Genomic DNA, 60,948 nt, shown 5'->3' on the forward strand with positions numbered 1-60,948 from the left:
TAACTTATGCACACTTGCATCACTTGTTACGACTAGCAGTGACAAATATGGAACCAGACATTGACCATCTCATTAGCCAAAAGCAGGTCCATAGTTCCCATTGAAATACCAGTAAGTTTGTTGATTTAACTTTACTTGTTCTGCATTTTAAATATTGTATTTGTTCCCATTTTTCTTTTTTACTTCAAAATAAGATACGTGCAGTGTGCATAGGAATTTGTTCATAGTTTGTTTTTTTTAAACTATAGTCTGACCCTCCAATGGTCTGAGGGCCAGTGAACTGGCCCCCTGTTTAAAAAGTTTGAGGACCCCTGCCTCAGAGCAACAGAGTAGCCCTGTGTGAGTTTCCAGGGTTTTATTTTATACTTTCTGTTTAATTTTATGTTAGGTGGAGGATTATTCATAAGATTTCTGGGAAAGGGGTGCAGGGTTCCTGTAACCGAGGGTCTCTCCACTTTCTAAACCCTGCAGGATAACTTCTGGGAGTTGCCATGGTATTTGTAAACTGTCAGGGGACTGAAGTTTCTTTTAGCATGCTAATGCATTATGACTAGTGTACAGTGAGCAGGGAGGGTAACCTGAGGGTTTTAGTCACCATCTTGGTTCTAGCTAATTTGGGCCAGTTTCTCCACTGCCTCTTGTTTTATCAGAAACCTTGGATCAGACTTTATGACTCCTTATAAAGTAGGACCTGCCATTTCCCTATCTCCATGTGGCACAGAAACTTGAAGAGGTTTTTCCCTGGGGACAAAAAGTGTAGTTGTAGCTTGGATGAACCAACATTTGAAGACCAGAAGAAACCTCAGTATGTGCTTTGTTAACTTGTGCTAATTAGTTACCACAGACATCCATTCTGATATGTCTCTGCCTGTGCCATTTTTATTTTTACACATTTAAAAATATATTTTGATGATTACCCCCGATCACAACAGAAGCCAGCTAGATGTATGGCAACAAAGACCAGATCCTACCCTCCCATAACTCCGCTACTAAGTTTCCCCAGACAGATAAAAAGAGAGGACAACAGAAAAAGGAATTCCTAGACTGAGGCTGCATTTCCATTACTCAGAAGAATGATAACCTGAAAATAGAATTTAAGTTAGAAAAATGACATTGCACTACCTACACACCTGTGTGGGCTGACAGTTATACTTATCTACTCCTCAGATTGTGTAGCAATATGCCCTGGTGGCTTTTCAGTGTAGATTTATTTTTTTGAGACACCTATCAATATGAGACTAGAAGTGCTAAACCAGAACTGTTTACCATCTAAAACAAAACTCTCTTTCCTTTAGAATACGAAAAGTTACTTATCTGAGAGAAAAATAAGTTTAGTATAAATATGCAGAATTAATTGAGAACAGTATTCAACTCAAGTATTCTCCAGGTGACTATCATCTGCCTGTCAAGACTCAGCAAGGACGTTGTTTGTCTTATACAAAGTTTCTACCAAAGTCATAGCCTAATTCTCACAGGCATCTCAAACCCAAGAAACTGCTCACTAGAGTAGAATAGCCTATACACAATCCTTTTTCAAATTGACTGCAGTTGCTTTAAGTCAAAGAACATGGGCAAACTGTCCCCTGCTTCTGAGCCTGGCTGTCAGAACTATTTCAACTAAAACACATCACCAAAACAGGCACCCACAGCTCTTTCATGCACATCTGTTTGTTCCCTGATTCATATTTCTACTGTTTTTAGTATTTGTTGTCTTGTAGTTAAGTGTTAGAGAAAGTAGTATGGGAAGAACATGTAGAAATTAAAATATGGAGATAATTGGTGAGGCTGGCATTTTAGGAGTCCAGGCTGGTTTGTGGTTAGGACACAGTAGAAAGCAGCATTCATTGATCTTGCTAATTTCATGTTTGTTATTTACTTTCACCCTTGAAGCTACATTGTGAGGGCAGAGCTAAGAAGAGAACCTAAGGCCTTTGGCTTTAAATTAAGTTTTCTTCTCCCCACAAAACTATTGCCTTCAAACATGTTTTGCAATACTGGATGCCAGAAAGCAACTTTTGGAAGCCTAGTCAAATAGAATCCTCATTCTGCCTGGCACACAATCATTCACTAAATGAAATGAGAATACAAGAACTGTGGGGTGGCTTGGTCCATTTTATTTTACTGTAACAGAATGCTACACACTGGGTACCTTATAAAAAACAGAAATTATTTCCCCATAGTTCAGCAGGCTGGGAAGTCCAAGAGCCAGGCACCAGCACCTGGTCTGGGGAGGGCCTTCGTGTTGCATCCTCATGTGGCAGAAAGTAGAAAAGCAAGCAAGCTGGATGTGCCCTGAAGCCTCTTGTATGAGGGCCTCAATCCCAAGCTTGAGTAAGCAGCCCTTATGGCCTAGTCACCTTTTAAAGGCTCACATTAGCAACACCTGAATTTTGAAGGGTATACGTTCAAACCAGAGCAATGGGGAAGACAAACTCAGATGACAGAAGATCAGTAAACCTACAAATAACAATAAATGGTCAGAAAAGAACAATTCTAGTTATAGAGATTCACGTTCAAAGAGGCCCAGGAGCTTGAAAAAAAAGTACTGTGATTCTATTATTCCAAGTTTGTATCAAGTATCACTTTTATACTTGATTTCCTTCTCTCCAGTAGGCCTCCTTTAAGTAGACACATTTTGAAAATTTTATAAAGATATACAAAAAATGAGTCTCCTTTTAAGAAAAAATCTAATTCATTCAGTCTTATCTCTTTCAAGTCTTGTATTTGTAATAAGAATCAGAGTAACACAGAAGCTGCATCCATTTTGACATGAAATTGTTTATCTTATTATTATTTTGAAGTGATCAGGACAAGTCTTCTCATAATAAAAGTCTTAGTAAAATATGAAAATATTAACAGAAAAAAATAATCCTGAGGCAGTACCTGTCTAGTCCAAGCCATGGCTGAGCTGCCTCAATCCACACCTGTAAGCTATCTGGTAAAGCTGTGCCTTTGATAAAGAAGGTAAAGGAACCATTTTCCCCTGGATTAAAAAAAATAATAATTGACTAAAAAGATTGCCTGTTCTTTATAATTTTGATGAAGCTGGTCTCTACTGGAAGCAAATGCCTTGGAGGATGCGTATCTGATGAAGAAAGCAGGAATCAGGATTTAAGGCTTCGGTGATTTACTGATAGTGGTTGGAGTATTTTTATTACAACTGTTATTGATTTTACTGGCACTCTACTTACACATTTGCATAGGTTTTGAACAGTTTGTTCCAATCCTATTTCTTTTCACAAGCCCGGTGAGTGTGTGATTTTGTAGAACATGTGGCTTCTCAGAAATACACATATCATTTTATAACAGAATGATCACTGTCACAGGTTCAATTCTCTTGGCAGTAGATTCTGAGAGCTTAGTGTACAGAATGTTTATTATGGAAGAGCCCTTGAACAACATCTGTGGAAGGAAAGAGAAGGACACAGGGAAGAGGGAGAAATCAGCTGCAATGCCAGCTGAACAGCCTCAGCTGATCTCACTGGGGAGCCCTGGAGCTAAAATACCATTAGAGTGCCCAGTATTGGTCTGAAATTGATCAGTTATTGAATGTGGGCACCTACTCTTACCGCTGAGGACATGACCTTGAATGAGGCAGCTCATAATAATAAAATAATTCCTCAAATAATTGCAGAAGGGGCTAACAGTTGGAGGCCATCTGTTGAAAACATTCTCAGTGATTGGATGAGCCCTTTCTTACAGGGGAATCTGGAAAACATACTCCCATGTCCACCTTATCTGGAATTATAAATAAAACTTAAGACACCATATCTATTAGTCATGTATCACCCACAATTAATCATTTTTAGGATTTTGGTGTTCATTCTTCCAGAACTTTCTATGTGTATTGGCTTACGGTTTTGCGTTCATGTGCACGTATGTGATTGTATAAATCACATTATACAATAGGTTTTGTCCCATAATTTTCTCACCAAATACATCTTAAAGTTCTATTTAAGTTTGATTCTTTCTTAATGATGTTCTATTTATATTAGCATTGTGAAAGGGACTGCTGTTTGCCAACCCAGTATCTATTCTACCCTTTCTCTTCCTGATTTCGTAGGGGACTACATTTTCCAAGCTCCCTTGTAGTTAGAGTGATATATGACAACTTTCTGGCCTACTTATGAAAGTAGAGGTCATTATGTGAGGTTTTCAGGAAAGCTTTTCAAATTCCACTTACTCAACTGCCATCCAGGGAGGGCCTTTGTGTTGCATCCTTGGGTGGCAGAAGACCACAGTTCCAACTGCGTTGGAACACAGTTGTGATGCCCAGAGGGAAATGTCAAGAGCCTCTGGTGACCATGCAGATGAAGCAAGACTTAAGGACAGCAGAGAAGAAAGACACACAGAGCTTGACACTGATGATATCGTGGATCTGCTGTACCAGCCCGGGGCCATTGACCTCCAAATTCTTCAATGTGAGGAAAAAAAAAAATCCACTGTGTGGAACAAATCTCTAACCAATGCAAGCATATCATGGTTTATTTACTTATTCCAAATTGGTAGCCAATTTGTTTTTGACTTTCTCTCTTACAAACAAAGCTGCACTAAGCATCCCTCTATATGTCCTTTTGTGCATGTATGAGTATGCTTCTCTAGAATAGATTTGGAAAGGAAAAATCCTAGGGTGTGTACATGTTTACTTACAACCAGAGTGACTTGACAGGTATGGCAACACCTCCACCAGCAACAAATGAGGACTCCTCTTTGTCCTCATCCATCCTACATACCAACTTTGATATTATTACTTTGCATAAACAATATTGTTTTATTTTGCATTTTCCTGATTATTAGTGAGGCTAACCATTTTTTCATTTGTTTGTTGGATAAGTATGTTTCTAAACTTCGCACATTTTCCCACTTGTTTGCTTGCCTTTTCCTTATTGATTTTAGGAATTTTGCACTTGACATTTAACTTTCCCTTTGATATAATGATGTTTTAAACCTATGATATAAAATTGAATTCTAGGATTTCATCAATTATTTCCTCAAGCTTAACTTCAGTTGATAGTATTTTAAAATTTAGTTCCTTTGACAATTATAATTATAAAAGTAATTTTTGCTATGAAGTTTTACTGAATCAACTGAAAGAAACCACATCAAATTAGGAGGATGCCCATTTGTAGACTAACTTGATGCCCAATTTTTAAACTTTAAATTAATAACAAATAATTATATTATTAAATTGTATTAATAAATTAATATAGTCCTTCACTATTAAAAAGACATTTGAAATTAACATGCTATGGTATTGATACAAAAATAGAAACATAGATTTATGGGACAGAATAGAAAACGTAGAGATGAAACCAGCCTCTTATCACCAGATGGTCTTTGATAAGCCAAACAAAAGCTTAGACTGGGAAAAGAATCCCTATTCAACAAATGGTACTGGGAGGACTGGATAACCACATGTAAAAGACTAAAACTGGACCCACACCTCTCACTTACAAAAACTTACTCATACTGGATAAAAGATTTAAATCTAAGACACAAAATGGTAAAAATCCTAGAAGAAATGATGGGGAAAACTCTTGATGATATCAGCCTGGGGAAAAATTTTATGAAGAAGAGTCCATTGGCAATCACAGCCAGAAAAATAAATAAATAAATGGGACTAAAGGGCTTCTGCACAGCCAAGGATATAACGGGTAAAGCAAACAGACAACTTTCAGACTGGGAAAAGATATTTGCATGTTATGAATCTGACAAAGGGTTAATAACAAGAATCTACAGAGAATTCAAATTAATCAAAAAAAGAGCAAACAATCCCATCTATCACTGGGCAAGAGTGATGAATAGAACTTTCTCTGAAGAAGACAGACAAATGGCCAATTTGAAACATATGAAAAAATGCTCATCATCCCTGATCGTCAAGGAAATGCAAATCAAAACAACCCTGAGATATCAACTACCCCCCATGAGAATAGCACATATCACAAAGTCCCAAAGCTGCAGATCCTTGTGCAGTAGAAGAGAAAACTCATATACTGTTGGTGGAATTACAAAGTAATACAGCCTTTCTGTATTACTTTGGAAGTATGGAGAATCCTCAAAGAACTCAAAATATTTAATCCTATAATCCTATTACTAGGTCTCTACCCAGAAGAAAGAAAATTATTTTATCATAAGGACATTTGCACTAGATTGTTTAACCCAGCTTAAATTACAATTGCCAAGATGTTGAAATCAACCCAACTGCCCATCAACCCATGAATCCTGTAACACTATTACTGTAATCCTATTACTAGGTCTCTACCCAGAAGAAAGAAAATCATTTTATCATAAGGACATTTGCACTAGATTGTTTAACCCAGCTCAAATTACAATTGCCAAGATGTTGAAATCAATCCAAGTGCCCATCAACCCATGAATATGTTAATAAACTGTGGTATATGTATACCATGGAGTATTATTCAGTCATTAAAAAGATGGAGACTTTGTATCTTTTGTATTAGCCTAGATGAAATTGGAGAACATTCTCTTTAGTAAAGTATCACAAGAATGGAAAAGTAAGCATCTAATGTATTCAATACTAATATGAAGCTAGTAGATGATCTAATACATGTCCACACAGGAGAAACTCAATTCAAGTTGGGGGTAGGGGGATTGATGTGCTCCCACTTAATGGCATAATGTAAGGGTATATGGCACACTTCCTGGGTGAGGGGCACGACTACATCAGGATCCTTACCTAATAAACATAAAACTTGTAACCTGTTTGTACCCTCATAGTTATCTGAAATTAAAAAAAATTAACATGCTAATTGTTTAACTTATAATAGGCAATGCTAAATTGTTTTGAAAACACTTTGTATTCCGTATATTGCATAATTTCTCAAAATCTCCACAGGATATCTTTTTGGAATTTATACCTGAAAGTTAAAAAAAAATTGTTCAGTTTAGTTCAATGTAACAATGATTTATTCAGTATAATTAAAAATGTATACTAAGTGCAAGAGACCAGGTCAAAGACACACAGAATAGAATCAGTTGGAAAAAAAGATTAGAAAGATAGCTTTAATTACAAGAACTAAAATATGCTGATCATTACAATACATGTCCATGCACAATGCTAAGTTATTTACTTTCAGTAAGGAGAAAATAGCTACCCATCAGAAATCGTCAATTTAATATAGATATTTGTCCTTGAAATAGAGTTGGTCTCTAAGCCCTCCATGTTAAATTCAAAATTCAAGTAGTCAAAACATTTGTCAATTCTTTCCCTAAATTCCTAGCAAATTTCATTTTATTGTGTGCTTAGTAAATAGTTTCTACTAAAAAGATGATGTAATTTTCAAGGTGAACTTCAGTTTAGAAAAGTTTAAATTTTCCATAAATTTTGGACAAGGACAGCACAAATTAATGTTTATTGTATCTGTGTCACTTGTTTGGCCCTCAGCCAAATCAATCCTGAGTTTAAGTTATTGTTCTATGTAGGCCGGGCAGCTGTAACCATTGTTAGCCTGTGCTAGGAATGGTCTGAGAAGGCCATGCTCAAGTAATCAGCACCTGTTGAGATCCTTGTGTTTTCTAGCTCCGTTACCCATTACAACTTTTCAACATTCCTGTCAAGCTGTTATTGTTCTTTGGGAAGGAGTACAGTATGTTGTGACTGAGAGTACAGGATTCAGAATACAAGTCCTAATTTTAGAACTTAATGACCTATAATCTCTTGAAATTATCCAACCTTCATTTTTTCATCCATCAAGTAAGAATTATAATAAAACCTTCATATAACTTCTATGAGGATCAAATAGATAATGAATGTGAAAGTTCTTTATAAATGAAATGTGCTAATACAAATAACTCCGTACTATTGGTGGTTGATGAATAAATTAAATTGAATAAATGCCCTTTCAACGTATTAAGTTAATAGAGAGATATGGAAACTGTGACCTAGGAAAGCACACTTCCTGCCCAGGGTTGCTGCTACTCAGTGGCAGTTGACTGGTTGCTCCCACACATCTCCTCTCTCTTCAAAATTTAAGACAAGGTAAACATTCAGATATTTTTTTTTATTAAATTATAGCTGTGTACATTGATATGATCATGGGGCATCATACACTAGCTTCACAGACCGTTTGACACACTTTCATCACACTGGTTAACATAGGCTTCCTGGCATTCTCTCAGTTACTGTGCCAAGACACTTACATTCCACATTTACCAAGTTTCACATACACCCTTGTAAGATGCACCTCAGGTGTAATCCCACCAAACTCCCTCCCTCTAACCACCTCCTCCCTCCCCCTCCCTTTCCCCCTTCCCCCTATTCTTAGGTTGTAACTGGGTTATAGCTTTCATGTGAGAGCCCTAAATTAGTTTCATAGTAGGGCTGAGTATATTGGGTACTTTTTCAGATTTTTTATTATTATTTTTTTTTTTTTAGTTTTTAAAATATGCTGTGGATACCATAAATGATTAGGTCTGGCCCATGAACTTCTTGTTTGAGATTATGGCCTAAAACAAGCGCTGGCAGAGCTACTTCCCTGTCCATTCCCTCTGGGGTCACAAGGAAATCTTAGTCCTCTGTGTTTTAACACTGTCTAGGAGGAGGCAACATGCAGGCTGCTGTCAGCTGGATCTGACACAGGAAAGTGACTCCCAGTGCTGGGAGCCACTTGAGGCCCAAGTGGGCCCTTGGCTTTGTGCAAGAGTGAATTCATGAGTGAGGGGACAGTGTAAAGTGAGAGCAGGATTTATTCGAAAGTATAGAAAGTCTACTCCACAGACAGAGCAGAGGCAAGTTCTCCCCACAAAAGAGAACTGGCCCCATGGTTCTGTTTGCCCCTTTCTTTAAGCCCTGACTTTCTTACAGGCTGAACAAGTCGGGGAGGGAAGATCATGTAACTTGTCCTGCCTCCATCTAGTTTGGATCAGGGTAGTCCAAAGCTCTTTTGAGAAGCTTCCCAGGAGAGTCTAATGTGCAACCAGAGTTGTGGTCCCTGAAGTGATGAAGGGAAATCGAGATAGTTTGCCCAATACCTAGTGCAGCAGTTATTATAATGTGTTAGGAGTACATGCTTCAGCTGGCAGTGGAAAGTGTGGATATGGGAATAGTCCTCAGCACTTAAAGAAGTGCCTATGGGTGGATGGATGGAAAACCTAACTGTGCTGTACACACAAACACACACACACACACCTACACACACACAATGAGCTATCATTCAGCCATGGAAAAGAAGGAAATCCTGCCATATGTGACAATGTGGATGCAGCCTGAGGACATTATACACAGTGAAATAAACTAGACACAGAGAGACAAATGCTGCATGATCTCGCTTGTACATGAAATCTTAAAAAAGTCAAGCACAGAGAAGCAGAGAGTAGAAGGGTGGTTGTCAGAGGCTGTGGGGTGGGAAGAGTGGGGAAATGCTGGTGAAAGTGTACAGACTTTCAGCGATGAGGTGAATAAGTTCCGGGGATCTATTGTTTATCACGGCGAATATAGTTAATAATATTGTAGCTTGAAAATTGCTAAGAAAGTAGACCTTAAGTGTTCTCATCACACACAAAAACAGCAATTATGTGAGGGGAAGAATGTGTTAATTAACTTGACTGTGGTAATCATTTCACAACGTAATACAGATCAAATCATCAGGTGGTATTGTCTTAATTATACATAATTTTTATTTGTCAATTATACCTCAATAAAGTTGGGGGAAAATTCTAAGTAAGAAAAGGTTTCTACAATATTATAAACCATATTTTAATTTTTTTTTTTTTGACTTTGTGGATGATGGCATTTCTTATTTGACTTTCTTTTTTTTTATTGTTGGGGATTCATTGAGGGTACAATAAGCCAGTTACACTGATTGCAATTGTTAGGTAAAGTCCCTCTTGCAATCATGTCTTGCAACCATATTTTAATTTTTAAAGAAATTTTCAGAGAATGCCTAAAATCTGCCTGTATTCTGTAGGGTTTTGTTTCTGCTGTAAAAGGCCCTTTGCATGACTTTGTCATTCACTTAGCTCTCTAAAGGACAGTTGGTTGGACACCACTATAGGTGGTGGGAAATGAGGCCCATTACTTTTGTAACTTTAGCTACATACATTCTTCTTGTCTGTCCGGCTTTCTGTTCTTGTAAAAGAGAATTCCTCTCTGTCGTGGGAAACCCACTTTTGAGATTCAGATGAGGCTGACGGTTTCCCTCACTGCCTGCCCTCCGCCCTGCAATGTACAGCAAGTCTAAGAGGGTTGAGAGTGAGCAAGGCTGGCAAGCCCTCCACCCTCCTGAAGGACGGTGGCCCTCGGATTAGATACATAGGCAAGGGGGACGGAGGAACTCTCTTCCTTTGGGATGGAGAAGGGGGTTCGATTCCCTTGTGGCCCAAGCCTCTGAGATGGTGAGGAGACAAACAGAGATGAGAGGTCCCGGGGGCTGATAACATCATCTTTCGAGCCCCTGTATCCAGCTGAATTTTTAAGCTATGCGAGTGAGTATATTTTCCTTTCTACTTAAGCTGTTTTGAGTTAGGTTTCTCATCCTCTGCTCCTAAGCTAAGTCATCAATTTACATTGAAGTATTATACACACACCTGCTAGAGTAGGATTTGGTTTAGAAGAAGGGAGAGCTTTATTTTCAATACCAGATAAACATTTTATCAGAAAAGAATACTCCAAGTAGAAAAATAAGCTGTATCCCTATCAGACCAGACAATAAATCCAGAGGGATCCCAGTTCTGGTCAGACCCAGTTTTACTGGACATACAAGCCGTGGGAGAAGAGCTCAGGGAGCATTAACAAAGCAGGATACACGTGGTGTGCTTTTGTTACAGCCCACATCTTCATCTTTCACCTTTAATTCTCCCCAAACTGACCTATAAATTCAATGTAAGTCGCTTTTAAAATTCCAGCAGTGGTTTTGTGGAAATTGACAAGCTAATTTTACATGTCATGGAAATACGAAAGATTAGAAATAACTGAGACAATTGCAAAAGAATAAGGCAGATGTCAGACATCAAGATTTATTGTAATGCTATAGTAATGAAGACACTTTAGTATTTATGTAGGGATAGACAAATAGATAAATAAAACTGAACTTTTTGTACTAATTTTAGACTTACAGAGAAATTACAAAAACAGTACAGAGAATTCCCTTATAACAGGGTGGCCATAAAGTTCATGTGCAATTTTAAATAGTTGTCTGTTTCAAACAGTTGTCTATTATTTTAAGTTGCACGTGGCTACCCTGTATATCTGTTAAGCCACTTTCCCAAATGTTACCATCTTCTGATTGATTTAAAAAGAAACTTCAACGTGACGTGTGAAATTGTGTTTCTAAGTTTTAATTTGTGCCTTTTTCCTATTACCTATAGCCTTGAAATCATTTATTTGTGTTTATTAATCAGTTGTATTAAATATTTTCTTTTTTGAAAGTTTTCTATCCTGATAATTTCCCCATCTTTGAACTCCTGTTTAGTTTTCCCCCTTTGGTACATTTGTCAGAGGCTTTATATTTTAAATGTGTTAGTCCTTTGCCATACTTAAATTAATTCGATTTATGTCTTTTAACTTCTTGATCTAATAGTTTTATATTTTATGTACTTAAAAAATCTGTTCATATTTTGAGAAATATGCACATCCTTCTATTTTTTTCAGAATGTATTTTGAATTCTGGAAAGAGCCGGAAACAATTTGGAGTCAATTCAAGTAATCGGAGTACAGATAAACAAATGTCCTTGTGATAAGGAAATGAACAAACCCAAAAACAAAACCGTCAGCAGCTGGGATGATATGATGATAACCTTATGATTTTCTTGTGTGATCAAGCATGTGCTTAAAGGCCAATTTCAAAAGCATTTTTTTTTTTTTTTTTTTTGTAGAGACAGAGTCTCACTTTATGGCCCTCGGGGTAGACTGCCGTGGCCTCACACAGCTCACAGCAACCTCCAACTCCTGGGCTTAAGCGATTCTCTTGCCTCAGCCTCCCGAGTAGCTGGGACTACAGGCACCCGCCACAACGCCCGGCTATTTTTTGGTTGCAGTTTGGCCGGGGCCGGGTTTGAACCCGCCACCCTCGGTATATGGGGCCGGCACCTTACCGACTGAGCCACAGGCGCCGCCCTTCAAAAGCATTTTTTAAAAGACAACACTTGTTGGATTATATGAGCTCCCATGGAAAGGAATTCGAAGACTAATAGAAAAAAATACTTTCCCATTATGATTTTTGTGACAGAATGAAGGGACATATGGTGTGAAATAAAGACTCTACAAAGACAATAAGAAGAGTTTTGTTAGTTCTGTCACTTCTAAGGTGTGTAATCATTCATTTTAACTTATTTGTTGAGTGCCTACTATGTGCCAGGCTTTGTTGTAAGTTCTGGAGATATGACCAAATAAGCAATGACATACTAATTTAGATGGCAGTCAGAGACTCTGGGATGAATTTAAATAGGGAAGAAGTATGGTGACAGGAAGGGACGCTTGCAACTTTTAACAGGAAGGGCCTCACTGAGAAGGTGACAGCTAATCCAAAACTCAAAGGAGATGGGAGAAAAAGCTATGTTGATGTCTGGAGGAAAGCTTCCCAGGCAAAGAGGATAGCAAGAACCATATCCCCCAGAAGGGATCCCCCTGGAGTGTTTTAGGAGAAAAGTGGCCATTGTGGCTGAAGAGGAGTGGATTGGGGCAAGAGGAGGAGCAGGTGAGGTGAGGGAGTTAAGGCGTGAGGAGGCAGACTGCTTACAACTAGGGAGGCTACCACAAGAACTCACTGGTTTTTATCTTCAGTGAGAATAGGAGCCACATGAGAGTTCCGCATGACATGATCTGCCTTACGCTTTAACTGACCACTCCTGTTGAAAACAGATTGTGGAGGGACAAGTGTTGAAGCCAGGAGACTAGTTAGAAGGTGGCTTGGTTTGGTGAGGGATAATGATAGCCCAGAGCAGGTCATACTGTGGGTGGTAGGTTGGTATAGACATGGGTCAAGCTCTAGATATATTTTCCCCTAATTTTTTCATATATACTGATCTAAAGAATATACATAAAATTATGGTCATAACATCTACATATATACCAAAATTATCTTAATGAATTGCTATCACTTTTGATGTTATATTTCTTTAAAAGCTCCTTAAAAGTGTAAATTATTAGAGAATTATGAAGTTTATAATCAGAAAGAATGGAATACATGCTGGAGTAGAGGCCTGGTGTGCCCTCTAATTATAAGACTTTCATCTGAAAATGGCTGAGGGTTCATCATTATCTTAAGAGCTTGAGAAAAATATTAAAGGTTTGTATAACTGACAGCTTGATGACCAGTTGAAAGGGACTGCTGGCATTTGAAAGATTTTGTCTATCCGGAGATAACACAACTACAAATCAAAACTACTCTGAGCTATCACCTAATCCCAGTGGGAATGGCCTACATCTCAATGTCCCAACATGCAGATGCTGGCGTAGGTGTGGAGAGAAAGATATCCTGGAGGAAATCTTCCCAGGCAGAGAGGATAGCAAGAACCACATTCCCGAGGAGGGTTTATGCCTGGAGTGTTTTAGGAGAGAAGTGGCCTGAAGAGGAGTGGATGGGGGCAAAAGGAGGACAGGGGAGGTGTAGGTGGGACTGCAAACTAGTACAGCCTCCATGGAAAGAAATATGGAGATTCCTTAAAGAACTAAAAGTAGACTTTCCATTTGATACTGCAATCCCATCACTCGGTATCTACCCCCCCCAAAAAAGACGTGTACCATAAGGGTATTTGCACTCAAATGTTTACAGCAGCACAATTCACAACTGCAAAGATGTGGAAACAACCCAGGTGCCTTTCAACACATGAATAGATTAATACACTGTGGTATGTGTATACCGTGGGATTCTATTCAGCCATAAAAAGATGGAGATTTTGTATCTTTTGTAACAACATGGATGGGTTTGGAGAACATTGTCCTAAGAGAAATATCACAAGAATGGAAAAACAAGTATCCCATGTACTTAGTACTAAATTTGAACTAGCAAATTAACAACTGTATGCTCACATGAGAGAAAAACTCAATTAAATTCAAGTAGGGGAGAGGGTGGAAGGGGTTGGGTAAATACCAATGGGTACATTTCACAGGTATATTTCACACTTCCTGGGTGAAGGACACAACTACAATTTGAACTTTAACCTTACAAAGGCAAATGATGTAATCTAATTATATGTACCCCCATATTAATCTAAAACTAAAGAAAGAAATTCTAAAAGCTAGAAGAACCAGCACGTACTGAGAACCTCATGAGGCTAGGTACTATTTAGTTAGAGGCTTTTGTGTGCTAGCTCAGGTCATCCTCACAATAACTCTGCCAGTTATTTTAATCTCGTTTCATGGGGTAAAAACGCGAGCATATTGAAATAAAACGACATACCCAGAATCATGCAGTGAGTAAGTCATGGAGGCAGGATTTAAGTTAGTTTGCATGCATGCATGCAAGTCTGTGACCTTTTTTCTAAATCTTACAAAGGAAATATCCACAACTGTGAGGCACTTTGCTTTGAGATAGAGCATGGATGGACTCTGGCCATTTCCATGGCAACCATGAGGTTGGGGCTGTCAGAGGAGATGTGAGCAACTGTGGTTTCCACATCTGGCCATGCATTACAGTCATCATGAATTTCAGGGATATCATTTTTTTTTTAATTTTAAAAAGATTTCTTGGAAATTCTGTGTACACAGCCATCAACACCCTACCATCCCATATAGGACAGAAAGCAACTCAGAATTAGAAGTAGGGACAAAACCCAATAACCTATGACAGAGAGCCCATAGCTAGCAACCTGAAACTCATTGGCCAGAAAAATCTAAAGAAACCTGGGCTTGAGATTTATATCAAATAAGAACAATTTTGTTTCTAAACAAATAATCTTTTTTGTGGTGCTGAGACATCCTTTTCTGCATTATGAGGATGACATGAAATCAAAGAATATCAGAGATGGAAGGAAAGTTGCCTTACTTTAGAGCTGAGGAACTGACTCAGAAGTCCAGTGCCTTGGCAAAGGTCACAAGAACCAGATCCAATGCGTAGACCATGTGCTCTTTCCTCCAAGCAATCCCGCCTCTCTGAGGACTTTTCTCAATGTTGTCAGTCATCCTACCGATAAAACTTGGTATTCCCTGGGTTTAATTTAAAAGTTCAATTTTGCCTACCTGCAGCTGTCCTCAGTATTCAAAAAGCTATTCCCTGTCCTCCCAGGTTCAGTGATTTAGATTTCTTCAGCAAGAATAAGACCCCGCTCAGTTTCAAATGTCAGTACTTTTCTGTTTTTCTTTTCATTTTGAAAGGTTATTCTCGTATGAGTGGAGGAGGGGAGGCAGAACACACAGCTTCTCTCCAGTGTTCATATTGTTTCTTCCCGGCACCAACCCCTCCCTGAGACCTCTTCATTTGCCTCTCAGTCCTGTATTCAATTTAACAAACCACATTTTCTCATTTATTTCCCCAATTGCTATTATACCAACACATTTGAGAAGGTAAAAATGAAGGAAATGTTTTCCCCACCTGCACCCCTCTCAACACCTCTTCTGCTTTAAAGAGACACATCTTTAGGTGGAATGTTCTTTGTCCATGCCAGAAAGAACCCCTAGTGTAATTTAGAGAGAAGCTGGTCATCGGCCACTGACTTGTGGGGAAGGAGCAGAAATCAGATTGGCATTTGTCCTTATCCTGAACCAACTGCCACTCATCTTTTCCCTTCTCTCCTCCTTTCTGTCTCTGTATGTTGGGCCAAAGAATCAGGTCATCTGTTTCCTGTGCCTCTTTGGCTGTGTAGAGCCCTGAGTACTGCGGCTTTAGCCTTTGTTTTTGAGGGGGATCATTTTTAAAAGGCAAAAATTGTTACTCTCTCTACTATCTTTTTCCTCATCTTTCTCTCAAGGAATTATTGAAAAAAGAAGAACGTATGTTGGAAGATCTGGGTTTCCATTTGACAGTAATGCAACTCTACTCCTTGGTAAGTGGAAGTCTCTGAAATTAACAGAGGCCGTTGGGGTTCTTCACGTGCCAGGTCTCAGGTGTCTTGGAATCCTCTGAAATGTTACTATAGACGGTGATTTTCAATCAGTGGGCCGGTGTGCTGTGAGAGGATCTTAGGTGTGACATGAACATCTTTAAAGACCAGTAATTAAATTATTTTCAAAAGAAGTTAAAAGCACAGTAAGCATATTCTTTTTTTAACTCTTTTTCTTGATTACATAATTTAAGTGAGCCGCGGAAGTTTAACACGGGTTGCAGTGTGCTGTGAAATATAAAAGGCTGAAAAACACTGCTATGGAACTATAGGAGGAAAACTCATGGAATTCCAAACAAATACAATAAAACTAAAAAAAAAAAAAAAATTGTTTTAAGTCACTGGGCAGTAGGTTCTGCTTAAAGCTTATTATCTGAAGGGGGAAGAAATTTACATGAAATATCTGGTTTACAAAGACAGCATGACTTTTATGCAGATTAGGACTACTCCTCGGACTGAGCGCCATGGAGATAACTTGCAGAGGAGGGTAAGCAAGGACTTTAGGGGAGATGGCCTTAAGAGATGGAGACCTGAGGGAAAAAAAAAAACATGGCTTTTTTTCCTTAGTCTCCCTTCTTTTTCCATCTCACCTAACCATGAACTAACCTAAACTCTTTTGCTGTTGAATTTCAGACTAATCTCCTTCTTAGGATCACGCTTGGAAGTACAATGAAATAGATACTACTTAATGATTTATTTTCTTACGACAAGCAGCTGGTATCTTCACATTCCTCCCACTGTCCAACCCATTTTCCTACGAAGCTGGCCAGGGTGTGTGCTGTGGGCCTGCCTGCCCTCTCTACAGATGGGGTGAAGTTATTCTTTGAAACAGGACATGAGTATCCTTTTCACCTCTTCCCCATGAAGCCTGGGATCCATGTGAAAGGAAGAAGACATGGAAGGACACACAGCACAGAGCTTAGAATCCAAGAGGCAGCATCTAGGGAAAAACTGAAACCAAGTCTGGACAAACTATACAAACCAGTCATGCGCCAAAGGGATGATACATGTTCTGAGAGAGTGGATCTAGGCATGGGGCACTGGGTGAAAGAGTCTGGGGAGGTGAAATACAAACCACAGGCTTCAAAACCTAAAGTGGGAGGTGGGCCTGGGATCAGGCTGAACTTGGGTGAGAGTGACGGTTGAGGGTGTCTTTAAGGTGCCTGTCTGGCGCGTCCTACCTGTCACATCTCAACTCTCAGTTCCAAATTCACCCTCTATTATTGGTGCTGGTGTGCAGTGACATTTCTCCTTTGCTAGAGGCTTCCTTGTTAGGCTTAGCCAGGAGAGGGCCCCTGCTCCTCCCTACACCTGTCAGCCTGGCAGGGACAATTGATTACATTCCCCCTTCCAATATTCCTTGGAGGCACACTGTGTCCCTTCCACAGAAAACCAGTCCTGCCTCCCTCTCCCAAGCCTCTATGTTCTAATCATCTCTACCTCTTCCCTTTGTGTTCCCCTGCTGGGATGGTAGTGCTTCCTGCCTTCGCCAACTCTGTTATTTCTGTGTCCCCTCTTTGCCTTTCAGTCCTCCAGTGCCTTTTAAATCAATTTCTTATATTAAATTCTCTCTGTTCAAATAACTAGCATGACTCCCTGGGTTTCCCTGACTGGATCTGGATGATCCTGGGCCCTGGCTGACGGCAGGGTCAGTCCTGTCCTAGGAGGGGACCCACCCTCTTCTTGTGCAGAGTATGTGCAGAGTTCATACTCTGGAATTATGCTGGGTTCTCTCTTTACTCCTCATAGCCCTGATGTCTTGTATTTAAAATCTTTATAATACCTGGAACACTGACAGTTTAAGACATTATGTGTTCTGACAACACAACTTTGTGGAATTGTTTACCTTGCTGATACTATGGCTCTTATTATAATGTTTATCTTTTCATTTCTCTTCTAAGAAGCTCAGAGTCCAATGGATAGCCTACTTTTTCCAAATGAGTAGAACAACCATAATAATTTACTTGATCTTGAATCATTTTATTTCAACATATTTTATCCTACATTGTATACATCTCTGTGAATCTTATTTTCTTAAGTTCTCAGAATATTTCTGTCTCCAGCTATATCTTCATCTACACCTTCCTCTATAATTTCCTCTCTATCTCCATTTATGCTTCATTTCTACTTCCATGTATCCCTCATCTCTACCTTTATTCACATGGATGAATAAAGGGAGACAGGGACAATCCAACTGTGCAGTTTTCCAGTTGTGTGTTTTTAATCTAAATTTCAATATTAAAGCACAGCGATGAATCTTTTAACATAAAGATGGTTCACATCTGGTCTAGGAAACCTCCAGTGTGTTTCCATGGGAAAGTCGATCGTTGACAGACATCCTAATGGGCCTGTGATATAGAACCCAATTCTTAAAAAGTTCTACCCCAACAAGAAATCCCATTCATCATTTCATTTTTTTGGAAAGGATATAAAAAATGAAATGTCAGAGCTATAATGTCAGGACCATTTAAAATGTCAACTGCTTGTTGTTGCATAGCCTGCCTGTCTGCTGTTCTGATCAAACCTCCAACTGGCATAATAATTACTGATGATACATTGCATTTTCATGTGCAACTGGACCCAGATTTACAACAAATTGGATGAAAACATCCTCACTGCCCAGTCTGAAGTTTTCTCCTTTTACTACATAACCTAAGACTTTCCTTTTCGAACAGAACAGTGTTATGAGTCCAAGACAGCATCCAAGATAAGAAATGAGAAATAAGGACAAAAAATAAGTTACCCAAATAAGCCAGAACCCAGCCATTTATAATACACAGATGCAGCGAAAGGCAGCAGGCACATTTGTAAGAATGCTAAACTCTGGAGATGCTTTCCAGATAATCCAGTTGTTTCGAGATGCGGATCAAGTGTGCAAGAAAACAAACATGTGAGCTTTATGTTGAACTGATAGGTATGAGTTTAATCATCCTGCTTGAATTTGCAGGGAGAGCACTAATATACAAACAGAAAGCAACAATGCATCTAATTTAGAGCGTGATGGAAGTCACATTTAGATTAAAATAAAATGCTATATCCATAAGCTTGGCAGTTACAGTAAAAACCTGATATCAACAGCTTGTACACCAGGAAGCTTGTATGTCTTCTCTACCGAAATCGCGTGCTCACTGAAAGTGTTCAGAGAGAATGAAGAGGCCTCTCCTCCCTGTCCCTGGAAGGATTCTCAGGCTGCTTCATTTTCACCTTCCCTAGACCAGCCTTGTTGGGTGGTTTGGAGACAGCCTCTTCCAGGTCTGGCTGCTTCCCATTACAGATTACTTTCAGCACATTGGAAAGGTCGAAGCTCTTGTAAACAATCTCTAGAAGATCCTGATCTTTTTCCAGGCCATTGATAAATTCTTCTAAAGTCAGTTCTCCTGCAAAATAATAAATGTTCAATTAACAAGTGGCTTCGTAAGAACCACTGGCACATACAGTGTGTTTACTGGTGTTTTTATTGATATTCTTCTGATATCCTTTATCTTCAATTAGACCTTACGATCTTTGAAGATCTTTGTAGAAATAAACATTCAATGGTGGTTTCAAATGAAAATAAAGATAATAAATACAGTCTACTTTTATTTTTAGTTGATAACACCAAGTAATACATCTGCTGAAATAAGAACACATATACATTTACATCCCTACCCAGTACTGTTTTTTGGACCTTTAATCTTGAATATATGACCAAATCATAGGAGTAAGACAGACTGTAGATTTTCAAGATCAGGAGGAAATGACTATTCACGTGGCTGCTCAATATTCTTCTTTTTCTGAGGAAATAATTGCAGAGATTATCCAAAGCTGTGAGGAAGCTTAAATAATTATTCATTCCACATATTATTGCTGGTCTTTAGTTCTCTTCCCCCTTTTTTGACTTTATGAGCTTGACGTAAACCTTAGGCCTGCTCTGGCCAGCCCTGTGCTCTAAACCTACAGGCTTATTCTCGGCTGCCATGCTTTTTCACTATCCTCATCCCACAAGATAATCTTCTAAAATTCGGAGGGGCTAGAATTCTGTGTTGACATAAATCATCTGGATGGGATTATGGGCAGGTTCAAATTCAAATCATCTAGATTGGGATACGGGTAGGTTCAAATTCCAAAAGATGTACCTAGTAGGACTTGTAGCTAGATGGAAGATCAGTCAGAGAGACATTCAGTCACCAGGCCCTGAGTTGAACACCACACTGCACCTGCACCTTTTAGTGGATAAAAATAAGCATCTTAAATGCCACGAGAATGATTCAAATGTAAAGAAGCATGAATCACCACATTTTCATGTGATACCTCCCTTTTGATTTCAATGTAAAATACTACACCTAATACACATTTTTCTTTTAGAGAGAAATCTGATCTTTGTTCCTTATGTTTTACTTATGCCGAAAAAAAGGTGTGCACAGAATTCCAGCTGACGGTGGTCAGGAATGAAATTCCCTATCCAAAAAAAAGTGTTACTGAAAAAGTACAAACATGGAATAAACTGATGGGAGCAGAAAAGACTGGAAACAAAGAGGAGGGGTAAGAGTGTGTGACGTGTGTGAGTGACATGGGTGCGGTGGCAATGGGGCAGAAGGATTTGAAATAATCCAAGAATAACAGCCCTTTGCAAAGGAAAGTCATAGCTGGTAAATTCCCAACCCAGAAGTCTTTTCAAATTTCTAGGGCCTCAGCATGACCAGAAGAGAAGTGGGAATGGAGCTGGGGGAAATGGGGTTGTTTTAACTCCTCAGGCATAAAGCATCTCCTCTGTCAGAGGTGACGATAGAAGAAGCTGTGTCTGAAGGGACTGGGACACACTCTCAGCTGAAACACAGCACAGGTCACTGATGTGGAAAGGAGAAAAAACATGGACGTCTTCACTGCTGGCTTTTCACGTGTTTGAAACACCTGGGAACTCTGCAAATTAACTGTTTTCATGTTACCCAACCACTTCTCAAAAACCCTGTGTTCCAAATTGACAACTTCTATCTACAGAAACTTATAATGTTTGCTGTATCTAAACGACTTTCAAAATTGTCCTCACTGTTTTATCCTCTAGCACTCAACAGTTGTTCATTTATTCATCAAGCATTTATTGAACCTGAACCACAGTTACCATTTCCATTGCCACATGGTTACCACTACTACAGCTGACTATAGTAGTATTCTAAATATGATAGGTATTCAGAAAGCTTGCTGACAAATTGCCTTCCATTATCTGAGGTGCTTTAACAATGCTCCCTACTCCTCTTTAACTTGACTATTAATTTATACCCAAACAAATTAAAAGGATGGTTTCTGGGTTTTTCTAAGGGTCTAGAATCAAGGGTGTCCAACCTTTTGGCTTCTCTGTTGTGAAGTGGAAGAAGAGTTGTCTTGGGCCACACATTAAATACACAAACACTAATGAAATCTGATGAGCCAAAGATAAAGTTCACACATACTTTCACAGTATCTGACACCACAGATAAGCAAAATGGTTCCCAAATAATCTGTATGCAGCCCATGAGCTGCAGGTTGGACACACCTGGAAAGAGTCTACAAGCAAAGAGCCAAATCCTGTAAGAGATGATTGAGCTGGAGATCATGGGTCTCAGAATGACCTAAAGTGATTACTAATTTTTATTATTGTTTTATATTTAATGACACATTTAAGTTTTTGTAGGGCACAATCATAAACTGCACAATTATATTTTTATAGATTGAAATATCCATACACATGTAATTAATATCTCTCCATTGTTCAGGGCTGTTTGCTGTGTTGTTGTGCATTCTCTACTCCTGGGGATAATCTTTCATCACTCAGTATTAATCTCAGCAGCTTCATTGATAATAAAAGCACTACCCCTGAATATTTTCTTTACTCCTGTCTTTGCAATCCGCTTATTGTGCTGACATTCCTGGATTATACATTTCTTCCTGTTAACATCGTAAACGATCTTTTATAATAAAATAAAACTTTCCCCTCAAAAAAAGGCCAGAATTTAGTGTGCATGCTCCCATTAATATTTTTGCTCTAGAGAAATCAACCTAGTTTTAAAAGAAATCAATCTGTGTAAAGGAATTTTTTTTTCAATTCTAATTCTTTTTAACTACAGCTTCATTAAAAATCATACTGGGGCTGGGAAATTAGCAAAGATGGGGTGGGGAATATTCAGGAAATGAGAATGACCAGGTTTTCCAGGGAGGAGGCTGGTGGAGATTTGAAACATTTCCAAGTATTGAATTCAATGGCAAGGTGGCACTAGAGGCATTCAGCAGCGTTTTGTGGCAGAGTTTTAGCACACAGCAATTTTCTGTCTACGGGGAAACTCAGTTCCCTTGTATCTCCTGCTTAGTTCTCCATTTCCTACTTTAACTCAATGCGGCTTCTCGTGGCTTTCCACAACATTCCAGTCTAAAGCACTGATCCTTCTAGTTACCCAATAAAATCTCTTCCTTTATGTTCTGTCCCCGTTTTATTTTACCTAAAATATTCACCCTCTTTCATTCCTCTGTGGCCTCTTTTCACTTTCATGGTTTTATGAGCCACCTAAGTCACCCTTATCCCTGTGCCATTTAGCGCCATGTTAAACTGTACTTGATGTTGTGAACAGCACCTATAAATCTTACTAAATCAAGTCAGGAATGACTCCTACTGGAGCATGGTAGAATGCAGATTCGTCCAGTAGTAAAGCCTGTAGAATTCCATGCATAGCCATTTATCCTGACTTGTCTTCTTTGCTGTTTTTATTTTTCAATAACATTGAATGTTTAGCTTCAATTTTCTGCCTTTGTGATTCTCTTCAAGCTCTCCTTCCTGATGCTTGTGTTCATAACAGAAACATAAAACCAACTTGTTAAATTTTAACAATACATGTATATGCTCATGGTAAAAAAAAAAAAGATCAGATACATGGAGGTGTAATGAAGAGAAAGAACCCGTTTTAGCCTTGCTCTGGCCTCCAGTCATACTTCCCAACGTAATGAACTCCTGCTAACTGATGCAGGTTTTTATTTTGTGACGTTTACAATGCATATGCATATATATGTTAATTTCCAAAATATTCTAGACATCTTTCTTACAGATCCAATTGCATGTTGTGCTTGTTCTTGCTGTTCTTTCCTTTATTTTTCATATTAGATCCTTACTTATTTCATAGTTATTTGCAGGGCACAAAGAACATCAAAGGATACAAAACAGATAGTTCTTGCCTTGATGCAGCATATAGCTCTTCATCTCTTTATAATTCTGACAATAATCCTATACTTCCTTTTTGCTTGATCTTCTAACTGTAACTTGCTAACTATCATAGAATACTCTGCAACTATTGTGTGTTTTTCTGCCAACAACAGATGTGATGTTGGTCATTACTTTGCCAACAATTCACAGTCAATTTAGGATTTTTCATATATATTCCTAAAGTTTTCTGAGGCGTATCTTTGTGTGCTGTGATCAGTTTTATCTTTGGTTTCAATATTCATTAGATTATCAGATGCCAATGACATGCTCACTTTTTATTTTGAGAGATCAAAATATATATGTCAGCATATAGTCAATAGAATTCTAGTATACTTAATTGAACACCTCTAAGTTTATCAGCATAGATATTTTGATAATAGCAGCAATAATAAAAAATCATATTTGAGGTATACATATCTAGGCTTGTATAAATGTGAATGGACATTACCCTGTGTGGTGCCCACTTCCCCCTTAGGACCGAATGAAGCACTTTACATTTTTCTCCTCTGTCAAGTACTTGCCAAATCCTTTTGCACTTCTGCAAATATCAACCTTTTATGTTTTCATTACTTTCTCTTCCTTGTCTTCCCTTGCACTGGGCTTTCTCATGCCAACAATACACAATTTTAGCATCATTTTCTTTATATGTGAGTGACCCAGCTGTCTCTTGATAAGATGATACAGCAGCATTCAGTAGTTTTTGTACAAAAGCAAATTCTATCAATTTTAGTTCTATATATACATTTGCTTAGAAACCGTGGTTAATTGTTATTCCAAATGTATGCATGTGTATATGTGTGTATACATAAAAAAGTATATTCTTTTTTACTTAAAATGCAAGTTTTTATAAGAGGAAACAAGTCTATAAAATATTTTAGAAACTATAATGACCCCCCCCCTTTCTGTTATTGATACATTCTTGTAGGTCAAAGACGTCATTTCTCTAATTTCTTGTAACCTCACCGTTTGCCTTAAGCACAACTTTTTTCTTTTCTTTTTTTTTTTTTATTAAATCATAGCTGTGTACATTGATATGATCATGGGGCATCATTCACTAGCTTTACAGACCGTTTACCAAGTTTCACATATACCCTTGTAAGATGCACCGCTGGTGTAATCCCACCAATCCCCTTCCCTCTACCCACCTCCCCCCTCCCTCCCCTCCCTTTCCCACTTCCCCCTATTCTTAGGTTGTAACTGGGTTATAGCTTTCATGTGAAAACCCTAAATTAGTTTCATAGTAGGGCTGAGTACATTGGGTACTTTTTCTTCCATTCTTGAGATACTTTACTAAGAAGAATATGTTCCAGCTCCATCCATGTAAACATGAAAGAGGTAAAGTCTCCATCTTTCTTTAAGGCTACATAATATTCCATGGTGTACATGTACCACAATTTATTAATCCATTTGTGGATTGATGGGCACTTGGGCTTCTTCCATGACTTAGCAATTATGAATTGAGCTGCAATAAACATTCTGGTACAAATATCTTTGTTATGATGTGCTTTTTGGTCTTCTGGGTATATGCCCAGTAGAGGGATTACAGGATTGAATGGCAGATCTATTTTTAGATCTCTAAGTGTTCTCCATATCTCTTTCCAAAAGGAATGTATTAATTTGCATTCCCACCAGCAGTGCAAAAGTGTTCCCTTTTCTCCACATCCGTGCCAACATCTCTGGTCTTGGGATTTTGTGATGTAGGCTAGTCTCACTGGAGTTAGATGGTATCTCAAAGTAGTTTTGATTTGCATTTCTCTGATGATTAAAGATGATGAGCATTTTTTCATATGTCTGAAGGCTGTGCGCCTGTCTTCTTCAGAGAAGTTTCTCTTCAAATCCCTTGCCCAGCCTGCAATGGGATCCCTTGTTCTATTCTTGCTTATGCGTTTGAGTTCTCTGTGGATTCTGGTTATTAAACCTTTGTCAGAGACATATCCTGCAAATATCTTCTCCCATACTGAGGGCTATTTGCTTGCTTTACTTACTGTGTTCTTGGCTGAAGCACAACTTTTTTCTGATGAATTCACATCTTTTTTTCAACCCAGCCCTTTCTATTTCAAGGCCCCTCCAAATCTCCCCATTTTATTGATTCTTTATACTTTTTACTTGTGATGTATCCTTAAATAGTAAACAAAAGATCCTTGTATCATTTTTGTTTTCTAGAACACATTATCTGTGTCCTTAAATTAATAGAAACTTTGCCGTTTCCTAAGCATACCAAAATCCTCACACTTATCCAAGGGAAGTCACTTTCATATTCCTCCACTTTTAGCATTAGAAGCGTCATCCATGGATATTATTTATCAAACATTCTTGACCTGTCCTTTTGAAATTCACTATATAGGCTAAGTCTCAAAGCTTCATGATGTCCCATCAACTTCCAGAATATTGTTCTTTCACATCAGTGTTTTTCAGCCATTTCAGAATAAAATGAAATGTTTTATTCTCTCTACTCCAATCCCTGTCATCCTGCAGCACCTCTAAGATTAAAAACAAAAATGAAACTGAACAAAACCTGTTGTCATTCTGTTGATGAACATCGTTGTCAGTTCCTACTCCAAATGAGGTCCTCACTGGCCTTATCAAACCCTCTGCTCTCCATTACTCTCTCTTTTCTAGCTTTGCTTAGCCTCCTTATCTACTCTGGGCAGTCTGACTCTGTTTCTTGCAAGTTTTCACATGAACTAGCTTATTTTATTCTTCTCTTTGATCGCTGTTTGCTAGTAAGTGAGCACACTGACTTAAGATTCTGTGGAGTCTGATCTAGGCTGAAATAAAGAGGAAGATTGATGCTATCGATTTATCTCCAAATTGTTTTCCTGAGCAGTATGCTCTTGTCCAGTTCCTTGGCTTCTTTACAAGAGTGGCTGCATTTGAACTTCCTCTCAACCTCCTCCTCATCCCATCCTGCCACACGGAGCTGCCACATTTGACTAGTACAAAGTGCCACGCTCAGCATGAGAACAGGGGTCTCTACTGCCTTCTTATGTTCACTGAAGTAAGTGGTGCCTGGTGGCAGGTTGAGTCATACTGAGTTACTTAGGATTGAATTTAACCATGACTAGAATCCCAATGACTTTTATGCTTTCTTTTTTAACCTTTTGCTGAGAGTATATTTTTCATATTGCCAAATATTCTGTTTTTCAAGAACCGTTCCTAGATATTCTGCATCAATCTCAAGCCCATATTTCACCTACCATTTTGCTGAGATCAAAGCCTTTTGATAAAAGGCACTCACTTCTCTTGAAATGTCTGTGTGTTCTCTCTTCACTCATGCCTCTGAAAAAGAAATGCACCTCCTCTGGGCTAGATTTAAGGGTAGAAAGAGCAGATGAAAAAATAAGAGAAAGGGCAGAAATGTAGAAAAGATAGACAAAGCAGAAATGGAGGCAAGTATAGACAATTCTCCAGAAGTGTGTAGTCAGGGAAAGGAAAATGTCCAACAGTGGGAGAAGACAGCTCAGTCAGAGGAAGGTTCTCTACACTCGGTAAAAATGTATTTATAAGTTGATGAAAAACTGCAGTCGAGAGGACATGATTAATGCCCCAAGCAAAGAGCAGAAGGTTCTTCATCTCATATTTTTCCAATTTCTTTCTTTGTCTCTCCTTTACTCTTTATATATTCCAATTGTATCACACCCCACACATTGAATATAAATATGGTAAATGAACAATTACTCAATTGAATTTACCAACTAGAGAAAATTGGATTGTTCAAGTTATGAAGCCCAAGTCATACATAAGGCTCTCTCGAAAGCTTTCTGCTTTTGTCTAAATGACATCCCTCCTCATCTCCTATTTTATAAGAAAATGAGCCAGAGGAGAGTAGCTCCCTTACTTACCATCATTGTTTATATCAATCTTATGAAACACTAGGTTGGTAAATTCCTCAGGACTCAGAGTTTGTTGTCCACGGAGGGCTTGTACAGCCTGCAAAGAGACATTAAATCAAAGGGTTCAACTTTGTTAGAAGCAAACACTCTAATGTGGCAGAGTTTGGCAATGTGTCAATATCAGGTTTTGCTATCCAACCTTTTCTAGTTATTAAAAATAAATAAAGAGAAAAGTTTTGTGTCAGTTCTGGATAATGAAGCTTGGAAATTAAATTAACTGAATAAAGTCTAAAGTTTAATTTTATACAACATAAAGGGACTGATTCAACATATTAGGTAACAAAAGATGCAAAGAGTTCTGGACCCAGAAAGCAGACATGGTTGCCAGTTTCAGACTGATGCATTTGGTTCATATGGATGAATGGAGAAGGATGACCAGAACTCTAAGATTCTAAGGCTTCCTCTCTGGCCTCTGCCATTGGAACTTCTGGTTCATTGTGCCTTTTTTTGTACAACAAACAACTGGGAAGACAGATACATAAGCCTTAGAATAATGCAGAAATTCTCTCATGTTCTGCCAGCACCTTTTCATCATCAAAGTTGTCAGGAGACCCCAGGGCAACTGACATTTCCAGCTTTCCTAGAGGGAAGATTTAGCCAAACCACTCCCCTCAAAGGTATTTAAATGACCCCGATTTGAGATAGAAATTCATGATAAAATTAAAGAGGATTAGTCATTTGGGAACTCGAACATAACTATCTTTATTGAACATGAAGGGATCTTTAGAAAAATGTCTGGCAACGTATTTCAAACAGAGGGCACAGTCTTAAATATGACTGCCTCTCTGGCTGCTTCCCAAGCATCGCTGACCTTGAATCCAGGACTAATCATAATAAATGGTGGTAAAGCCTTTGCATTAGCAAGTCCAGGTCTCAAAGATCTCACAGTTATATATGGTGTAATGCTTGGTGTAACAGTTACATACATGTAACATCATGTTAGATGAAAATTTTCAGGGTTTCTCCCAAAGGGTTAGAAAATTGGCCAGGTATTAGTATCCTTCCATTTTGAAGTGGTACAAGAGCACATATACAAATCATAGTAAAAAACTATGAAATTTGATTTGTTTATCGCCATCTTCAGATAGTACGAGAGTGGAATACTGATGGGAAGGCAGACCAGGCCTGAAGAGAGGGCTACCCACCTGCGTTGCTTTCCCCCTTTTTCTTAGAGGACAAGTAGGGTGGGAGGATGGGCAGCAAGGCATGTCTTGCTTTCCCCCCTTCTTTTTTGCCTCATGTAGCATGTCTGCTCTTTCTCCTCCATTTTGTTCATCATAGTGTCTGAGCAGGAGCAGGGGAGAGAGACAGAGGAGCAGAAGAGTGCCCTTGGCAGGCACTGTCGGGGTTAGCCAGCCTCAGCGCTCTCCGGACTGGCAGGTGTTTATAGCCCACTCTAGCTCTGAGACCTCCTCCTCTCCACCTCTGAGACTCTCTCCCCTGAAGTTCCCTAGACATGAATCATGAACTTTAGAGACGGAAAGGATATAAGGTCCCTGAACCAACTGTTAGAAATACCTTGGTATAAATCCCAGAAAGATTAGTCTTCATGTTACCTTCATCCTTCAGTCTTAGTCCACTTTTCTTGTCACATATATGTAAAATTGTAGTATTATATGTAAAACTGTAATACTCAATATATACCAATAACAAAAGATGAATACAAGTCATGTTGAGCACCTCTTGTAACTGCAGAAGTCAAAATATTACTGAAATATTAAAAATTTAATACAGTTTTTTCTTTTCTTAAAATGTGTATACATTTTTGGCACCCTCTGTGTGTATATATATGCAATACATATACACACACACACACATATATATACCATCTCATGTTTTAGCTGCTCCCTGAAAGACTTTCTGCAATGAGGCAGAGAAAAAGATGAGTTGTTGTAGGACAACACATTTCTTTCTTTCTTTCTTTTTTTTTTAACACATTTATTTCATTCTCATCTCAATACTCTGCTAAATTCCTGAATGTCTGGGTGGACTGTATTAAGTAAAACATGCCTTTTAGTGTCATATTTGGTAACCAGCATTATAAGTGAAATTTATACTGCTTTGCCAACTTAAAATGAATACCTCAAGAATAGCCAATCACAGGGCAGCACTTGTGGCTCAGAGGAGTAGTGTGCCCACCCCATATGCTGGAGGTGGTGGGTTCAAACCTAGCCCTGGCCAAAAACAGCAAAAAAAAAGGAAAGCCAATCACAATTGCTAAGTCATGAAAAAAGCCCAAGTGCCCATCGATCCATGAATGGATTAATAAATTGTGGTATATGTACACCATAGAATATTATGCAGCCTTAAAGAAAGATGGAGACTTTACCTCTTTCATGGTTACATGGATGGAGCTGGAACATATTCTTCTTAGTAAAGTATCTCAAGAGTGGAAGAAAAAGTATCCAATGTACTCAGTCCTACTATGAAACTAATTTATGGCTTTCACATGAAAGCTATAACCCAGTTATAACCTAAGAATAGGGAGAAAGGGAGGGGAGGGAGGGGGAAAGGGGTGGACAGAGGGTGATTGGTGGGATTACACTTGCGGTGCATCTTACAAGGGTATATGTGAAACTTAGTAAATGTAGAATGTAAATGTTTTAACACAATAACTAAGAAAATGCCAGGAAGGCTATGTTAACCAGTGTGATGAAAATGTGTCAAATGGTCTATAAAACCAGTGTATGGTGGTTAAATCACAGCTATGATTTAATAAAAAAAAAAAAAAGAAAAGAAAAAAGAAAAGCCAATCACATAGAAAACTATCACCAACTCCATAGGAGGGAAATCGGACCAACCATATAATGACCTCCACAGATACTTTACCTCCTCACTTACCATGAAGATGTCCAGTAGTTCTTTTTTATCAATAGAACCACTTCCATCAGCATCATACAGCTTAAAATACCATTTTAATTTTTGCTGTATTTTTTCTCGCACAATAAGATTTACAGCAGCAATAAACTCTAAAAAGTCAATAAATCCATCCTGTGGAAAGCAAGATGGAAAGGAAAATAAATATTAAAGAAGTCATTATTCATAAGCAGGACTTTTAGTACAATTTAATATGACCCACAAGATTTCAGCATAGATTTTCTCCCTAGTATTTCATTTAAAAAAATACGTAGGTAATGTTTATAGAAACAAGTAACTTTAATTTCATAATTAAGTGCTTTTTAAAATAGACATTATTTTTAGATCAGGTTTAGGCTCACAGAAAAATTGAATGGAAGGAAGGGGCCTTGCCCCTGCATGTCCATAGCAATCTCCCATTATTAACATCCCCCACCAGAGTGGTATATTTGTTATAATTTATAAGTCCCATTGACACATCACTGTAACCCAAACTCCCTAGTTTACATTAGTGTTCTCTCTTGGTGTTGTATACTCTGTAGGTGCGGATAAATGTGTAATACAGTACATTCATGATTACAGTATTATACCGAACAGTTTCACTAACGTTCCTCTGTGCTCTGCCTATTCAATCTTTACTAACTCCTGAAAAGCACTGATCATTTTACTTTCTCCATAGTTTTGTCATTTCCAGAATGTCATATGGTTGGAATCAGGCAATATGTAGGCTTTTCAGATTGCCTTCTTTCACTTTGTAACATGCATTTAAATTTCTTCCACGTCTTTGCATAGCTTGATAGCTAATTTCTTTTCAGCACTGAATAATATTCCATTATGTGGATGTGCCTCAGTTTATCCATTCAACCACTGAAGAATAACTTGGTTACTTCCAGATTTGGGAAATTATGAATAAAGTTGCTTTAAATATTCATGTGCACATTTTTGTGCAGACATAAGTTTTCAACTTCTTTGGGTAAATACCTAGATATTTTGGATAGTATGGGAGGAGTATGTTTAGGTTTTTAAGAAACTGCCAGACTATCTTCCAAAGTGGCTATACCATTTTGCATTCTCACCAGCAATATCTTCATCAGCATTTAATGTTTTCATTGTTTTGAATTTTGGTTATTCTAATAGATGTACACATACAGTATTATCTACTTGTTTTAATTTGCAATTTCCTTATGACATACAATGTTGAACAACTTTCATACATTCATTTGCCATCTATACTTTTCTTTGCTTAGATATTTGGACTATTTCTTAATTGGGGTGTTGAATTGTTGAATTTTAAGAGTTCTTTGTATATTTTAGAAAACACTTCTTTATCAGCTAAGTCTTTTGCATACAGTCTGTAGCTTTTCACTCTCTTGAAAATGTCTTTAGCAGAGCAGAGATTTTTATTTCAATGAACTCTAGTTTACTAATTGTTTTCCTTCATAGATCATGCCTTTGATGTTGTATCTAGAAAGTCATCACCAAACCCAAGGTTATCTGGACTTTCTCCTATGCTACCTTTTACAAATTTTATAATTTTGTATTCTATATTTAGGTCTGTGATCCATTTTGAGTTAATTTTTTGTGAAGGGTATAAGTTCTTTGTCCAGATCCAGTCTTTTGCATGCAAATGGCCAGATGGTCCAGCACCATTTGTTGAAAAGGCTCTCTTTTCTCCATTGTATTGTCTTTGTTCCTTTGTCAAAGATTAGTTGACTAGATCTATGTTTGCCTATATCTGGGCTCTCTATTTTTTCTATTGATATATTTGTCTATTCTTTCAGCAGTGCCACACTATCTTAATAGATATAGCTTTATAGTAAATCTTGAAAGATGGTAGTTTCAGTCATGCATCTCCTTAAATGTTTTGTTAGTTATTCTGGGTCTTTTGCCCCTCCATATAAACTTCAGAATCACTTTCTCAATATTTGTCAATATCTACAAATGACATGCAGGGATTTTTTTTTTTTTATTGTTGGGGATTCATTGAGGGTACAAGAAACCAGGTTAGAGTGAGGGAGCAAGATGGCAGCCGAATAACAGCTTCCCTGCAACTGGGCACGCTGAGTCTGGGGAGATAAGACTCCAGGCATCTCTGGCTGGTGGGATCTGCCTATAATTGTCCCTTTGAGGATACAGGGAGTCAGCAAGGGATTTCTGGACTGCAAGAGGAGGACAAAAACAGTGGAAAACTGAAAAGTGGTTGTGTGTGTTCAATCGAACTACAATAATCCCACCGGCAGCCGTAAGTACAAGCAGCAGGGAGACTGCAAACAAGGAAGGCCTTACCTATGAACTGTTTTGGTGTTTTTGGACTTGGCACTCAGTTGAACTGCCTTGGGGAGAGCTTGAACACGAGTGCAGAGAACTTTGGGCATTGTCTAGGGCCCCAGACTGAGCCGCTGAGTGGGACAGAGCTAATAGTGTTCGGCTGTGGGCTGCAGGGAGCCATTGCGAGAGAACTGCCCAAGCAAGCTCTGCCCTCAGGGTCACAGAGCAAAGATTGGGCAGGAGCTAGTAACCTAGTGACTGAGCAGCCTAAAGGCGGGGGCTGAGCTGCCTTACAGCCTTAACCCTCAGGGGCAGAGGGAGACCAGTTATGGCACACTGGACCCTCAGGCTGTTGCCCTGGGTAGAATGCCGTGGTGTCACAGCTCATAGCAACCTTAAACTCCTGGGCTTGGCACTGCCCGGACCTCAATAAAAGCTGCACCAAGACCCCCGACTCGCGATCTATGCCCACCGGGCCTCCACATGCCCTGACCAGGAACTGTGGGAGCCGCACAACCCTGCATCCTCCCTCATGTATCCTCCTGCCTCCACACCAGCCCTCTCATCTGGCCAGGGACTCTGGTAGCCAAAGGCCCTCTGGAGCCCTCCCTGCTTCTGCGCAGAGCCCTTCTCCTGGCCAGAGACTACTGGAGCCTTGGGCTCTGTGGGCCAAAGTCACTGGGCGCCAGGAACTCCCAGAACTGTGCACACCACCTCCCACCCTGTTGCTGGATCCGGGTGTGTCACACTCCGGAGCTGCTTCCACAACCAGAACTCCCTGGCTGGGGCAGCCCCAGAGGAACTACACAGGGTGACTCCCTACAAAGATCCAGCAACAATAGAGAGATACCGCTGGGGTCTCATCTTGGAAATACACCTCCCCAACTCTGAGGATGGCCAGGGGCAACGGTGAAAAACAATCATGAGGTGAAATCAACAGAAAAACTCTGGCAATATGAATAATCAGAGTAGATAAACTTCCCCAAGGATCAATGGGGCAGACACAGCACAAGACCCCACGCACAAACAAATAGCTGAGATGTCAGAAATCGAATTCAAAATCTGGATAGTAAATAAGATCAAATTAGAATTCCAAGCAGTAACCCAAAAGATATCTCAAGAATTCAACAAATTCAAAGACCAAATGACCAAAGATTTTGACACATTGAGACAAGAAGTTGCAGCCCTCAAAGATCTGAGAAACACAGGAGAATCCCTCAGTAACAGACTGGAGCAAGCAGAAGAAAGGATTTCTGACATTGAAGACAAAGCTTTTGAACACTCCCAAACTCTCAAAGAGGAAGAGAAATGGAGGGCAAAAACAGATCACTCTCTCAGAGAGCTCTGGGATAATTTGAAGAAAACCAATATTCGTGTTATAGGGATCCTAGAAAGTGACAAAGTGGCTTCACAAGGCACAGAGTCTCTTCTCCATGACATTATGAAGGAGAACGTTCCAGACATGCCAAGAGATTCTGAAATTCAGATAGCAGACAGTTTCAGAACTCCAGCACAACTCAACCCAAATAAGACATCCCCCAGACACATCATAATCAATTTCACTAAAGTTAATATGAAGGAGAAAATTCTGAAAGCAGCCAGACGAAAGGAAACTATCACCTACAAGGACAAGAATATTAGAACTGCAGATCTCTCTGCTGAAACCTTTCAAGCTAGAAGAGGATGGTCATCAACTTTTAATCTCCTAAAACAAAATAACTTTCAACCCAGGATACTGTACTCAGCTAAACTGAGTTTCATTTATGACGGAGAAATTAAATTTTCAATGACATTCACATGTTGAAGAAATTTGCCATAACTAAACAAGCTCTCCAGGATATTCTCAGATCTATCCTCCATAAAGATCAGTGTAATCCTCCAACACAAAGGTAAACCCACCCAGAAAATTTTTATCAAATTCCAACTTCCACAGTCACAAAATGATTAAAAATGTCCACTGGACTCTTAAAAGGCTTATCAATATTCTCAATTAATGTGAATGGTTTAAATTGCCCTGTAAAGAGGCACAGGTTGGCTGAGTGGATACAAAAACTCAAGCCAGATATCTGCTGCATACAAGAATCACATCTTACATTAAAAGACAAATATAGACTCAAGGTAAAGGGATGGTCATCTATACCCCAGGCAAATGGAAAGCAGAAAAAAGCAGGCATTGCAATCCTATTCGCAGATGCAATAGGCTTTAAAACAACCGAAATAAGAAAGGATAAGGATGGACACTTCATATTTGTTAAAGGTAATACTCAATATGATGAGATTTTAATTATTAATACTTATGCACCCACCAGAACGCACCTCAATTTACAAGAGAAATTCTAACAGACATGAGCAACTTGATTTCCTCCAGTTCCATAGTAGTTGGAGATTTTAACACCCCTTTAGCAATACTGGATAGATCCTCCAAAAAGAAGCTAAGCAAAGAAATTTTAGATTTAAACGTAACCATTCAACATCTGAACTTAACAGATATCTACAGAACATTTCATCCCAACAAAACTGAATACACATTCTTCTCATCAGCCCATGAAACATACTCCAAGATCAACCACATCCTAGGCCACAAATATAACCTCAGCAAATTTAAAAAAGTAAAAATTATTCCTTGCATCTTCTCAGACCATCATGAAATAAAAGTTGAACTCAATAACAACAGGAATCTGCATACCCATACAAAAACATGGAAGCTAAACAACCTTACGCTGAAGGACAAATGGGTTATAGATGAGATTAAGAAGGAAATCACCAAATTTTTGGAAGAAAACAACAATCAACACGTGAATTACCAGAACTTCTGGGATACTGCAAAGGCAGTCGTAAGAGGAAAATTTATAGCACTGGAGGGGTTCCTCAAGAAAATGGAGGGCCGTGCCTGTGGCTCAAAGGAGTAGGGCGCCGGCCCCATATGCCAGAGGTGGTGGGTACAAACCCAGCCCAGCCCAAAACTGCAAAAAAAAAAAAAAAAAAAAAAGAGAGAGAGAGAGAGAAAGAAAGGAAATGGAAAGAGAAGAAGTTATTAACTTAATGGGACATCTCAAGCAACAGGAGAAGAAAGAACACCCCAACCCCAAACCCAGCAGAAGAAAAGAAATAACCAAAATTAGAACAGAATTAAATGAAATTGAAAGCAAAAGAATTGTACAACAGATCAATAAATCAAAAATTTGGTTTTTTGAAATGTTCAGTAAAATAGATAAACCTTTGGCCAACCTAACTAGGAAAAAAAGAGTAAAATCTCTAATTTCGTCAATCAGAAATGGTAACAATAAAATAACAACAGACCCCTCAGAAATTCAAAAAATCCTTAACGAACACTACAAAAAAACTCTACTCTCACAAATATGAAAATCTGAAAGAAATCAACCAATACCTGGAAGTACACCACCTACCAAGACTTAGCCAGAATGAAGTGGAAATGTTGAACAGGCCTATATCAACTTCTGAAATAGCATCAACTATACAAAATCTCCCGAAAAAGAAAAGCCCAGGACCAGATAGCTCTACATCAGAATTCTACCAACCTTTAAACAACAACTAGTACCTATATTACTAAACATCTTCCAAAATATAGAAAAAGAAGGAATATTATCCAACACATTCTATGAAGCAAACATCACCTTCACCCCCAAACCAGGGAAGGACACAACAAGAAAAGAAAATTTAGATCAATATCACTAATGAATATTGATGGTAAAATACTCAATAAGATCCTAACAAACAGAATCCAACAACACATCAAAAAAATTATACACCACGACCAAGTGGGATTTATCCCAGGGTCTCAAGGCTGGTTCAATATACATAAATCTATAAATATAATTCAGCACATAAACAAACTAAAAAATAAGGACCATATGATTCTTTCAATTGATGCATAAAAAGCTTTTGATAATATCCAGCATCCCTTTATGATCAGAACATAAAAAGAAGAGAAGAATTTTAAGAAAATTGGTATAGAAGGGACATTTCTTAAACTAATAGAGGCCATCTATAGCAAACCCACAGCCAATATCGTATTGAATGGAGTTAAATTGGAATCATTTCCACTTAGATCAGGAACCAGGCAAAGTTGCCCATTGTCTCCACTGCTCTTTAACATTGTAATGGAAATTTTAGCCATTGCAATTAGGGAAGAAAAGGCGATCAAGGGTATCCACATAGGGTCAGAAGAGATCAAACTTTTACTCTTCGCAGATGACATGATTGTATATCTGGAAAACACTAGGGATTCTACTACAAAACTTTTAGAAGTGATCAAGGAATACAGCAATGTCTCAGGCTACAAAATCAACACCCATAAATCTGTAGCCTTTATATATACCAACAATAGCCAAGCTGAAAAAACAGTCAAGGACTCTATTTCTTTCACAGTAGTGCCAAAGAAGATGAAATATTTGGGAGTATACCTAAAAAGGATGTGAAAGATCTCTACAAAGAGAATTATGAAACTTTAAGAAAATAAATAGCTGAAGATGTTAATAAATGGAAAAACATACCATGCTCATGGCTGGGAAGAATCAATATTGTTAAAATGTCTATACTACCCAAAGCAATATATAATTTTAATGCAATTCCTATTAAAGCTCCATTGTCATATTTTAAAGATCTTGAAAAAATAATACTTCGTTTTATATGGAATCAGAAAAAAAACCTCGAATAACCAAAATATTACTCAGCAATAAAAACACAGCAGGAGGAATCATGCTACCAGACCTGAGACTGTACTATAAATCGATAGTGATCAAAACAGCATGGTATTGGCACAAAAACAGAGAAGTAGATGTCTGGAACAGAATAGAGAACCAAGAGATGAATCCAGCTACTTACCACTATTTGATCTTTGACAAGCTAATTAAAAACATTCAGTGGGGAAAAGATTCCCTTTTTAACAAATGGTGCTGCGTGAACTGGCTGGCAACCTGTAGAAGATTGAAACTGGACCCACACCTTTCACCATTAACTAAGATAGACTTGCACTGGATAAAGCATTTAAACTTAAGACATGAAACTATAAAAATACTTGAAGAAAGTTCAGGGAAAACTCTTGAAGGAATCAGTCTGGGTGAATATTTTATGAGGAGGACTCCCCAGGCAATTGAAGCAGTATCAAGAATACACTACTGGGACCTAATCAAACTAAAAAGCTTCTGCACAGTCAAGAACATACTAAGTAAAGCAAGCAGACAGCCCTCAGAATGGGAGAAAATATTTGCAGGTTATACCTCTGATGAAGGTCTAATAACCAGAATCCACAGAGAACTCAAACGTATTAGCAAGAAAAGAATACGTGATCCCATCTTGGGTGGGCAAGGGACTTGAAGAGAAACTTCTCTAAAGAAGACAGATGCACGATCTACAAACACATGAAAAAAAGCTCATCAACCTTAATCATCAGAGAAATGCAAATCAAAACTACTTTGAGATATCGCCTAATCCCAGTAAGAGTAGCCCACATAACAAAATCCCAAAACCAGAAATGTTGGCGTGGATGTGGAGAAAAGGGCACACTTCTACACTGCTGGTGGGAATGCACACTAATACGTTCCTTCTGGAAGGATGTTTGGAGAATACTTAGAGACCTAAAAATATACCTGCCATTCGATCCTATAATAACTTTACTAGGTTTATACCCAGAAGACCAAAAATCACAATATAACAAAGACATCTGTACCATAATGTTTATTGCAGCCCAATTCATAATTGCTAAGTCATGGAAGAAGCCCAAGTGCCCATCGACCCACGAATGGACTAGCAAATTGTGGTACATGTATACCATGGAATATTATGCAGCCTTAAAGAAAGATGGAGACTTTACCTCTTTCATGTTTATATGGATGGAGCTGGAACATATTTTCTTATCAAAGTATCTCAGGAATGGAAGAAAAAGTATCCAAGGTACTTGGCCCTACTATGAAGCTAAGTTATAGCTTTCACATGAAGGCTATAACCCAACTATAGCACAAGACTATGAGGAAAGGGCCAAGGAAGGGGAAGGGAGTGGGGAGGTTAGGGTGGAGGGAGGGTAATGGGTGGGGCTACACTTACGGTGCATCTTAGAATGGGTACAGGCGAAACTTACTAAAGTCAGAATACAAATGTCTACATAATAATAACTAAGAAAATGCCATGAAGGCTACGTTGAACAGTTTGATGAGAATATTTCAGATTGTATATGAAACCAGCACATTGTACCCCTTGATTGCACTAATGTACACAGCTATGATTTAAGAATAAAAAAAAAGAAACCAGGTTACACTGATTGCATTTGTTAGGTAAAGTCCCTCTTACAATGGTGTCTTGCCCCCAAAAGGGCACACACCAAGGCCCCACCCCCTCCCTCCATCCCTCTCTCTGCTCTTCCTTTCCCCATCCCTCCCTCCTCTTTCTGTCTCTGCTCTCCTCTTCCCCCACCCCCACCCACCCACAATTTCCTTAATTGTCCTCATATCAAAATTGAGGACATAGGATTCATGCTTCTCCATTCTTGTGATGCTTTACTAAGAATAATGTGTTCCACTTCCATCTAGGTTAATACAAAAGGATGTAAAGTCTCCATTTTTTTTTAATGGCTGAATAGTATTCCATGGTGTACATGTACCACAGCTTGTTAATCCATTCCTGGGTTGGTGGGCATTTAGGCTGTTTCCACATTTTGGCAATTATAAATTGAGCTGTAAACAGTCTAGTGCAAGTGTCCTTATGATAAAAGGATTTTTTTTTTTGAGACAGAGTCTCACTCTGTTGCTTTCAATAGAGTGCTATGGCATCCTAGCTCACAGCAACCTCAAACTCTTTAGCTCAAGTGATTCTCTTGCCTTAGCCTCTCAAGTAGTTGGGACTACAAACGCCCACCACAACACCTGGCTATATTATTTTAGAGACAGTTTCTTGCTCTTGTTCAGGCTGGTCTCAAACTCCTGAGCTGAAGTAACCCACTCGCCTCAGCCTCCCAGACTGCTTAGTATTACAGACATGAGCCACTGTGCCTGGACCCCAATTTGTGGGGATTGTGATTGGTGTGTTGTTGAATGTATGGATTAAGGTGGAAAGAACTGACATTTTGACAACATTGAGTCTTCCTATTCATAAACATGGGACATCTCTCTACTTATTTAGTTCTTTAATTTCTTTCATCAAAGTTTTGTAGTTTTCCTCATATAGATCATGTACATATTTTGTTACATTTATACCTAAAAATTTCATTTTGGAAGTTCTAATGTAAACGGTATGTTAACTTCAAAAATGATTGATTTTTTTATGTGTTCCTCCCTACATTCTACTTTGTCTTTTTTAATCTATTTATCTGTATGCATGACAATACTACTCTTTTTTTTATTACAGCAGACGTGTAATATATCTTACTATCTGACAGAGCAAATTTCCCCCTTTCCTCTTATTTATACTTTATCACAAGCATTCGTGGGTGCACAAGGCACCTGGGTCGAGTGAGCCAAATGAGCAAGAGGCAATGTAATAAGAGAGCTGGATGCAGGACCTTTAGACGATGTTACCTACTTTCCTAAATGTGCAATCAGTTCCCAAACCAATAACACTTTTAAAACTTTATATTATTATTCATACGTGCCAGAAAGTAACTGACAATATCATTTTCTCTTGGTTTATAAAGGACAAAGAGGGTTTTTAAAGAATTCCAGTCATTGTAGTAAATAAAAGATGGCTTTTATATGCACCAGACACAGATACACACTGTATATGTATGAGAGTGTGTGTGTGTGTGTGTGTGTGTGTGTGATTGATTCTTACATAAAAACTCTGTATCCCATAACCTCACTATAATCTCTTATTATTTTCAGGGTTTTTTTGGTCAGGTCTTTTGGATTTTCTACCCAGATGATCATCTTATTTATAAACAAAGTGAATTTTGCTTCCTCCTTCCCAATTTCCTTTGCTTGTCTTATTGTGTTAGCTATGACTGCAAGCAGGATGCTGAAAAGCTCTGCTGAGAGGAGACAGGAAACATCCTGGCCTTGTTTCTGATCTTAGTGGGAAAGCTTCTAGTTTCTCACCTTTAAGTACAATGCTTGCTATTAGGTTTTTGTAGATGTTCTTCTTCAAGTTGAGATTAAGTGCCTTTTTAGAGAAAATGTCTTCTTTTCATGCCAAAAAAATTCTCTGAAAGCCATGGCAGAAGGCTGGTCCTCACCACTGAGCTCCCCCAGTGGTTTTATTCTCCTGAGTATCTTCAGATTTTGTCCTTTTCAGAGGGAGAAGACCAGCTACCAATTTTAATAGAAGAAAAACCTATCAAATAGACAAATTCTGTATTCCTTTCTGTGGAAACTAGATGATATATTTGAACTTCTAAATTCCAGTTTAGCATAATTCCTTTAAATGCATAATTTTAAGTATGAATCAAAAATTTTGAGGCTCTTTTTCCATTAAAATTTTGTCCTATTAGTCAATCTTGGAAAAAATTGTTTAAGAATTACAAGTTTATAAAGTTTCTCCCATCTTGTTTTACATTAGTAAAATATTTTCAGTTGAAATAGAAACAGTCTGTGTCACCCTTAAGAATCATACCCTTCAAATCTTGCACACAAAAATGTTTGACTATCTCAAGAAAGGTGGCTACTCTGGGGAGGCATGGGACTCAAGCATTGCTATTTTCCCATGTGCGTTTCCAGCAACATATCCAGCCCCCCAAAAACATGCTTTGAAGTTAAGGCCTACTTACAAAACTAAGATGTGACATAAAGTATCCCCCTTTATAAAGAGTGTTAGATTCAACAGTTTGGAAAGTGATGTTTTCTTTGAGTTTCAAGCTTTTGTGAATACTTTCACCAACTCTATTAAGCAACTGAAAAATCACCAATAGTTCTGGAATGGGAAGTAAAACTTGTCTGGCTGGTTAGTGGCTTTTTGAAAAAATAAGTTTTTCTTTTTTAATAAGATAACCAGCTGGACACGGTCACTCATGCCTGTAATCCTAGCACTCTGCCGAGGTGGGTAGATCAGTTGAGCTCAGGAGTTTGAGACCATCCAGAGCAAAGCAAGACTCCATTGCTACTAAAAAAACAGAAAAACTAGCTGAGCATTTTGGCAGGCCCCTGTAGTCCCAGCTATTTGGGAGGCTGAGGCAATAAGATTGCTTGAGCCTAAAAGTTTGAGGTTGCTGTGAGAGCTGATGCCAGGGCACTCTACCCAGGGCAACTGAGTAAGACTGTCTAAAAAAAAAAGATAACTATAATACCTCAGACATTGGAAGCCAATGTACTAGTCACTATAGCATTAACTTCTAAATTTATTACACATTTTTTATTTCCACACTGTGAAGATTTTACTTTTACAGTGAAAAAAATAGTGAGAAAATACTTAAACACTTAAAAAATTTACATGTTTGGTATCACATCTTCCTGTTTCACAACTTACGCATCTTTACCACATCAATAACTTTAATATTTGTTAAAAGAGATAAGATGTCTGCTTACAGATGGGAGTCTATTTGAATGGGTAATTTGAAGGAAATTCGTTCAAATATACAAAACCTAACTTTTCCTCATCTGCCTTTCCTACCACTTGCTACCACTTCACCTTGTTAATCCTTACATGGCTAGGGCTGAGACAAGGAAAATATGTTATGATAGAGTTGAAATTTATCTCAGATGACATCAAGACATCATATTTCCAGATTCAGCAGGACATGACCATGATTTTTCAGAAACAGAACTGGAAGTGTGGAGGGCATAAGCTGGATGGTCAGAGGCGCACCTGCTCTGAGGGCTTTAGGTTTGGCCAATCAATGTCATGGTCCTCCTGGGTAGTTAGTGTGCAAGTTTACCAAAAGGTCGCAGAAGCACCCTCCCCACAAAGCAGGTTTGTTAGGAAGGTGATCCTCCAGCCTTCTCATAAAACCCTTTTATGTGATGATGGCTTGCTTCATTTTAAAAGTTCCACCTCAGTGACCTCATTTTTCCACGTCACCTGCATGATGAATAGTAAAAGGCTAAATTGAGCAATGTTACCTTTAGAACATTTGGCATTTTATTTTTAGGGACAGTGAGTGTGGGGTCCTAACACCTTCCAATCTAGGCTCTGGAAGCTCTGGGCAAGCCCTACCAGGGGATGAACATAAATATTTTCACTGTGCGACTTTTAAATAGACAACCTGGTTAATCAGACCTTTCTACTTAGACCAGAGCAGCTTGTTTTAAAAGCACCTCTAAGCAAAACATTTCCTGTTTTCACTTCTGTATTCTGTTATACAGCCAGGCAAGTTAATCCTTAAAATTCATAGCCAACTCTTACTATCTTTCTGTTGAGATTTTATAGAAATTTGTATTGGGGAGATGACTCCACTGGTAAATGTGATTTCATAGCTGTTTTAGTATTGGAGAGGGTTTTAGGTAAATGCTTATTCTGTAAATCAGAAGAAAACAATCAATGACTGCCTTCAATTAATCTATAGATTACAAAGGCAGAAGGAAGGATGCTTTGCACTGAGGTGGTCAGGAGATGTCCTTAGAAATGTGAGTAGGAAGAAAGCCATGGAGAATGGCCAGCAGCTTTTCTCTGGGATAATCCAAACAAATGCTCCCAGGCTCCTGTTTCTATAGCTGAACTTCAGGAGCCCCACAGCACACAGAACTGTTTGGATAAGTCGAATTCTTATTGGCCTGAGTCAGAGCAGGGTCCGTAAACTCCCTGCATCAGAACCATATGGAAGGGATAATGAAACATGCTGATTCCTAGACTCTCACCCACCAAAACAGCATCACAGCTGCTTGAGATGTGGTCTAAGAGTCTGCATTTTAAAATGCTCCCCAGGTGAGTCTATATATCCTAAGATTTGGGAACCATGGATCTATGTATTTTTTCTAATGCACACCTTTGTCTGTAGATAATTTTACCATCTAGCCACCTCTCCAAGTGGCTACTGCAGTTATGACTTACTCCAATATAAAATTATGTAATCTCATTAAGGCTAATTAGAAAAATTATGACCCACATTGTTCAGTCTCAAAATCACATATCCATACAAATAATTCCAGCAATGGAAAATTAATTTCAAATTAATGAAAGGACTTTACTTGCATTTCTGGAAAAAAAAATGTGTTGAAAGAAATGTTATGGATTTCTTCATGACATCCCTTACTCTCTCATCTGTTTTTCCACATATATCCTGCTGCTCAATTTTCAGTAATCTCCATTCCCTACTCCTTTGCTGCCAATCCCAGCATGAGAACATTTTGTTCATTTACTCCACCAATTTTTCTTCCAATTCTGTATCAAAAAATCCTAAGGAATTAATTTTCCAATGTCAGAATCCCCCTTTGAAGTTGAGGGAGAGGAAAAATGAAGAGCATGCAAAATCAGAACCCATTCTAGTCAGCATCAGGAAAGGAGTGTTTGGGAGCATGCATACAAAAATTATTTTAATCCAAACATGTCTATAGATTTATATATCATGTACTGGGGTGGATTCCAGGGAAGGGTTTAATGGAGGGTCAGGATATGGAAGCATAGCAGGTTTGCAGGCCCATAAGAAATGTGGCTCCATTGATACATTATGAATTATTTTGTAGAGGTGAAGAGGAAAGAGATAAAAAATACATGGTCTTCAAGTTTAAGGGTTTTTTCCCCCAAGTTTCTAAAACATATGGAAAATATAAGACCCCTTTCAACCATCTATAAAATATACAAAGATAGTAAAATATATGGTTGACTTTTCCTTTCTACCATTAAATAGAGAAGACTTTTGAAGTCTAATAAAAATTAAGGAAAATAAGATCCTGTGATGCCTCTGTCCAGCAAAAAGTCCATAGGTGGAATACACAGTCTCCAGGCAATGCTCATGACCTGCTATAAATCACCGCCGTTCTCAGGATATTATCCATTTCAAGTGTAGGTAGGGAGTTAAATTATAAAGTTTATATGCATATGAAAATATTTATTGCTAAGTATAAGAGCTATCTATTTTTTTAAAGGAAAGAAAGGCAAAAGTCTATGTTCAAGCACTGTGCTAGTCACTTTTCATGTATTATCTCTAAAAAGAAAAATCTTGCAGCTCATCTTATTTTATAGAGGATAAAGCTAATGTTCAGAGAGGTTAAATAAACTAATTAAAGTAACAAAATGAGGTTGAGGGTGAATCCAGGATTTAAACCCAATCAGCCTTGCTCTAAGCTTTGTGCTACCCAACATTGCCCTCAGAATTCATTGTGATTGAATTGTCTTTCTGGAAGAGGTGTCACAGACTGGAATAGATGGGACCTATTCAATCCAGTGTGTTATTCTGGATTCCTGTATGTGAGCTATTTGGTAGCAGATAGAATTGTATACAATATGGAAATCTGGAGGTGTTTGGGGATGAAAATGCTGCAATTTGGAGCCTGTGTTCTCTTCATACCTGCTCCAGGAAAATCTGGCCTGGGTGCAATAAGCCGCTTAGCCTCAGGGAGACTTTGAGCCCACAGGGGTTTTGAGGCCACCACTCTGAAGCCCTCCCACACCCTGCCCCCACTACCATCTGGCTCAGCAGGAGGAGACCTGTCTATATTCTCTTCTCCTGTTATGCTCCCTGGTATCTTTTGTGAACATTTCTTCTGCACATGTTGGAATTTACTTAGTATGAGCCCCCACCCACCTCCATTGGCTCCTGGATTTAGCTTCTAGCACCCCACAGACAACAGTTTCCCCCAGCCTTTAGTTTCCCTAGGACATGTTCCCAAATGCCTTTCCAAAATCTGATGTGTCCATCCTTGCCCTTTCTCAGGAGGTCCTGTCCTTGTTCTTCACCCATGCTTGTGGCGAGGAACCCACAGACATATTTTCTGTGCAGTCATCTTTGCTTTAGTTCCTCATTTCTTCACCCCCACCCAGACTTACCCCACCAGGGCATCGCACCTGCCTTATAGGCCTTGACTATTCCTCCCCAGTCTGTGCAATTCCCACCGCAGACATCATCTGGTATGTCCAATATGGTCCAACCATTCCTCTCTCTCTCTCTGCTTGCCTGTGTAACCCTAGAAATATATATGAAGATATTATCTTAGTATATTTCAGAGATGTCCACTCTGGGATTTTATCCCAGTCATGGAACCATGAATTTAAGAACTAGGTAATATCCTTAAAGGAACTCAGCTTCATTACATTGATGCAAGTCTTATAATTTTGGGTGTGAAACAGTCCTTCATTTTCAGATGGGAAATGGACTGGACAAGTAATAATAATTATAATAAAAGTAATCACAGTGACAATGATTATTAGAATTGATGTGATATTTGCTATTCACATAAAGCTAGGCATTGGCTTTGCACATATGAGCTAACCCTAAGAAGGCCCAACAAAGTATTAACTGAGAGCATCCTGGTTTCTGATAACATTAAGACCATGGAAATAGAAATTGTTATTACAGCAACTAGTGATAAACATTTATTCTATGTACCCTCTAATTCAGGAAAACAGACAATCCAGTTCCTTCAAAAAATCACTAAATTATAGACCCAAGTTAAAACTATTTCCTCCCACAGCATTAGCTTCTTTTTTTTTTACTTTCGAAAGCATAACTATCTATGAAAATTTCTGCATTTCCACAGCCCCCTAACCTGAAGGCATTTGTATCTTTTCCCTCTCTCATATATGACACTTACCAATGACATTTTATCAGCTGCGGCCAGTCAGTAGCAACAGATGAATGGAAACATCTGCCTGAAGCTGGGTACTCAGATGGTTAGAAGGAAGGAAACCCAGAAAGCTAGTGTAAGCACATTATGCGATTGATCAATTGTCAGGGATAGTTAATTTACGTCATAGGAACGTCAAAGAAAGTAGGCAATATGAGGGCTGGGCCTACCACATTAAATGCGATCTAATTCCTCTTATGACTTTTAAAAATCTGTAAGGGAAATATTATATATAGGATTTATGATCTAGCTCATCTACACCTACAGACACAAATATTAACAGCAAAAATAGTCAGACATGCAATTGCAGGAATGTCTTGAGCAGATTCTCGCCTCTGTAAAATCAGAAATACACTGCTGGCTTGGTAAATTGGTTGTACAATGTGATCTTTAAACAGATCAGAGATCACACACAATTGGTCTTGACCTGACTGTAAAAAACTTGAGGGTTTGGAGACAAAGTGCTTCTCATAATATTTACCAAACAAGCTCCTGATTACTAATAGGTTTCCTGGATGTCGGAAAGCCCTGTCTCCAGAACGCAGCCAGCTCAGCAGGTCCACTGTGAATCAGAAGTCAGTCTCATGTGAGTTTGGGAAAGGTAAGACAATTGTCCAAGTTTGATCACTTCTGAATACTGTAGCTAACTACTGAAGACCCAGGACTATAGCCTTTTGCAAGGACCTTCCTCAGGTAGTCAACATGGGCTTCCTCTCATAAGCATCTTTCTCCCTAAAGTGATATTGTAACAGATAAAACAAAACCCGGCCTCACTCTAATTCAGTCAGCTTGTCCTAAGACTGTTTAATTTCTCATGTAAAAGCCTGGATCCTTGCTCCTTAATAAATAGGAGAAGTGAGTTGAGGCTGTAGAAATAGCAGAATCAATGGTAGGATGGACATAATATATCACTTGCTCCAAGGCTGGATTTTTCCCTAGGACTACAACTAAAATAAGAGTCAGAAGAAGTGCTTCTGAATGAGCTGCTGTGGGTCCAGAATCCTTTCCACACATGCCCCTGGAGTACAGAGACAGCCGCTCAGTTTTCTGCCCCTTAGACTGTGGTCCTTCTGGGCTAGCAGCAGTGCTCATATCTGGCTACACACTAGAATCCCTTGAAAGCTTAAAAACAAAACTATTTAGATGAAATTGATCTGAAGTGGAAACTCAGCCCCTGGTATTTTAATAACGCTCCCTGGCACTTCTTCTATGTGGGCAGAATTAAGAACTACAATTTCAGCAGATTTTGTTAAAATATCCGAATTAACAAAAGCTTAATGTATGTCAACTGGTAAAGCTGATGTCTTTAACAGGTAAAATTCTGTTAGGCAAATATTGATAATTGATAGTAAACACAAAATTATCCACAAATTACAAAGTGCTGTACCACTCTGATGTAATTCATAATCAGTGACAAATGCTTCTTGAGGCTTTCCATGCTAGCAGGTCTGAAATGAATAGCCTTGGTCTTTACACTTAAGAGATTATAGCTTGATGGTTTATAATCTAATAGATGGTCATTTGTTTCCAGTAAATTGCCTTGTGAATAGCAACAGTGATTGTGGTCACCTTGTAGCCAGACAGCCCAACACAGTGGTACAGGTTGCTTGGTAGCCAGGGGTTAATGAGCAACAATAATTATGACACAAGTTACAAGCCGTGTTACCTGCTCTAATTTTTAATGGCTGCTACACAAAGAGAGGCTAAGGAAGCAGATAACCCAAGGTCACTTCTGAATTTCAAGTATAGCTAGGGCTCCCATTCCTGTGTCCTGCATTATACCAAGACGACAGTCAAAACTTTAAGATGATTGCCATTTAATTAATTTCATTCGGTGACTGACAACCATTACAAGGGGCAGAAGTTGCCCCAAACACTAAGTGAATGTCCAAAGCACTAGGATAAATAAAAGATGAGAAATGGCAGGAAAGCCGCCCAGCACCTGTAGGAACACTCTCATTAATTTGGAAATACAATGTAAGATTGATAAGAAATTTTGTTAATCTGCACTGTTATCAAACCTGTGGGGGCTGAGGTCAGAGTTATAGGCATTTTGAAGATACATATACCATTCGTTTGTAGACTAGATTGCACATTTTTTCAAAGTTCTTTCACCTACATTATTTCACATGAGTTCAATAATAAGATAAGCAGGATAGGGCTTGTTCCAATTTTGGAAACAAAGAATTTGAGACACAGACCGGTTAACAAATGGTGTTGTCCAAGATCACACATAGTGAGTAAGGTTCAGAGATGGGACAGAAGCCCAGAAATTCTGATTTCTTCCTGAGGAGCTGCCTCCACCATTTCCTGGCTGAGCTGTGATGCACACTGTAAAGAGATTCATGACAGAGCTCTTTTTGAAGAAAACAAAAAAAAAAAAAGCAAGGACATTACAGCTATGATTGGGTTTATTAACAGATTAAAAGATAAGCTATTATCACACACATTGTAGGAATCACACATTCAAATCCCATAGCCTGCCACTTTTCATTCCCCTTCCCATACCAGGTTAAACACCCATGTTTCTAAGAACTTACTCGTCATAACTCACTTCTGATTCCCAGGATTTGTGTGACACTGCTAATTGAAAATAATAACCTGAGAATTTTCTCTGGCGTTCTGGGCCGTCTAGTTATATCCTAGTATTTTTACCTGGTGTTTCATCGCAGGGTTTTACCCTGGTTCTGGACAACTTAAACCAGCATTCCTTTGCGGTTTGAACTCCAAACCCATATATTCAGAGATAATTTTACCTTTGTCTATAAGACCTCTGGAGTCCACAAGAGGCAAAGACTTTTAACAAGGCTTTTAAACCTACTTCCCCCTCTTCTATTCCATTCCTTCTGTCACCAATAATCAGCCTTCTATTACCCCAGTTTCGCCTCACCCCTGTCTTCCCTCACCTCATAAATGAGGATTCTTAGAGGGGTTTTGATCTAGTTCAAGAGTCAATGATGACATTTTATTTGGAAAAAACCCAGATACCTGGGTGTGGCTCTGAAAGCTATTCGTTTACCTTACTACCTGTTATAGCAACAAAACATTAGCCAGAAAGCAGAGGCACCAAAGTCCTCACCACATCAGGGCTGCAGCCAAAATGGCCATGTGTGGCTGGCCGGGCAGAAACTTCTGAGGGCTGCTTGGCCTGTAGACAGACAGGTAGGTCTCTCGGGCCTGTGTGGGACTCTTGGTCCCTTCCATGAAGCCAGGCCTCAGGTCTCAGCCCCAAGGTTGTGACCCCTCTCACAGCCCTGCCACCATGTCCTCCCCTGATTGTTGTACTTGGTGGAGGCCACTCTGGCCAGTCAGATCCTGGATACTTCCCGACTGGAATCCTGTGTGTCCAGCAGTACCAGGCAGGAGGGCATGGCTGCTCAGGAGGCCCACTGGGCTCCCTTGCTCCCAAGGTCTACTACCCAGGTATAATGAACTTTCTTAGTTTTCCCTTAAAAATTTGGACAAAAAGTGAGCACTATACATGGCAAAATATTATGTGCTCTACTGATAGTCCTCTGCCTCAGTGAGGTCCCCACATACCTCCTCTGACCTTGCACTTTGAGCAAGGTCTCTTCACCGCAACCCTCAACTGTGTTGTTAAAAGTGGAATTCCACGTTAGTTTAGGGGATAGTCGTTGGGGTCATTGCTAACATTTGACCCTGCTGTGTAGTTTTTGGCAAGTTATTTCACCTCTATGTGCCTTAGGTTTCTTAATTATAAAATGAAAATGATAAAAATAGTACCTATGCTATAATATTGTTGTGGAGATTCTATGAGATAATAAATTTAAAATGCTTAAAACCAAGCCATAGAACAATAGTTGGAGTAATCTCCAAGACACAAAATGCAGAAAAAAATATATAAATAAATAAAATGCTTAAAACAGTGACTGGCACTTAGTGTTAGCTTTTTTTTTTTTTTTTTTTGTAATAATCCAATGACTTCTTTCAAGATCCAATAATGCCTTAACTTCTCCAAAAACCTTTTCTAAGTCTACCTTTTAGCTTTTGTTGCATCTTTTGATCCCAGTAAATGTTTAGTCCTGATATAGTCTGTTAAATAAATATTATACTGCCTTATTTTATGCCTTGGTTATTTAAACTCAGCATAACTTTTCTCCTCAACTAGTTTGCAAACTCTTTGAGGGCACAGTAAATTATGTCTTATACCTACTCACCCTCCCCCAGCGCCACATCCTCCCAATATTTTAGTGTGATTTTTCTACCATTATCTACCCTGTTAGGATAGGATTGAATAATTTCTGCAGTAAACCACTGATCACCCTGCTGGGCATGATTTAGAAGTAACATTATGAACCCATATGGAACCTTGAAACTACAGAGTTAGTACAATGCTTTGCTCTCTCTCTTTGATTCTTTATTTACTTCCTTTTATTTTTTGAGGTTGAATCTATCTTCCCAACTAGATTATAAATTCATGTGAGGACTGGGACCAATTCTTATGCATCTTTGTGCTTTCCTTCCTTCCTTCCACCATGCCTCCAGGTGCTCAATAAATATTTGCAGACATGCAGTGGGCTAACGATATGTTGTGTTAATGATGTGACTTTGCTCTTGGTAATAATCCCTTCTGTCATCCAGATCTCCCCCACATTCATAAAGACATCCATTGCCTAAGAGATAAGTCACCGTAGCAGAAAAGCAGAAATCAAGAGTTCATCCTTAGTTCTTGAGTTTCAATGGTTTAAGCCATTTAGCATTCAGAGCATAAAATTTATGGCATAAACAAAAGATTTAGAAGAATACATAATTAGAGACTGTTTTTCTAGTTCCTCCTGGCTGTTCCCAAACAAGATAAAGATTCTGTAGGTTGGAAAGATGTGGAATAAGAAGAAGAGAGTAGCCAGACATTGGGTGGGGACAGGGAGAAAAAAGAGTACTTCCTGGTGAGGGGCAGGAATGGTTGGAGGGATAGATATTGCAAACACTGGGTTTGCTAGATGTAAGAGCAGAAGTGCTTGTAAATTCATACCTAATGGGTACAATGCACACTATTTGGGTGAAGGGTACCCTTACAACTTTGACTCAATCTGTACAAAGCAAACTATGTAAGCAAAACTTGTGTGCCCCTGTAATATTTCAAAACAAACAAAACAAAACAAAAACACATTTTAAAATTTCCCTTGACATAATCACTCAAATTAGCCACTACGTAACAATTTGGAAGATACAGCGCCCCTCCTTGGTATAAATATGGTGGGGGAAAAGGGAGAGAAAAAGAGCGGGGAATAGCAAGGAAAGACATGCATATATGAAAATGAGGCTACTGAAGTTGTCACTTCTCCGTGATTCTATTAAATCACTCAGTAAATATTTGTTCACCATCTACTGTGTGTCAGCATGCTAGGTATCCATTCTAGGGACACGTGAGATTGAAGGGAGGTAATAATCATTTTGTTCTTCTTTCTCTCTGCATTGTTTCACAAGGTTGAGATAATGCACAGCTTACACTTAAAAAGAGAAAGGAGATATGGAGATGAGCACAGTGAGGATCATAAAAAAGACGGCACAGCTGGAGTGCTCCTTCACCAGCAGCCTCTACCTGGGCTCGAGCAGAGCGGGAAGTCCCACCTGTGCACTGGCTAGCAGTAGTGCCTGTAGTGCAGGGGCAACCCTAGAACATCAAGTGATTTCCAGAGAACAGTTGCACCAAAATCTCCAGATGAAGCCCATGGAGTCTTAGGGGAGAACAGGGCAGCCTCAACCCATTTTCAATGCCTTTTGGAAACCAATAGCCCTAAATAATCTTCATTTTCTGTTACATATGTTCTGGCCTAGACGGGCTCTTAATGCCCACTGCCTGTCACTAGTTTCTGCTTTGACAGTAGTAGTGGCTGTGGCCAGTTCTTGGAGCCCACCTAACTTAGAGTTCCCCCTTCTCACCTTGTTTGGATTTAAGACTGACCACAAGAGCCACATACTTTCATCTTGTACTTTTTTTAATGGAGATTTCCTATACTGACTTGGCAGATACTCACTGCCAAGATGGGGCCAGGCTAGAACATTAGCTCAGTAGAATTTCTATCACAGAATGAACAATTCCTAGATGTGTAAACTAAGGAACTGACATGGTCTTTTCCTCAGAGAGACAGATATTAATTTTGAGAAAAGCTGTTTCCATCACTAATCTTACTTACAAAGATCTGCTAATATCTTGTGCTATCATCTTTAAACATATTTAAAATCAATTTTTAATCACGTACATAGAAAACATACATCTTTAAAATTAAATACAACTAAAAGGCCTGTGGCTCAGTGAGTAGGGCACTGTCCCTATATACAGAGGGTGGTGGGTTTAAACCTGGCCCCTCCAAAACTGCAACAAAAAATAGCCAGGCGTTGTGGTGGGTGCCTATAGTCCTAGCTATTCGGGAGGCTGAGGCAAGAGAATCACCTAAGTCCAAGAGCTGGAGGTTGCTGTGAGCTGTGACACCATGGCACTTCTACTGAGGGTGACAGAATGAGACTCTGTTTCTAAAAAAAAAAAAAGCTTATTTCTAACAAATGAAATGTTTTTTTTCTAGCCTTTACTTACATGTTTTTAATTAAGATGTTTATTCTGCTTGTCTTGATTTACCAGTTATAGAAATTATGTATTTTCTTCCTGTTTATAGTAAAGGGGAGTATTTTCTATTACCCTCACACATGTTGCTGTGGTGTACTGGAGCCTATTTTACCTGCTAGCATGAGCTGATTGTTAAGTTTTTAGGAATTTTACAACCCTAACATTAAACAGTTGTTAGCCTGAAATTGTTTATGGTGGGAGTATTTACACCATGGAAATTGGCAAATGTTAACAGGGCTTTTTGCTCTGTAGAGAATTAGCTACAGAACACACTATTGTTCCTCCTCCATATTCCCTCAATTATGGTTAATTAAAAAGTCAGAGTTTCATTTTAATGATTGTGGTAAATTTTGTTCTCCACATAGCCAAGTGGTATGCTAAAATGATTAACTTCCTTGTTTTATAGGGAGTTAGTAATTGGTTTATTGCTATGAGGCTGACACCGCCTGAACTTAGCAGACGATTCACTAAAAGTGAGACAACCAATAATTAAAAGCCTGTAAAGTATTCTTGCCAAACAAATGAACTTGAATCTATTTAAGCATCTACAGCTAAATAGCAGTTAGTAGGTAAAATGAAGAATAGAAAGCAAGTTAGATGACAAGATGAAAAATCAGCTAAATTTAGAATGCAGGATGTTCTGTAGAACCAGTGACTCACTTTCTCTGATGAATCAATAACATGAAGTGGGAGGGAGATGATTAGGAAACTGTTTGTTTTGTTTTGTTTTATTTTGGTTTAATATGAGAGTACAAATGATTAGGTTGCAATGTTTGTGTTTGTTAGGAAAGGTCCCTGTTGTAATTGTATCCTGCACCCAGGAGGTATGCCATATACCCTTACATTGTGCCCATTAGGTGGGAACACACCAATCCCTTGTCCTCCTTCTCTCTCCCTCCTCCCCTCTCCCCCAACTTGAATTGCATGGAATTTTACTCTTGTGTGGGTATGTATTAGCTCATCTACTGGCTTCATGTTAGTGTTGAATACTTTGCATACTTCTTTTTCCATTCTTGTGACACTTTACTAAAGAATGTTCTCCAACTCTATCCAGGTTACTACAAAAGATGTAAGTTTCCATCATTTTATGACTGAATAGTATTCCATGGTTTGCATATACCACAGTTTATTAATCCATTCATAGGTTATGGGCACTCAGATGGATTGCATACATTGGCAACTGTAAAAGTTGAGCTGGGATAAAGAATCTAGTGTAAATACCCTTATGAGATTAGGGAACTATTGCAGAAAAAAATGGAGACTTAAGAGTCATCAGGAAAATTGCAACATATGGACATTGTTTGGGTTCTAGGTCAAATCAAGGATCTAAAAAAAAAATGTATGCTTAAAGTAATCAGGAAAATCTTCCCATAGACTATTAGATGATATTAGAAATTATTAGTTAAAAATAATGTGGTATATATATTGAAATTACTAAAAGAGTGGATTTTAAATATTCTTACTACAAAGAAATAAGTATATGAGTTGATGAATGTGTTAATCGTCTTGATTTAATCATTCCACACTGTATATATATGCACTATATCATAGCATAGCATAGCATTGTTTTCCATATATAATTATTGATTAAAATTTCAAAAATGAATTATGTTAGTATGATAATGACATGGTAGTTATATGGTCTGACAATTAAGTTCATGAACTCACAGTAGAAAAAGTGCTACATACCTCCTCATTGTTGAATTGCACACAAAAACACACGACAACAATAAATGCCATTCAGCAAGACACCACTACCACATGTCAACATGAATGCAACTGAGAGACATTGGCATACCAAGGTTATAAAACTTTACCTAGTTGTTTATACAGTGCTACTAATGTAAGCACATGGTGGCAAGCAATGGACTTAATTTTCAGACCTCTTCCAAAGACAGCTCTGATGATCACTCTAGGAAAAGAGTTCCAAATTGCTTTGAAAGGTAGACTGGGCACTGGCATTGGTGAATAGTTTCCCAAGGGGAGTACTTAGAAGGTGATTATGGAGATATTTAGCAATGAAGATGTATGTAGCACTTTTTCTAGGATGAGTTAATGAACTTAATTGTCAGACCTTGTATGTTTAAAAAATATCCTTTTATTGGTATAGATGAATAAGTCAGTATTTGTAGGAGAAATACCATGTAACACAATGTTAGACTATTTTTTTCTTTTTTCTTTGAAAAAAACAAGGAAATAAAATAGAACAGATAAAATGAAAATGGCAGAGTTCTGATAATTGTTGAAGCTGAGTGATCAGAGTTCATTATTCTCTTTACATTAGTACGTATAAAATTTTCATTATAAATTTTTGTAAAGGTGTTTCCTTTTAAATTTTAATAGTCTTCCTTGTGGTTAGCCTTGTTAATTTTTTTCAAATGCACCAAATTGGTTAAATATCAATTAAGAAATTAATATTCTTTATGAAATCCTTAAACATAGTAACTGATCCATCAGTGTCAACTTTTTAGCTCTTTCTCCCAGCATCGCCTTTCTTCCTTTTCAATTGGATTACCAGCTCTTAGGGCTTGCTGCATAAAGTTGTTGATCTGGACTCTCCTTTTCCATGATCCTGGAACTACCCTTATCTCTTTTCCTATGTTGGATTTTTTTCTCTCCCTATTTGTTGATATTTCCTCAGATTTGTGGAAGCACCTACCTGCTCCAGTAGCTTCCCAAGAAAAATTAAGTGTGAAGTAAATTTTTTAGGCTTTCCATTTCCTTATTTTCTATTCCTATTTGATTAGGCTTGATAATTTCCCCTCAGAATTTTGGAGATGTTTCTCCATTTCCTTCCAGCTTGCTGCCTGGGTTAAGAAGCTCAATGCTATTTTAATTTCTATTTCTCTTCCCATTATTTTTCCTCTTTCTTGAAACTTTAGGATTTTCTTTTCATCCTTATTATTATAAAATTTCTTAGTATACACTGTAGGTTGAGCTCTTTCTATTCCTTGTGCTGGTTCTTGTGCAACTTCCATCTGATAGGTATGGGGAATTTTTCTGGCTTCTTTTGTTATAATCTTTTATTTCATTTTTAAATAATTTTATATTTTCTCTGAGCCCTTTTTCTGTGAATCTTATTAAAAGGACATTAGGCCTATTTAATCTCAATTTAAGAGATGGGTTTTGGAGAAATGCTTGTGTGGAAGTCAATAGGAAGGGAGTCAGGAAAGCATGGAACAGGTGTGAGACCAGGACCTAACCTGACCCAGGTGAAGAAAAGAGGGAGGTCCATTTGATTGTGTAATCCCATTACTAGGCACCTACCCAGAAGGGAAGACACCATTTTATCGTAAGGACATTTGCACTAGACTGTTTATCGCAGCTCAATTTACAATCACCAAAATGTGGGAACAACCTAAATGCCCACCAACCCAGGAATGGATTATCAAGCTGTGGTATATGTATACCATTCAGTCACTAAAAAATATGGAGACTTTACATCTTTTGTATTAAACTAGATGGAGGTGGAACACATTCTTCTTAGAAAGGCATCACAAGAATGGAGAAGGAAAAATCCAATGTACTTTATTCTAATATGAAAGCAATAGATAAGCTAATACAAGGGGAGTGGTAGGGGAATGAGCAGCTGGGGACAGGACACAAGTATAAGAGGGACTTTACCTAACAAATGCAATCAGACTAACCTAATTCTTTGTACCCTCAATGAATCCCAAACAATAAAAAAAAAAAAAATTAAAAAGAGGGTGGTCCTGCAAAGTTGCCAGGGGATCCTTCAGCCAAAAGCTTCATACGTATGAGTCCCCTGTCTGTTAGGAACTGGTTAGTCTTAGTATTTCTGCTGCACTCAATCACTGGTGGTAGTCTACACCCAGGCAGCAAGGACTCAACCCAAGCATGGTTTAGGATTTCAAAGGGAAGCATCTGGAACATTGGTCAATTAGATTTCTAGGGGTCTGAGGTGCCATCACTATGCACACTACTACAAAGTAGGTTCCATTATCACTGTTATGATTGCATGTGTTCATTTATGTAATGTGCATAGAACAGTGTCAGATACAACATGTGTACTCAGACAGTGTTTTTGCCCAGCTTCTCAATGTGTAATTGACAAAACTGCATATATTTATGGTGTACAACGTTTTGATATACGTATACACTGTAAAAGGATAACAAGCTAATTAACGTGCCCATCACCTCAAATTTTTGTAATGACAAAATTTAACATCATCTCTTTTAGCAATTTTCAAGTATACAACACTATTTTTAATGACAGTCACCATGGGACTTATTCATTGGCATAACTGAAACTTTGTACTCTTTAACCAACCACCATTATTCACCATCCCCACCCCCAATCCCTGGAAACTACCATTCTACTCTCTGTTTCTGTGAGTTTGAATTTTTTAGATTCTACATATAAGTAAGATCATGTAATATCTGTCTCTCTCTGTGTGGCTTTTATCACCTAGCATAATGCCCTCCAGGTTCATTTATTTGATGTTGTCACAAATGACAAGATTTCCTTCTTTTTTAATGCTGAAGAACATTCCATTAAACACACACATTCATTAATCCTTAGGTTGATTGCATATCTTGGTTATTATGAACAATGCTGCAATAAACACGAGAGTAGGATATCATTTTGACATACTGCTTTCATTTTCTTCATTTTCATATCTAGAAGTGGGATTGGTGGATTGTAGAGTAATTCTGTTTTTAACATTTTGAGGAACCTCCATACTATTTTCCAAAATGGCTGTACTAATTTACATTCCCACCAACAGTGTTCAAAGGTTCTCTTTTCACCACATCCTTGACACTCAGAAAGTGTTAACCATTGCTATTGAGTGCTAAGAAGCATCCCTACTATCTGCGTAGCCAAAAGAATCGCTGTAAGTTTTTGCTCTAAAGTTCAGGATCTAGTTAATTTTACTTTAAGCATTATTTTTCTTTCTTTATTTATTTTTTTTGTAGAGACAGAGTGTCACTGTACCGCCCTCGGTAGAGTGCCGTGGCGTCACACGGCTCACAGCAACCTCTAACTCTTGGGCTTAGGCGATTCTCTTGTCTCAGCCTCCCGAGTAGCTGGGACTACAGGCGCCCGCCACAACGCCCGGCTATTTTTTTTTGTTGCAGTTTGGCCGGGGCTGGGTTTTGAACCCACCACCCTCGGCATATGGGGCTGGTGCCCTACTCACTGAGCCACAGGCGCCGCCCCTACTTTAAGCATTATTTTAATGGGCTTGGTTAGCTTGAGTACAAGTCACAGCCTGGTTAGAAATGATATATTACCAGGAGATCAAAAGCTTATTAGTATGTGCATTATACCAACAAGAAAGCTGTGAAATGGGATTTGATAGAAAAAGAAGAGACAGAAAAAACAATAAAAAGCAAACACCATGACAAAAGCACATATTTTTAGGGGTACTTAGCTCTGGAACTGCAATAGGACACTGGTTCCTCGTGGTATTACATAAAATGTAGTAAGTGGTGCTCATAATAATGACTAATATATCAACAAAATGCTTTATCAGCACTTTAGGAGGTAGGAAAGTATGAAATGCATTTTAAAGTGATTTCCATATAGAATGCTTAAAAAAGAAAAATATTGCATACTCTGACTTAGGTGTAGAATCTAAAAAATATTAAAATATACAGAGGTAGAAATATATAGTGGTTGCCAGGGAGGGAAGAAATGTAGAGATGTAAGTCAGAGCACACAAGTAGCAAATATGTAAAAGGGACACATCTAGAGATCTCATGTACAACATGAACACTACAAGCAATAAGATTGTACATATATAGAATTCACGCTAAATGAGAATTTAGCTGTTCTTGCCACAAAGAGAAAATTAAAAATTGGTAACTATGTGAGATGATGGATATAGTCATTTGGTTCACTGTAGTAATCTTTTTTACTGTCTACATGTATCCCAAAACATCATGTTGTACACATTAACATACACAATAAGATTTATTTCACAAACAAAAATAAAAAGGAAGTTTAACTCTTTAAAAAAATAGAAAACTACAGAGGAGCTCCATAGAAATAATAAATTCTCAGGGATTCTGGACAGCTGATAGTTTTATTGATTCATCCAATTAAATATATGGCTTTTTTTTGTTTTTTCTGTGCATAGTTTCACATCATTTCTTAGTGTCACTGATAATGAACAATCCTTATTGTTCTCATTGTAGGACCTGATTTTATGTTGACGTCTTCATACCATTTAAGGCATTCGCCATCCTTGCTTAGGCTCGCTTCCTTACCAGGCAAGCAAAGTCTCTATGATAAATCATGACTATCAGCAGAACTTCTAAGCTATGTCAATTAAGCTTCTGAGATGGGTTTTGCCATTTTTGCTATGGACATAGACAGGTCTCTCACACCCAGACATGCCAATCTCAACATTGTCTGCCTCTGCCTCCAGAACAGCAGGCTGCATTTTGACAGCAAAGCCTGGTTTCCACTTAGCCTTTTTTTTGCTAACGCTCCATTCTTGCATATGAACCAGTGACACACACAGTGCGTCCACAAACACTGGGTTAACGACAGAATCACTGGCATGGAATATAACATTAACACCTTAGGAGAGTAACTATAGATCTCTATGATAGCTCATTTTCTAACCTCTCAGGGGTACTATCACAGCCTGAGGAGCTGCTATCTAGAGCAATAGCCTTCCAACCTGAAATTGGGCTGCTACAGCAGGCACAGTGGGCCAGTTGCAGCCACGCAAAGAGTGAAACAGAGAGAGAGAGAGCAGCGAGATGGAGAGCTAAGCGATACAAATATAGGCAGAAGCACACAGAGGTGACATGACAACAAGCTCGCAGTATCTGAGATATATTCCAGGCTTAAGAACAAAGCAGAATTGGCCTTATTTTCCCCCTGATTTGTAAGCTCCTGGGGGCAGATCTCCTGTTATTTGCATCGAACTAAATAAAATTCATGAGGAAGAAAACACTGTCATGCTGAACAGGCAACACTTAAGTTTGATAACAAAGCACAAAAGACAATGTAGTAAAAGAAATTGTTCCCAACATTACTGTTAGGATTGAAATAGTTAATTTTGAACAGGTTTACTATTTCCCAGTTTCTAGCCCGATACCTCCTTGTAATTCGCCTGTTTGTTGCCTTTAGAAATGGGACAAATTCCATGCAACGGACAGCCAATGTTTGTAAACAGTTTATTCAATTAGTTAGCCCTGCTTTCTCTTCTATTATCATTTGCACAGCCTTCAAAAGTCATCTGTTTTTGTATTAGTAGTAATTTTTCTAGTCCGCATCTGCACATTTTGAAATATATAAGTCTACAGGTAAAATGATTTAAACACATACGGAAACCAGGCACATCTTCAGTCTGGTATTTAAGGTTGTTAATTTTTGTACCTTTTTTTTTTCTATTCTATTTCTTCTTTTCTCTGTTCACTTCTGTATTTCTTTTTAAGAAATGAAATTAAATGCACTGTAGGTCTCCTCAGAAATGAATAAATTCAAGACAACAGTTGAGTAACAATCATTTGAAACTAAAATTTGTCTATTTAAAACCGTAAGTTGTTTTGATTTTTCACAAACTAAATTGGTCAGATATGAAAAAAGTATTATAAAGCATTCTATAATAACCTTTGATTTGAGTACAGACAACACATTGGCTAATTTGTAATGATTTTTATCTGCCAATCTGGATGAAATCACACTTTTCAAAGCAGATTCCTATAATTTGCTTTTCTATAAAATGTCACCAATGCATTAAATACTTTGAAAACAGTCTTTGTAAATCAATCTGCACTTATTAGATTTATTTAAATGATAGCATTAGAATTCCATGCTGAGATTTAATTTGGTTTTAAAATAACTCCCTACATGGCAGAACATTTCCAAGGGCGAAGAGGCTAGTTCTCAATTATTTTCACGCCGTCAGTGCTAAATGTATTTAATGACTCACTTACCTACAAGCTGCGGGTTGTCTGAAGACCTCTCTGTTCAGGGGGATGACCATGTTTTACTTAAGGCTATTTTATAGGAAAAAAAGGAGAAATAATGCAGAACCACAACAGTTTCATACCAAACGAAAAGTACAAATTCTTACCTTGTTCATGTCAAAAGTATTATACACTTGGTTAATATGGTGATTGGCCTGTTGATTCAGACCCTGCAGACCCAAAAGGGTCTTAAATTCATGTAGTGTTTGTAAGCCGGAGGGATGTTCCATCATAAAAGTTCTGTACCACATATAGGTCTCTTGTGTAGGAATTGCTGTTTGACCACCAGCTACAGATTCGCTGTGCCCCATCGTGACTCACACTCTGTGTTTTCTCAAGTTGTTTTCAAGGTAAGTTTTCTCTGGATTTAGTCTCTCATGCTTCACTAAAACTTGAGGTTAACATATGCCCTCAGAAAGCTACTCTAAACCGCTTACTCCTACAGGCTAAATAAGACTAGAAAGCCAGTGAGATTAACTTATCTGCAGAGTTTTAAAAACAAGGCCACTTCCCACTAACTGATGGTATTGTGCT

General features: G+C 38.4%; 1 protein-coding gene across 1 annotated transcript; it reads right to left on the bottom strand.

Moving 5' to 3' along the window:
- Positions 1-19,264: 19,264 nt before the first annotated feature.
- Positions 19,265-60,730, bottom strand: GUCA1C (guanylate cyclase activator 1C). The gene is made up of 4 exons (XM_053564624.1): positions 60,522-60,730; positions 29,935-30,084; positions 27,039-27,130; positions 19,265-19,373 (listed from the first exon to the last, which is right to left on the bottom strand). The coding sequence occupies exons 1-4, from the start codon at positions 60,723-60,725 to the stop codon at positions 19,265-19,267; spliced, it is 555 nt and encodes a 184-aa protein (XP_053420599.1). The 5' UTR covers positions 60,726-60,730.
- Between the last annotated feature and the right edge of the window lie 218 nt (positions 60,731-60,948).

Source organism: Nycticebus coucang, chromosome 16 (assembly GCF_027406575.1).
Source record: "Nycticebus coucang isolate mNycCou1 chromosome 16, mNycCou1.pri, whole genome shotgun sequence".
NCBI classification, from domain to species: domain Eukaryota; kingdom Metazoa; phylum Chordata; class Mammalia; order Primates; family Lorisidae; genus Nycticebus; species Nycticebus coucang.

Bases quoted from the DNA above. Each gene is read 5' to 3' on its own strand.
- GUCA1C (XM_053564624.1), bottom strand. From the start codon at position 60,725: ATGGGGCACAGCGAATCTGTAGCTGGTGGTCAAACAGCAATTCCTACA. The intron at 27,131-29,934 runs GTAAGTGAGGAG...GTCTCTTTGCAG, and splicing joins AACTACTGGACATCTTCATG to GCTGTACAAGCCCTCCGTGG. The intron at 19,374-27,038 runs GTAAGGGAGCTA...ATTATTTTGCAG, and splicing joins GATATAAACAATGATGGTAA to GAGAACTGACTTTAGAAGAA.